We start from the raw sequence: 68233 nt of genomic DNA, 5'->3' as shown, positions 1-68233 counted from the left end.
GACAAGTTGCTTCCAGCCACACTTTGGTGGGAGTGGGGGAGGAAGGATGAAGACTGAAAAGACATGGGGCAAATCATCCCTTCCCCTCCCCCTCCTCCCCTGTGGCTGGGTGGCGCTCCCATTCCTTCCCTCCCACTCAGTGCTGAAAGGCTGCTGCTGGCCACATTCTGGTGGGAGCCTGGCAGATATCCAGGAGGGGGGGGACATGTGACCCTGCCCTATGTGTTGCCTCAGGAAGATGCAGCACAGGTATGGGGAGAGGTGACTCAGTCCTGGGGGCCAGCATCGTCCCTATGGGACTGCGGAGCCTTGGACAACCCCACCTCCACTGCAGGCTCCACCCCCTGGCCACCTCTGTTCTGCCACCACTCCCCCCCATTTCCAAGCCCCGCCTCCACCCCTTTCTGCACATCCTCTCCCCCAAGCGATGCCGCCTGGGGGAGTAGCAGGGGGCCTGGCACTGGCAGCAGGGGTCGCCCCTCCCCCCCACGGCAGCGGGAAGTTGAACGACCTGGCCTGAGCCCAGCTCCCAGGGCATTCCGCTCCCCAGGCCTTCGCCACCACCAGTGCGTGTGGGGCTACCTCACCCCTGCTGCCGGCCCCCGGCTCTCTAGCAGGGTGGGCACCCCGCTCCAGGGAATAAAAACGGTAAAAAACAGACCTGGGGGAGGGCTGCCCAGGAGCCAATCGGAGGTGAGCTAGAGCCAACCAGTCAGGGCTTGGCTAGGCCCTAAGATGGGCTCTGGAGGACTGGTGCAGATGCTCGCATGCCAGCTGGGGAGAGAAGGCCAGAGCTGCCTGCCAGCGGAGGTACCACGGACAGGGTCAGGGCACCCTGGCCTGGGCAGTCCCAGGCGGAGGCCCAGTGACAGGGGCCTGAGGGCACTAGTGCTGCAGGGAAGCAGCCAGGGCAAGAGAAGGCAGCAGGGCCACACCCCCTGCTAATGACAAGTGGCTATGTCAGTCTGCAGTTTGCCCCCAAGGTGCCTGGTGGGTCACTGAGGCAAGGTGACTGTAGGGCGTAGGGCCCCAGAGTGTGGGGGCTCTGCCATGGGGCAGTACCTGGAGGGAAGAGCGCTGTGGTCTGGGAGGGGTGCGGGGACTAACGTAACGTGGCGAAGCCATGAACAGACAATGGGTGACAGCAGGTGAGGCACTCGTCAGAAGGGGGCGCTCTGTGCAGCGCTAATTCCCAAGTGACCAGGAGGGGTGCCCCAGTGGTAAGTGGCACCGTGCTACACCTCCACCCCCAGGCAGCCCTGGGGCTCACAGGGCTCCCCAGAGTGTGGGACCAAGGGGAGCTGCCTGAACTGCCCTATGGATGGGACAGCTCTGCTGGGGGCCCAGCCAGCCATGGAGAGCAGAGAGCACTGGGCAGGGAGAGGAGGGTCAGTCACCTGCCCCTCCCCCTGTATGAGAGAGATGTGCAGGGGTGTCACCAGTCCCCATGTGTGTGCGGGGTAGGGATGTGTCACGGCTCCCCGTGGGAATCCTAAAGCCTTAAAGATCAAAAGGTAAATTTAAAGAATCCAGTGACTAAGTATTTCCTTTTAATGGGGGCTCAGTCAATTTGAACACTTGTACTGCGTCATTCTCATTGATTGCCGTTGAACTGACTTGAATAGGAGCAAGTCTAGCAGGGGTCCTATATTCAGCATAGCAGGGAAATAGGGTCACCCTAGTTCTACCAGCACCAACACTGCACAGCAAGAACCCAGGTGTCCTGGCTCCCAGGACCCCTACTCTAACCCTCCAACCTCCACTCCCCGCCCCGAGCTGGAGACTGAATGTTCTCTCCACATGCTTGTGTGTGTGTGTGAGGACTCCTGCTGCATCACAGATGTGTGTGGCACCAGATGAGCTCTCCATAGTGCATCTAATCCACAGCCCATCCCTGATAGGTGTGTGTCCAATCTGCTCTTAAAAACCACCAGTGCCGCAGATCCATGGCCTCCCTGGACAGTTTATCCCGGCGCCTGTATTAAGCTGTCTGGGCTATTTTCACACATCAGTTTCTCCCTGGCTGGTGGTGCTTGGGCCAGGGGGACACGTCATTCTTGGGCCATTCTTGCCGTCATGTTTTCACCCATTAGTTCCAGACCCTCGTGCATTCCGCGATCCCAGAATGAGGCACATGCCTCTCAGCGCTTGAAGGGCAATTCCTGGGCTCCTGCCTCAGTTTCCCCAGTAGTACTGCTTCCCTGCCCGGTGAGTTGCAAGGCCCAAGCGAGCAACCATTATACCAAACTCTTTAACATGAACACCAATGAACAGCTCACAGTGCAACTTAGGGCGGCAACTGGTTGTGTTACCTCCCGTGTACCCATGACACTGGCTGATGCTACAGACGCCACTGACTTAGGCGAAGGCGTATCCTGGAAAATCACAGCACCTAGAAACATTCCTGAATAACCTGGCTGAGCTAGCATACTCATGAATGGCCACGTGAGATCTTCAAATGAGCCCAGGCGTGGCAGAATTCATTTTCGGTATCATAATTTGGACGGATATTGTCCACATTGATTTTTAAACTCCCTGCACCCCAATTGCTGTCAATTCGAATTCACAGGTGTGCAAAGTGTGGGTTTTAAATGTGGTTTTCCATTGTTAGCCATTTTAATTTACAGACTTGTGAGAGACGGGGGGAAGACAAAGTGGGGGATTTGCGGAAAGTTTCAAAGGGGTTACATGCAGGGGGGAGGGGAGAGGAGTGCCCTTGGCTGTTACTGGTTTAATGAGGGGAGGGGAGGGGAGTTTGTTGTTACAGGAACCATCACGGGGGTGTGGACCCCGGCCAGTGCTCTGGAGAATGAAGCCCCCAGCAACTGGTGGCCTGGTGACCGGGAGACCCAGCTGAGATGGCACAGCCAGGTCTGGCTAGGGGGAGGCCAATGGGCTGCAGAGTGAGGACCTGCCCAGAGCGAGTGGACTCCCCGAGGGGCCCAGGGCAGAGCCAGGTGCTCTGGGAGCTCAGAGGGGGCAGTCTCAGGAGCCGGAGGGGCTCAGCACCAGAGAGAGAGTGGCCCCAAGAAGGGGCTTCAGCACTGGAGGGGACCTGGGCCAAGTGTGAGCACAACCTGGGCGTTCATGACAAGGGATGAACTTTCAACCATTGAGCTACAACTGAAATTTGATAATCTGACAGCATTGTCACCAACCCCCATCCAAATACACCAAGTAAGTAGCCTGGCATTCGCCTCCCACTGGCTCGCCAGCAACACTTCCTTTGCTTTGTCTTGCTGGGAAATATTCCCATCACTAATCAAAATGTAACGGGGGAGGTGGGGAGAGGTGTGTGTGTGCATGCATGTGGTATGTGTGCATTGGGGTGTATGTGTATGTGCATGTGTGGTGTGTGCCCATGCATGTGGGGGTTTATGTGTGTGTGCATGTGGGGTGTACGTGTATGTGTATGTGCACGTGTGCTGTGTGTGCATGCATGTGAGGTGTACGTATGTGTGCATGTGGGGTGCATGTGCACATGGGGTTTGTGTGTGTGCGCATGTGGGGTGTGTGTAGTATGTGGCGTGTATGTCTGTGTGCACGTGGGTTTTGTGTGTGTGTGTGTGTGTGTGCACTAAAATTGCTGTGCTGACACGTAGGGCTTAAATCAAACATTTCAGTTACTTGATAACTGCCTGAGCAGGTTTGCAGCCTCTGGGGTTCTCCATTTACATCCTTTGGGGCAAGTGGAGAGCGACACCTGCTGCTCCCTTCCTCCAAGGATCCAGTTTTGACGTAAGGATCTGGATGTGGAGTAGTCCTAAAGACAGGAAAGTTACCTACTGACCCTGCGCTTGTGTGGAGCTGGAAGGAGCAAAGAGCCAAATGTCACCTTGTTATATATACAAAGGGAAAGTTTAAACACAGATTTGGCCAGGTCAGGAAACTTTCTGGGCTTGTTTAGTTTAAATGCAGACGGTGACAAGTGGAGTTTTTCCTCTGCCTCGGATTGTTTGGAGGCTGGGCTCAGTCGACATTGGGGGTAAATGTTTGAAAGGAGCAGACAGTTGGGATCCAGTTTCAGTTTCCCAACTTCCCTTCCCAGGGCTTGATAACTCGGAGCTTCTCCGGTGCCTGGAACATCTCAGAAGGGCTGAGCTGGTGCCGCTCTCCTGCAGGCCAGAGACACAGCTGGGCCAGGCCTGCAGCCTGCAGTATTGAGAGGTGGGGAAGAGTCGCTAGCCCCGCTCAGCCCCTGTAGTTCCATTAGCCGTGTCCCTGACGTGGGGAGACGGGGGGAGGGGCGTTGGAGGTGGGGCCAAGCTCGCGGAGAGCACAGAGGAAGGGGCACCCTGGGACAGGAGGAAGGAGGGTTTGTCCTGGATGGAGGATGGGGCTGGGAGGGATCCTGCCGCTAGCTCGTGAGCCTGCGTGGGGTGGGGTGTACTAGGGAACATGAGGTAGCTGGGGCGCCGCCCTGGCAGACTGAATACCCCGGCCCCACCTGGCACAGTGCAGGGGTGTCCCCCACATCCGCCCCTCAGAGAGAGAGCAGGGCCCGGCACAGCCCTCTCATTCCGGGTGGGAGTGTGAAGGGGGCCTGACCGGGGCTGGCCAAAGGCTGGCAATCCCCAGCCCCAGGCTGCACCTGAACATGGCACAGCCCAGGGAGAGCCTGACCGCTTCTCGGCTTCCAGCTCTGGCCAAGCCCCTTGGACGAGACACTCAAGGGACCCAGAGGTACTGGGGAGATCCCCCCTTTACTGAATGCAGCCGCTGCTCAGCAATTCCAAGCCAAAGGCCATGGAGATGCCAGCCCTGCTGGTGGGTTGGAGGGACAGGACCCCGGCCCTTTTGTTGTCCGCTCGTCTCTCCAGCTCATAGAATCACAGAGCTGGAAGAAACCTCAGGAGGTCATCAAGTCCAGCCCCCTGCCCAAGGCAGGACTAATCCCAAATAAATCAACCCGGCCAGGGCTTTGACAAGCTGAGACTTAGAAACCTCTAGGGATGGAGATTCCACCACCTCCCTAGGTAACCTATTCCAGTGCTTCATCACCTGCCTAGTGAAATAGTTTTTCCCTCATATCCAGCCTAGACCTCCCCCACTGTAACTTGAGACCATTGCTCCTTGTTCTGCCATCTGTCACTACTGTGAACAGCCTCTCTCCTTCCTCTTTGGAATCTCCCTTCAGGCAGTTGAAGGCTGCTATCAAATCCCCCCTCACTCTTCTCTTCTGCAGAATAAAAAAACCCAAATCCTACAGCCTCTCCTCATAGGTCATGCGCTCCAGCCCCCTAATCATTTTGGTCGCCCTCCACTGGACCCTCTCCAATGCGTCCATGTCCTTTCTATAGTGGGGGACCCAGAACTGGACACAATATTCCAGATGTGGCCTCACCAAAGCCAAATGAAGGGGAATAATCACTTTTCTGGATCTGCTTGCAATGCTCCTCCTAATGCACCCTAATATTCCATTAGCCTTCTTGGCTACAAGGGCACACTGTTGACTCATCCGGCTTCTCATCCACTGTAATCCCCAGGTCCTTTTCTACTGAACTGCTACTTAGCCAGTCAGTCCCCAGCCTGTAACAATGCTTGGGATTCTTCCATCTCAAGTGCAGGACTTTACATTTGTCCTTGTTGAACCTCATCAGATTTCTTTTGGCCTAATCCTCTAATCTGTCCAGCTCACTCTGGACCCTATCCCTGCCCTCCAGCGTATCTACCTCACCCCCTAGCTTAATGTCATCTGCAATCTTGCTGAGAATACAATCCATCACTCATCCAGGTCATTAATAAAGATATTGAACAAAACCGGTCCTAGAACTGAACCTTGGGGCACTCTGCTAGAAACCGACAGCCAACCTGACATCAAACCGTTAATCACTACCCATTGGGCCCAACAGCCAAGCCAGCTTTCTATCCATTTTACAATCCATTTATCCAATCCATACTCCCTTAGCTTGCTGGCAAGAATATTGTGGGAGACCGTATCAGAAACTTTGCTAAAGTCAAGGTATATCACATCCACTGACTTTCCCATATCCATAGAGCTAGTTACCTCATCATAGAAGCTAATCAAATTGGTGAGGGCATGACTTGCCCTTGGTGAATCCATGTTGACTATTCCTGATCACTTTCCCCTCTTCCAAGTGCTTCAAAATGGATTCCTTGAGGATTCCCTCCATGATTTTTCCAGGGACTGAGGTGAGACTGACTGGTCTGTAGTTCCCCAGATTGTCCTGTTTCCCTTTTTTAAAGATGGGCACTGCGTTTGTCTTTTTCCAATCATCCGGGATCTCTCCCGATCTCCACTAGTTTTCAAAGATAATGGCCAAAGGCTCTGCAATGACATTTGCCAACTCCCTCAGTACCCTCGGATGCATTAAATCTGGGTCCATGGATTTGTGTATGTTTAGCTTTTCTAAATAGTTCCTAACTTGTTCTTTCCTCACTAAGGGCTGTCCACCTCCTTCCCATACTGCGTTGCTTAGTGCATTTCTCCGGGAGCTGACCTTGTCTGTGAATTCCTTGAAACCCACTTTGTGGACAGGCCCTAAGGGGAGCTGGTGCCACAGGGAGCAGGTGACACATGCATCTGGGAGCATGTCTCCTCCTCTCCCCATTCAAAAGAGGGAAACTGAGGGAAGGGGCAACTCGGCTGGAATTAGAATTTCAGGGCTGCTGGGGTGTACCCTCCCCTACCCCCTGGTCCTGTCACCCCAGCACCACCAAACCTCTTTCCGGCTCATACGCTGCTACTGCCATTGTCCCGGAGCACAGTCCGGGAGGGAGCTGGCTTCAGGGTCTGTTGGGGAACCTGGGACAGAAAGACACACAGTCAGGTGACCCTCTACCCATGGCAAAGCGGGCATGCACACAGCCTGCCATGCGCTGGGCTGGAGCATGTGACTAAGGAGGAGAGGCTGAGGGAATTGGGCTTATTTTATCTGCAGAAGAGAAGAGAAGAGTGAGGAGGGATTTGATAGCAGACGTCAGCTACCATGAAGGGGAGTTCCAAAGAGGATGGAGAGAGGCTGATCTCAGTGGTGACAGAAGCAGAACGAGGAGCAATGGTCTAAAGTTGCAGGGGGAGGGGGTCTAGGTTGGATATCAGGAAAAACTATTTTCCTAGGCGGGTGGGGAAGCGCTGGGATGGGTCCCTAGGGAGGGGGTGGAATCTCCAGCCCTAGAGATTTTAAAGTCTCAGCTTGACAAAGCCCTGACTGGGATGATTCATTTGGGGTAGGTCCTGCTTGGACAGGGAGTTGGACCAGGTCATAGAGTCATAGAACTGGAAGGAACCTCAGGAGCTCCTCAAGTCCAGTCCCCTGCCCTCACAGCAGGACCAAGCCCCATCTGAACCATCCCTGACAGGTGTCTGTCTAACCTGCTCCTAAAATCTCCAGTGATGGAGATTCCACAGCCTCCTTAGGCAATTTAATTCCAGTGTTTAGCCACCCTGACAGGCAGGACATTTTCCTAATGTCCAACCTAAACCTCCCTATTCTCAGAGGTTCAGGAGAATAATTTTCTCCGTTTTCCTTGTAATGACCTTTGAAATGCTTAAAAGCTGCTTCATGTCTTCTACTTTCCAAACTAAACAAGCCCAATTCTTTCAGTCTTCCCTTAAGGTATGTCTACACTAGCTCGTTAATTTGAGCTAGGTAGGCAAATCAGGCAACCGGAGTTGCAAATGAAGCCCGGGATTTAAATATCCCCGGCTTTATTTGCATGTTCCCGTCTGGCCACCATTTTTAAATCCCCCTTAGTTCAAACGAACTGCCCGCGGCTACATGCGGCAGTTTAAAGTTAATCCGAACTAAATCCTTAGTTTGGATGAACTGTTACACCTTATTCCACGAGGAGTAACAGTTAATCCGAACTAAGGATTTAGTTCAGATTAACTTTAAACTGCCGTGTTTAGCCGCGGGCAGTTCGTTTGAACTAAGGGGGATTTAAAAATGGCAGCCGGACGGGAACATGCAAATAAAGCCGGGGATATTTAAATCCCGGGCTTCGTTTGCAACTCCGGTTGCCTGATTTGCCTACCTAGTTCAAATTAATGAGCTAGTGTAGACATACCCTTCCAGGTCATCTTTTCTAGACATTTAATTATTTTTGTTGCTCTTCTCTGGACCCTCTCAAATTTCTCAACATCTTTCTTGAAATGAGGTTCCCAGAACTGGACACACTATTACAGTTGAGGTCTAATCAATGCAGAATAGAGCAGAATGGTCTGGTGTCTTGCTCACAACACACCTGTTAATGCAGCCCAGTTTCTTGTTTGCTTTTTTTGCAACAGTATCACACTGTTAACTCATGTTTAACTTATTGTGCATGATGACGCCTAGATTCCTCTCTGCAGAACTCCTCCCTAGACAGTCGCTTCCCACTCTGCATATGTGACATGGATTATTGCTTCTCATGTGGAGCACTTTGCATTTGTCCTTAAACTTCATGCTATTTACATCAGAGCATTTCTCCAGTTGGCGCAGATCACTCTGCATTATAACCATGTCCTCCTGAGCACCAGCAAACCCGCCCATGTCGATCTCTTCCCACCCAAATGTTCCATAGCTCTATGAAAGGAGGGGGGCATTTTGCACCAGAGCTGGGTGGGCCACAAGCTGGGCAAAGCAACAAGTGGGTGAGCCGCTACCCCCTGCTCCGCTCTTAGGGCATCAGCCGGTCAGGACAGTGTGTCTCTGGACTGCCCTATCACTGCCACCCGCTGGCATGGCAGGGACCCCTGTCCTCCTAAATGGCCCCCACGCTGGTGCAGCCGTGCCGAGACCATCTGCAGGGCGCTGCCCCTTGAAATCTCGCAGGGAGGAGACTCATCTGCCACATGCTGCTCCTTTCTGTGCCCCTTCCCCCAGCCTCGGGCTGCTCCCTCACCCTTCCTTGCCCTGCCGTGAGAAGTCCTGGGGGCAGAGGCAGCCTGGGTGGGATCCAATGCACTGGACATGTGTGGAGGGGGAGGAGGCTTAAATAACAGCAGCGCTCAAGCATCATCATACTTTTATTGCAGAATCAAGTCTTGTCAGTCACAGAGAAGCAGAGCAGGGGGAGGGGACACGCCAGCCCTGGCGGCAGGTGCCTGACATGGGCTAAAGTGCATGTGCAGGGCAGGGCCGGCCTGTGGGTGGGTGGCGGGAGGGGCCGTGTTGTGCTTCGGGCACACGCAGTGTTTCCTTTAGAACGGATGCAGGGCAGTGGCTCAGCCGTGGCTCACAGCAAGCCTGGCACCGGGGGCTGTGTCAAGAGGCAAGGAGCAGGGCTCGCCTGGGGTGCCAGGCTGTGAAAGGGGGCTCAGGGGATGGCAGCAGGGACCAGGGGGCTGGTTGAGGAGCTCAGGGAGTCAGTGGGAGTCGGGGGATGGGTGGGGAACCTGGACAAGCAGGAGAGGTAGGGAAGATAAGTGGAGAGCCTGTGGAGGCAGCAGGAATTGGGGGATGGGGGGGAACCCAGGGAGGCTGCAGTAGTTGGGGGGTGGGTGGGGATCCCAGGGAGGCTGCAGGAGTTGGGGGATGGGTGGGAAACCGAGGGAGGCAGTGGGGGTTGGGGGATGGGTGGGGAGCCCAGGGAGGCAGCGGGGGTTGGGGGATGTGTGGGGAGCCCAAGGAGGCAGCGGGGGTTGGGGGATTTGTGGGGAGACCAGGGAGGCAGCGGGGGTTGGGGGATGGGTGGGGATCCCAGGGAGGCTGCAGGAGTTGGGGGATGGGTGGGGAGCCCAGGGAGGCAGCGGGGGTTGGGGGATGGGTGGGGAACCCAGGGAGGCTGCAGTAGTTGGGGGATGTGTGGGGAGACCAGGGAGGCAGCGGGAGTTGGGGGATTTGTGGGGAGCCCAGGGAGGCAGCGGGGGTTGGGGGATGGGTGGGGAGCCCAAGGAGGCAGCAGGGGTTGGGGGATGGGTGGGGAGCCCAGGGAGGCAGCGGGGGTTGGGGGATGGGTGGGGAGCCCAGGGAGGCAGCGGGGGTTGGGGGATGGGTGGGGAGCCCAGGGAGGCAGTGGCGGTTGGGGGATGGGTGGGGAGCCCAGGGAGGCAGCGGGGGTTGGGGGATGGGTGGGGAGCCCAGGGAGGCAGCGGGAGTTGGGGGATGGGTGGGGAGCCCAGGGAGGCAGCTGGGCAGGGTGAACCTGAGCTCACATTCTCCAGCTGCCCCAGGGCAAGGTGGGGCAAAACCAGCCCGATGGAGCCCAGCGAGCTCCTGGTGAGCCAGAGGGGAACTGGCCCGGCTCCGTTGTTCCTGATTTACTTGAAGAGTGGGGGAGGGGGGAGAGAATTGTCCCCAGTGGAATTACTCCTGATTTACACCAGAGCGAGAGGCGAATCAGCTGCTCCGTTGCCATTGCAGGGGTCTGCGCGAGCCCATCAGGCAGCGCTGCCGAGGCTGCAACAGCAGGGCCCTGACTGGGCCTGAGGACCAGACGGATGTGAAGGGCAGCTGCCGAGGGAGGAGGATGTTTGAGGTGCAGAGGGTCCCAGGAATGACGTTCCAGCGCCAGGCCCAGCAGACCCCACAGTTGTCCCCAGACTGTTCAGCTCCGGCCCCGCCTGGTCTCGCCTCCAGGTTCCCGTCCCCTGGCTGTGGCATTGGGGACATTTCTGCTCTTCTCCGGAGATCTGGGGTGTCTCACGCCGCGTCTTCTGCTCCTCCCGGGTGCTCTGGGGCCTGAGCCCGCTCACAGCTGGGTCACAATGATCTCCGGCCGCTGGATGTGAACCTGCGGTGGCGGGAGAAGTGGGGAGTGAGCAGAGCTGGGCACAAAATGGCCCAAATGGCTGTTTTCTTAGATGAGAATAGTGGTGGGGAATTTTTCATTCCCCACTGCAGGTGAGGGGGGTTGGGCGGGGCAATGGGATATTTTTTCTTTTCTTCATTGAAAATGGTCGTGCAGGAATCATTGTTATTTCCCTTGGGAAAAAATACCCCTCCCCCCACCTCTCTCCCTTTGTGGTCATAGCAAATGATTGCACTAGGCCCAAATTCAGAGGTAAAATCCCCTCTCTGCTACCCCACTTGGTGCATCCTAGCCGTGGGCGACGGGTGCCTGGGAGGGGAGGGGTGCAGGGAGAGCCACACAGAGGAACTGGGAGGGGCACGAGGTGGCATCCCATTTAGCGATTAGCAGGGACGGCCCGTCCATGAAGGTGAACTAGATGGTCGCCTAGGGCGCCAAGTTAAATGGGGCACCAAATTGTGGCGCAATATCATTGAGGGGTTTGGAGGTGGGGACGCCGATTGCATGGTTCACCTAGGGCGCCACTTGCTGGCAGCTAGTTTAGGACCGCTGCTGATGATTAGCAGTGCAATGGCTTCAGCCCTTTGAGCTGCAAAGTCACCCTGGGAGCTCATGGCTCACTCATTAGCCAGTCTGGGTATGTCTACACTACCCTCCTCATTCCACGAGGAGTACAGCTAGTTCGGATTAGGAAGCCTAATCCGAACTAGCTACTCCGTGTCGCGTGTAGCCACGCGGCACGGGGTTCGAACTGCCGGCATTTAAAAATGGTGCCGGCCGGCTTCATGCAAATGAAGCCCGGGAAATTCAAATCCCGGACTTCATTTGCAAGTGCGGTATGCCTACATTACCCTCCTAGTTCGAATTAGGAGGGTAGTGTAGACATACCCTCTGCAAATAGCATCCACAGAGTCCCGGCCCCCCTGGAAAGCAGCCGCCGCCCAGACAGAGACACGTCTCTCTCCAACCCACCCAAGCAGGTCAGTTGAGTAGCTTTGTCACCAGATGGCTCCCTAGCGCACGTCTTCCTGTTAGCGGAGTGTGCACGCCCCATGGGCTGCTGCAGGTGCCAGGAGGAGGGGCCAATACATCCCTACTTACCGGGACAGTGGAGTCGACAGATGCCAGGTTAATCGTGAAGGAGCCGGTGCTGTCTTGGTCTGACGAGAGAGCAGAGTTAGGCAGGGGGAGAATGTGGCTGGTGCACATGGGGCTCTTGAGTACCGAGGTTTTGGGATGGGGGCCACTTTTCCCCTCTTGCAGGTGCCCGAGGGGCGTTGCTCCTAGGTCCTGACAATATTGCCCCCACTCTCCCCAGCTGAAGGCTCTGACCCAGTCTCTGTAGGCCTCTGTCCCTGGCCCAGAGAACCCGTCTTGCCAATCCTGCGATGGAACCAGCGTTACCTTTCCCAGGGTCGGCGCCTTTATTCCTGATGCAGAAGCTGCCACTGGTGCTCCACTCGCTTAAGTCGTTTTCATACCACTTCTCAACATCGGTGTCGGCCGAGTGCAGGCTGCGGGGGAAGGGGCAACAGTTGCGCCAGTCTGCACCGGGCCAGGCAGCACCCGCACCTGTCTGCACCGGGCCAGGCAGCACCCGCCTGCACCGGGCCAGGCAGCACCCGCACCTGTCTGCACCAGGCCAGGCAACACCCGCACCTGTCTGCACCAGGCCAGGCAACACCCGCACCTGTCTGCACCAGGCCAGGCAACACCCGCACCTGTCTGCACCGGGCCAGGCAACACCCGCACCTGTCTGCACCGGGCCAGGCAACACCCGCACCTGCCTGCACCGGACCAGGCAGCACCTGTCTGCACCGGGCCAGGCAGCACCCGCACCTGTCTGCACCGGGCCAGGCAACACCCGCACCTGTCTGCACCGGGCCAGGCAGCACCCGCACCTGCCTGCACCGGGCCAGGCAACACCCGCACCTGCCTGCACCGGGCCAGGCAACACCCGCACCTGCCTGCACCGGGCCAGGCAACACCCGCACCTGCCTGCACCGGGCCAGGCAACACCCGCACCTGCCTGCACCGGGCCAGGCAACACCCGCACCTGCCTGCACCAGGCCAGGCAACATCCGCACCTGCCTGCACCGGGCCAGGCAACACCCGCACCTGTCTGCACCGGGCCAGGCAACACCCGCACCTGTCTGCACCGGGCCAGGCAACACCCGCACCTGCCTGCACCGGACCAGGCAGCACCTGTCTGCACCGGGCCAGGCAGCACCCGCACCTGTCTGCACCAGGCCAGGCAACACCCACACCTGTCTGCACCGGGCCAGGCAGCACCCGCACCTGCCTGCACCGGGCCAGGCAACACCCGCACCTGCCTGCACCGGGCCAGGCAACACCCGCACCTGCCTGCACCGGGCCAGGCAACACCCGCACCTGCCTGCACCGGGCCAGGCAACACCCGCACCTGCCTGCACCAGGCCAGGCAACCCCCGCACCTGTCTGCACCGGGCCAGGCAACACCCGCACCTGTCTGCACCGGGCCAGGCAACACCCGCACCTGTCTGCACCGGGCCAGGCAGCACCCGCACCTGTCTGCACCGGGCCAGGCAGCACCCGTCTGCCATTTGGTGCACGGGGGCTCATGGGCAGGACATGGAGGCTTCCGTCACCCTACCAGGCCCCTAAGGGCCCTTGACTCGGCCTCCCTCTGGCCCATGGCTGTGGGGCAGCCCCTCTGCTCCCTCCTTCAGCACCTGTCCCTTGAACCAAAGGGGCAGAGCTTGTCTTAGACCCGCCCCAACCTGCACCATGGCTGCTGGGGTCCCCCAGAGCTCGCAGAGACGAGCCTTCTGCAGCAATGCCTCACAATCCCCTCTCTGCCCCACAAAGGCGCATTACCACCCCTTGTGATAGGGAACACTAAGGCATGGACTCGGCAGCAGAGCTGGGAAAAGAGACCAGGTGTCCAGACGCCCGTGTCCCCTGCTCTGAGCCCCCAACTCCGCACTCCACTGCCAGAGCCAGGGAGAGAACCCAGGAGTCCTGGCTCCCAGGCCCTGCTCTAACCACAGGCTCACACTGCCTCCATTGCCAGCCAGGTGTATCCGGCCCACTTACCTGTAATGGGTTTTGGTCTGCTTGGCTCTGAACAGAAAGATGCCGAGGACAGCGCTCACAATCACCAGCCCAGCCACGGCCAAGCCCAGCCCGACACCCAGTTTACTGATGCGGGTGTCACAGCGCTCCGTGGGGTACCAGTACGCCTCCATCTCGGAGCAGCTGTGGGAGAGACGCAGGGGATGAGAACAGCCCCTTCCCTGCCCTGCCCCAGGGCCACATCTCTAATCCCCCGTCCAGTCTGATCTCTGTCCCCAGTGAGCAGTCCCTGCTGGACCCCGGTCTTTTAGCAGGGTCACGAGAGTCACAAGAACGGCCACTCCGGGCCAGACCCACGGCCCATCCAGCCCAGTGGCCTGTCTGCCCACAGTGGCCAGTGCCAGGTGCCCAGAGGGAATGGACAGACCAAGAATCATCGAGTGATCCAGCCCCTGCTGCCCATTCCCAGCCTCTGACAAGTAGGCGGCATCCCTGGGCATCTTGGCTAGTCGCCATGGAGGGGCCATGCAAGTATTTCTGAAGTGTCGCAGGCTGCTCCAGAAGGGGTGGGGCCTCAAGCAGCAGGGGCAGGACCAGGAGGCTTCCTGTGCTCCCACGCGTACAGACCCGATTGGCCTGGGGGTGGGGGCACGTGAAGTCTTTGCCCCCTGCCCCTCCAGCGCCTACAGAGAACCGCCAGCCATTTTGAACAGCTCGTGGCTCCTGCTGCCGCGCACCTCTGGCAGGGGGAGGAGACTTTGCATGCTCCCCAGGTCTCCATTGGCTGGGGGCGGGGGAGTGGCAGGGTGTCAAATGATATGAGTCAATAGGGCACCCTTGTAGCCAAGAAGGCTAGTGGCAGATTAGGGTGCATTAGGACGAGCATTACCAGCCGATCCAGAGAAGTGATTATTCCCCTTTATTTGGCTCTGGTGAGGCCACATCTAGAGTATTGTGTCCAGTTCTGGCCCCCCACTATAGAAAGGATGTGGACACACTGGAGAGGGTCCAGCGGAAGGCGGCCAAAATGATTAGGAGGCTGAAGCACATGACTTATGAGGAGAGGCTGAGGGATTTGGGCTTGTTTAGTCTGCAGAAGAGAAGAGTGAGGGGGGATTTGAGAGCAGCCTTCAACTTCCGGAAGGGGGTTCCAAAGAGGATGGAGAGAGGCTGTTCTCAGTGGTGGCAGATGTCAGAACAAGGAGCAATGGTCTCAAGTTACAGTGGGGGGGGGGGGGGTCTAGGTTGGATATTAGGGAAAACTATTTCCCTAGGAGGGCAGTGAAGCACTGGGATGGGTTCCCTAGGGAGGGGGTGGAATCTCCATCCCTAGAGGTTTTTAAGTCTCGGCTTGACAAAGCCCTTGCTGGGATGATTTCGTTGGGGTTGGTCCTGCCTTGGGCAGGGGGCTGGACTCTTTGACCTCCTGAGTCTCTTCCAGCCCTAGGATTCTAGGATTGTATGAAATGGCTTAACAGGCCAAATCTGGCCCATGGAGGCTGCCTTGCCACCCCTGGAGAAGGGATGTGGGTGTAGGAAGCTCTGTGAGGTCTGGGAGGGAGTTTGCATGACGGAGGCAGCTGTGACCTGGGGCACGGGATTGGGGTGCACGGGATTGCGGCCGGAGAGGCTTGTGATCTGGCGCAGGGCATTAGGGTGCCAGGTCTCGGAGGGAGTCTGAGAAGGGGGGCAGAGGGTTTGGGTGTTGTGTGCTAGGGGAGTAGGAGTGGGAGGACAGAGGGCTGGGGGGAAGGAAGGGGCTGGGGCTTACCAATGAGACTCCCATTTCTTGGGAGGGAGCCTGCCCTGCCCCTGCACAGGCTGCAGGAGCTACCTGCTCTCTGAATAAGAGCTGTGGGGGAAGGGAGGGGTGGTGCTTCCAGTGCTGCCTTTGCTGGGAGTGGGTGTAGCCATGAGGCACCACCCCACCCTCTCCTCCAGGCTCACAGTTTGTGGAGCACAAATGGCCCCACAGCCGCTTTTCTGAGCAGCGTGCAGGGACAGAGCAAGCGGGGAAAGGCTCCCTGCTGTCTCTGCGGGCCGACCCAGTGGCTTGGTGGGACATATCCTGCACACGAAGTGTCTTTTGCCCAGGCCTGATCTAGTGCTTTTTTGAAGCCTGTTTTAATTTTAATCTTCACAAAATCCTCTGGCAGGGAGTTCCCCAGGTTGGAGAACCCTGTGAAATAATACTGCCTTTTGTTCGTTTTAAACCTACTGCCTGTTCTTGCATTATCAGGAGGAAATAACATTCCCTTATTGACTTTCTTCACACCCGTCATGGCTTTATAGACCTCAGTCGTATCTCCCGAGTTGTCTTTTTTCCAAGCTGGAAATACTCAGTCTCCTTACAACCTCCCCTCATACAGCAGCCGCTCCAGACCCCTCCTCATTTTCTGTCGCCCTTTTCTGAATTGTCTCCAACTCCAATAGAACTTGTGAGATGGAGCAACCACATCTGCAGGCAGCACGTGAGGTGTGGGGGTCCCATGGATTGATACAGAGGCACTATGACCCCTCTGTCTTATTATCTAATCTCTGGGGTACAAGTGGGGCCTGGGTACTAGCAGCAGGGTGGGGTGGGGATGGGGCTGGCAGCTGGAGTCCAGCAGCTCTGCACTCACTAGCGGGAAGCAGAGGGGTGTGCTCAGGAGTCGTGGGGGCAGAGCGAGCTGGGGCTGCGTTGCTCCACTTCCCCCGCTGCTGGCGATGAGAGTAGGGCTCCAGTCCCTGCTGCCGGTCCCCTGACCCCACTGGTCCAATGAGCTGCTCTGGAGAGGGGTTTTGGGGGAAGAGGCAGGGTGGAGGGGGGATCCCAAGCTGGGGGTGGTGTAAGGATTCCCTTGTGGGGGCGGGCATGTTGCAGGTGGCTCCTGGCAGTTTCATTTCTCGCTGGGGGTTTGCAGAAGCAGAAGGGGGCGAGCGTTGCGGGGCCGCCGGCAGGAGAAGGTGCTGGCGCCATCATTCCTCGTGGCCAGGACAGTCACTGAGCCAGCAACAGGCGTGAAATGTCCCCACAGCCTGGTGCTTGGCGCCCCTGGCTGGCTGCGAAGGCCTGCAGCTCTTTGTCACAGAGATGGATGCGGATACCAATTTTTTTATCAAGAACCTGTGAGGAAGTGGGGGGCCTGGGGATTCAAAGGGGTGACAGGTGGGGTAGGGGGCACTCAGTGTCTCTGGCTTAACAAGGGGAGGGGAGGGAGTCTGGTGTTACAGGGACCAGCACAAGATTGGGGACCCCGGCAACCATCTAACTGAGTCCCAGGTGACTGTCTAACAGAGCCACTGGCCGCTGCTGTCAGCCCGGCACGCGCCAGCTTCGGCCCTGGGGCACAGTAACTCACAGCAGCCTCTCCCTGGTTTGTGGAGCAGCTCCAGATTTACGCACTGGTCTGGTTCGGGGCAGGCGGAAGGGCAGCTCTGGCGCTGGTGGGGTGTGGCCTCCCAAGGCATTTTGTGTCTCTGCAGTGTGGACGCCTTGCACGCCCCAGTTGTCATATACCAGCTGGGTCGGGGCATCCTGCATTGGCCTGGCGCCTTGACTCAAAGGCTCAGACATTCCTATGCACCCTTCAGCCAGGAGAGGGAGCTCAGCTCCCATGTGCCGCAGCTGGCGCTGGGCAAGCTCCCCTTTGGCCTGGCTGATAGAGGATGAGGGGCCTAGGAGATGGGAAACGGCTCCCGGGATCCCTAGGGCAAAGTGGGGGATTCGTGGGTTTGAGGGGTTACCTGCAGGGGCACTCAGGCTACGTCTACACTGCAGTGCTGTTTCGGGATCCCGGAGTATCCCAAAGTAGCTATCCCACGTCTGCACAGCAATCCCGTTATTTCGGGCTGGCTATTCCAACGTCCCTGTAACCCTCCTTCTACAGGGAGTGAGGGACATGTCGGAAAAGCGCTCTATTCAAATCTGGCGCTGTGTAGACGAAATAGCGTCGAAATGAGAGATGCAATTTGCCCAGCTGAGACTTCATAGCTTATTTCGGCCTGCGGTGCAGTGTAGACACACCCTCAGTGTCCCCGGCTGTTACTGGTTTAACAAGAGGACAGGAAGGGAGTTTGTTGTTCCAGGGACCAGCGCAAACTGGAGCCCCCAATGGCTGGTGACTAGGAGACCCAGCTGGAATGGCACAGCTGGGTCTGGCCAATGGGCTGTGGGGAGAGGACCCCGGGGACTTCCCCAGTGTGGAGGGACAGGGGGTGGGACAAAGGATGGAGGAGAGGAGAGGAGGTGAAGAGAGGGGCCCAGTGTCACGTTGCTGGATTTGGAGGGAAGCAGCCATATCTCTGCTGCACCCCTAGGTGGGGGTGCTGGCCCCAACAATGATATAGAAGGGGGCCATGTGGGATATTGAATGGGAGCTTGTTGTTTGCTGATCCTGTGTACACTGTTTATGTGAGTATATAATGTCTGTGTGTGTAGATAGGAATCTGTGTGGAATATTATCAGGAGGAAATAACATTCCCTTATTGACTTTCTTCACACCCGTCATGGCTTTATAGACCTCAGTCGTATCTCCCGAGTATTTCTGAATATTCCTGAATATTTCTTGGAATGTGGTTAAGCATTGCTATGGACAGGCTGAGTAGCGAAGCCCTGTAGAACAATGGCACTTGATGGGCCAAAGACACACCTAAAACATGAGGGTGGAGACCTAAGAGCTGCCAGCAGAGAGAGGCTGAGGACCAGGTGACCGGCTGAGACCAGAAGAGTCCAGGAAGGGGATATAAAGAGGCCATGTGGTCGATGCCATTTTGTTCTCAGCTCAGCACTTCATCCCAGAGGCAGCACTGCAGGGATTGAAGAGCCCGGAAGACCTGTGAACCCATCCTGATGATAGGATGTGCAACAAGAACTTTTAAACCAGCAGCTATAACATCTCTGCTAGAGCCTGCATCGAGGACTGGGAGATTCGGTGCATGTAACGTAATATTCTTTAACAACCTTACTCTCATGCTTTTCTTTCTTGTGTTAATAAACCTTTAGTTTTAGATTCTAAAGGATTGGCCCAGCGTGATTTGTGGGTAAGATCCAGAGGGTAAATTGACCAGGGATCTGTGGCTGGTTTCTTGGAACCGGACAGGACTTGTTCGGGGTAGGTGGGATTGGGTGCTAGGACCCCCCACCTGTGTATGAGGCCCGGGGCCATCTGGGGCACGGGTATTGCTGGGGTGTCGGAGGGGTTTTGCTCGGGAGGCTTCAGGCAGGTTGCTGAAGCGCTCTGTGGGACTGGTTTGTGGCCTGTTTGGAGAGGTCACCAGTCGGGGGGCTGTAAGGAGCCCCGGATTTGAGCAATTTGCCCTGAGCGGACGCCCTCAGCTGTGCCCAGACACGGCCCGGTCCGTCACACCCAGGCAGAAGACAGAGGCCAGGGGAGGGGCTGTCAGCGTGCGTATCCACAGCTCCTTTCACAGCTACACATGTGCTTATGGATACTAATGTTGCGTCTGCACAAGGAAATCTCATCAACTCTGTCCTGTTGAGCTACAGACCCCACTTCAAATCCCTCCCCCAGTCAGCCTTCTCCAGGGCTGGGTCCAGATAATACAAAGTCCTGCTGCGAGTGCAGGGGGCTGGTCTGAACTAAGGATGTTAACTAGCGAGTCATTTAATAGTCGAGTAGTCGATGGAATTTCCATCCACTGCTCGACCCGTCGATAGGCACTTCCCATTCCTCCTTAGAACCGTACCAGAGCCCCCGCTGGGCCCCTCCTCGGGCTCTGGTACACTTCAGAGGAGGAATGCAGAACTCTGCCTGTAGCCCGGGCCAGCGGGAAGTCCCACTGACTCCTGCACATGGGTGCCAGCTTTGAAACGTACACGCGTCCCCAGTGGGGGCTCTTGTGCATTTCAGAGCGGAAGTGCCTTCGTGCGGTGCTGGTGCTTTGAAATGCCTTGTGGAGCCCCGGACTCCTGGAACCTGGGATCAGCTGACCCCAGGCTCCACGCAGCACTGCTCCTTTGAAACGCTGTGGCAGTATTTCAAACAGGCAGAATCACATGGAAGCCGTACCTGGGCTGCCGCTTTGAAGTACCCCTGTTCCCCCCATTCTTTGCTGCCTCTTTCTGATAGAGGCAGCAAAGATGGAAGGGGGGAATTGACTAGTCGACTGACTATTTGATCAGCTTTTGCTTATTGGCAGTCGAGTAGTCGACTAGTCATTAACACCCTTAGTCTGGACACCTCGGGTACGTCTAAACTATATGCCTCTGTTGACGGAGGCATGTAGATTAGTTTATTCGAAAAAGGGAAATGAAGCCGCGATTTAAATAACCGCAGCTTCATTTAAATTTAAATGGCTGCCGCCTTGAGCCGACAAACAGCTGATCAGCTGTTTGTTGGCAGATCGGGGCAGTCTGGACGCACCGCGGTCGACAGGGAAGCCTTTGTCGACCAGCGCAGGTAAACCTGGTTTCACAAGGCATACCTGTGCCAATCGACAAAGGCTTCCTTGTGACCGCGGCACGTCCAGACTGCCCCGATCTGCCGACAAAGAGCTGATTGGCAGAGCAGGGCAGCCATTTACATTTAAATGAAGCCGCGATTATTTTAATCGTGACTTCATTTCCCTCTGCCGATCTGTCTAATCTACACGCCTCCATCCATGGTGGCATGTAGTCTAGACACACCCCTCTTGTCCTACAGGTCTGTGTCAGCAGAGGCGGGAGTCGGCCTGCCAGATCCTCGGGTGTTTTCCCCTCGCCTCTGGGCTAAAGGTTACCAGGAGGTGTCTCCTCCAGTTGCTTTGCCAGTCCATTGCCAGTCATCCTTTGCTTCCCAGAACAGCCTGGAGCAATGTTCCCTCTGCCCGTTTCCATCCATGAGCGGATACATGTTGTCTGTGCACCGGAAGGAGAAATAAAAGCCTGGCTCTGGGCACTCTGCTCATCAGCAGTGCGGCACTGGAATCTCTCCGGTGCAGCCACCCCATCATCCAGCTCATCAGGACTGGGTCAAAACGAAACCGCTCGCCTTGACTTTCCAAATGATTTGGGGGTTTCTTAAAGGTTGGTGAAAATTATTGTGCAGACTCAACACGTCCTCATGTGTGTGTGTGTCGGTGTATGGGTGTGTGCATGCGCACATGTATGTGCCCATTTGCACGTGTGCACATGGGCATGACTCACAAGCACTGGGGGCCGGCTCGTGTCAGCTGGCACTGCCCGTAGTTGCAGTTGAGGAAGCCGGGCGTGTTCTTGGTGCAGTTGGAGATGCAGGACAGGCTGGACTTGGTGAGGTAGGGGAAGTAGAACTGGCTGTAGCCTTCGGGGGCAGCTTTCTGGCAGAACTCTGGGGAGGAGAGAGGGGTGTCAGGCAGCTGGATGGAGAGACAGCACTGGCTCTGCCCCCCAGCCCTGCCCCAGCGCTGCTGGGCAGCCCCAGCTCACTCACCGGTGCCATTGAACTTTGGCTGTTCCCCTTCGGAGACTCGGGCGGAGGAGGCATTAAAACATATCGCTGGAAGACACAGGATGAGCAATTCTCAGTCGGGAACTATACACCCCTCTCATGGCCTGCAGGGCACCCCTGGTTGCATGGCCCTACCATGGATCTGGGGGCTGGAAATGGCCTGCCTGGTGAGCCACCCCCTGTCTGGATCTGTGAAAGGTGCACTCGGTGGGGGGAATAACAGGTAGTTCGAACTAGGGCTTTATTTCGAACGCCCGTTTCACTGTTGCGTGTAGACGTGGGCAGTTACTTCGGGCTTGTTAATTTCAAAAAATGGCGCCTGGCCGGGAAGATGCAAATCAAGCGCAGGATATTTAAATCCCGGGCTTGATTTACAATTCTGAATTAGCAAATCCTAGTTCGCAGCCCTAATTCGAATTAGGTTGCAAGTGTAGACATACCCTCTGTCTGTTCGTCTATTCCCACATGGACCTTCCACCCTCTGTCCGTTGGTCCATCCATCCATCCCCACATGCCACCTTCTAGTCATCCATCCCCCACCCCTCTCCTCTATCTATCCATCTCAACACACACCCCCAGCAGAGATTGCCATGCTGGTATGGAGACTTTCCATCCAAGGACCATTGTTCTGCCACCCTGTAGTGGGGTGGAGTGGCCGCCCACTGACCCAGAGGAGGAGGAACCCTCCAGCTGTCATGTTGGGCTGAGGCTGACCTCGCCCAGACACCTGACCAGAAGCTAAGGGTCGGGCCCAGAACTGTAAAAGCCCAGGCAGCAGCCTCAGTCAGGGCTGAGCCTGCCGAGAGACTAGAGACATCCCCTGGGCTCCCAGCCTGGGAAGTGGGGACTGAGGCCTGGCCAGGGCCTCCTACCTCCCTGGGCCCAGAAGCCGCCTACCTGCTCCCTGCCTGGGAAGCTGAGGCCCGGCCCGGCCTATCTTCACGGACGGGGCCGAGAGCCCAAAGAGCCAGCCTGATCCTGTGCTCCGGCCCGTGCGGCCTAGACCAGAGACGCCGCCCAGGACGTCCACGAAGCCTGACCCTGAGGCCTGGCCCAGCCGCCCGACACTGCCTGCACCAGGAGCCCTGCTGAGCTCCGCTGACCTGCAAGCTGTGGAGGACTGGACCGGACTGCCCAAGTGGGACGAGACCCTCTTGGACTCTCTGCCTACCCAGGTACTGGACAAGGGGGAGAACGGAAGTGGCCCAGGGGTTAGTGGGGCTGTTAAGACCCAAGGCCAGCGTGTTTCGGGCTGGAGCCCCACTGAGCCTGTAGCAGCCTGCCTTGCTGCTCCTAGGGCCCTGGGCCGGAGCGCAGTGGAGTGGGTGGGCCTGTGCCCTCCCTGCCACCTACCTATTGGGTGGCAGGCTCCCCCCTTGCCACGGCCACAGGCGACCCACCTGCACCCCTCCAGAACAAGGAGTTCCCAACCTGCTTTTGCTTCTTGGCCTCCCCTGACTGAGGGCCAGGTCCTTCCACCACTTACAGTGATTGTTTGTCTGCAGCCACGCCCGGAACCAGGGCCTGGCCTCCCCCCTTTGAATAAACCGTTTGTTCGTTGCCCGCCCTGACTGAGGGCCAGGGTTTTCCCCAACTGAGAGGGTTTGTTGCTGCCACGCCCTGAGCTAGGGCTGGACCTATCTGTAAACTTACGGGCTACGTCTACACTGGCCCCAAATTCCGGAAAAGGGATGCAAAGCAGGTAAGTCAGAATAGGGAAATCCGCGGGGGATTTAAATATCCCCCGCGGATTTAAATAAACATGGCCGCCGCTTTTTTTCCGGCTTGGGGAAAAGCCGGAAAAAAGCGTCTAGACTGGCGCAATCCTCCGGAATAAAGCCCTTTTCCGGAGGATCTCTTATTCTCTTACTGATCTCTTACTTTCAGGTAGGAATAAGAGATCCTCCGGAAAAGGGCTTTATTCCAGAGGATCGCACCAGTCTAGACGCTTTTTTCCGGCTTTTCCCCAAGCTGGAAAAAAAGCGGCGGACATGTTTATTTAAATCCGCGGGGGATATTTAAATCCCTCGCGGATTTCCCTATTCTGACTTACCTGCTTTGCATCCCTTTTCCGGAATTTGGGGCCAGTGTAGATGTAGCCACGGTGTTTGTTTGGGGCCCGTCCTGAGCCAGGGTTGGACGTGGGTAAAGACGCTGGCGGTGTTTGTGCCACCTGCCCGAAGGAAGGGCGGGCGTGCACTGGGGCTTGCCTTAAAGGGGCCGTGTAGTGGGGTGGAGTGGCTGCCCACTGACCCGGAGGAGGAGGAACCCCTCTGGGCAGGCAAGCCGACTACACACCCTCACACCCAGAGACTCACACGAGTTGTTGTTGCTGTTGCAGTTCTGGTTCTGAGCTGCCTCCTCTATTTTTTTCTCCACCTGCTTAGTCACTTCTGCAAACTTTGTGTTGAGTTCCTCAGTTACAGGTAAGGCCAGGAGCACGTAGTGATCCACCACGACGCTGCCCTGCCTGTGGAAACAAACCCAGCATGGGTTAGTGTGTCGGCTTCCTGGGGCAATCGCATCTCTGGGGCAAGCTCCCAAAAATGGGAGCCGCTGATGCCTTAGAACTGTGACCTTGCCTGCCCTCTGCCCTGAGGCCCCGCCCTCGCCCCACCTCTTCCCATCTTGGCTCCGCCTCTTCCCCTGAGGCCCCGCCCTCACCCCACCTCTTCCCATCCCTGCCCTGTCTCTTCCCGTGAGGCCTGACCCTCGCCCCACCTGCTCCCACCCCTGCTCTGCCTCTTTCCATGAGGCCTCACCCCCACCCCACCTCTTCCCATCCTGTCTGCTGCCTCTTTCCAATAGGTCCCACCCTCACCCCGTGTCTTTCTGGGCCCCCTCCACAAGCACCCAACAACAAAAACAAAAGTCAGCGCCTGTGAATCCACTGTCACTTGGAAAACCATTTGCCCTATTTCTAAGTTACATTTATTGGGCTTTAACTTGATTCTGGCCCTGTCTTTTGTCATGAACTTACAGAGCCCCCTACTGCCCAGAGTCTATTCCCCATGGAGGCACTTAGCTACTTCCTAAGTGTGCTGGCTACGTGCCCCTGGCTCGTCTTACTGACGTACTAAACAGCACAAGCTCCAGGTCTCTCACAGGGCCAAGCATTTTCTCTGGCCTCTAAAATCACTTTAGTGGCTCTTCTCTTCACCCTGTGCAATTGGTCAATTTCCTTTTGGAAATGCAGATTCCCAGAATTGCAGCCAGTGGCAGCAGAAGTGGGATTTGGGCAGCCACACGCCTCACCTTCCCGCTTTCAGCAAGGGAGGCTCTGCCCAAAGCATACCACTTCGAAGCTGTGTGGGCTGAGGGGGCAGAGGCTCCCCTGGCTGCAAAGGCAAGAACTAAGCTATTGACATGTTGGTGATGGGTGCCGGAGGCAGCAGAGCCAGGAGAAGCAGGCATGAGGAGTGTGGCCCTGAGAAGAAGGGAGAGAAGATACTGTCTGGGCACAGAGCCCGTGGGGCAAGCAGACATGGGGATTTCTGAGCAAGGGAAATACCTGCAACTGCCCGTTGTTACTGCTTTTAGGGAAGCTGGACTGGCCGGGCTTTTTTCCCTTGATGGAGAAACAGGACGGCACCAAGAACAGACCTGACAATGTCTCCTCCTGAGAGACATGGCCCAGAACGGCTCCGTGCTTGGCAAACTGCTGGTGCCAAAGAGCCAAGCAGGCCACCAAAACACCCCACCCCAGCTGCAGACAGTCTCCCAGGAGTGGGGTGTGGCCTGCAGCAAAGCTCAGGTTGCAGGCGGAGTTTTGGGGGTACCAAGTTCTGGGGCATTCCCAATACTCACGTCAGCTTCAAGATTACCACGTCTTTGTACCCCTGGACATTGAGGTAAACCACCTTCATCTGGAAGGGAAAAGGCACATGTCACTGGCAGGGGCTGCCCTGAACCTCCACCCCACTGAGATGGTTCTGGCAGCCCCGGGGACTGGTGAGGTGCCCAGACAAGGCACCGAAGCAGCCAACCTGGTCCCACCTGGCTGCCACCAGGATATCAGCACACAGCCCTGGGACTATTCCCCTCTGGCAGGCTGGGAAAGCCCTGTTCCTACTTCCTGCCCTTTCTATGGGACCATCCCTGAATCTCTTGGGAAGCTCCCCTGTATCCCCCGACCATCTGCCTCATCAGCCTTCTCTGGGGGCCTCGCCCACACCCCTCCCTTCCCAACCTCTCCTCCAGGTCCCACCTGCAGTTTGAATGAGGCGGTGAACTCTTTATACTCTTGAGTCGTGTTGTTGGCCAGTGCGGAGGTGAATTTGTGGCTGGTGACCTGCAGCTTCACGTCCACCTTCACGTCCACCTCTTCGTGGGGGGTCGGGGGAGGGAGGGGTAGAAACACAGTGAAAATCAGCCAGACATGCGGGAACACAGGAAAGAAAATGTCATCTCCCCCTGAGAGCCTGAGGATCCCTGTCCGTTCTCCCATGCTCACATCCCAGGCCCCCAGCCTATGGGGCGAGGGCAAGGACTCCCCTGCCCTTCGGGGGCCAGCACGCCATTTGTTCCTTAGCCAGAGAGGGGCAGCGAGGAGGGACACTCATCTCCTCACCCGCCCTTCTGCAGTCGAGCTTCTTTCCACCCTGCCCGCCCCAGTCTGGGAAGAGAACTGGCTCAGAACGGGGTCCTGGCTCACAGCCACACGGCTCTCTCAGATGCTAACAGGGCTCCTGCGTGGGGCCTGCCAGCCTGGCTCCTGCCCCGGGTGGGGTGTCCCTGATCAGGATTCCAAGGGTCTCAGGCGTCGCCACATCGTGGGGTGCTTAGAAACCTGCCTTCGCATGAGAGACTCCAGGAGCTCGGTCTAGTGAGCTTACCAAGGAGACGGTAAAGTGGAGACTTGATCACAGGGAGTGAGAACCCATATGGGGATCAAATATTTAATAACGGGGTCTTCAGAACAGCAGAGGAAGGGCTAAGCCAATCCGAGGGCTGTAAGATGGAACTAGACAGGTTGCAAATAAAGCATCAATTTTTACCAGTGAGGGGCATTGATCATGGGACCCATCCCTAAGGGTGGTGGCGGGTTCTCCACCTGTGGCAATTCTGAAATCGAGAAGGGACGTTTTTCCTAACAGCTCTACTCTGGAATTCCGTAGGGCAGGTTTCTAATCTGACTAGATTGTCACAAAGGCTCATCTGGCTTTAATGTGGACAAACACGGAGACAAGGGGGATACAGTGGCTATAATGTACTTAGATTTCCAGAAAGCCTGTGACAAGGTCCCTTATCAAAGGCTCTTGCAAAGTGAGCTGTCATGGGATAAGAGGGAAGATCCTCTCATGAATTGACAACTGATTAAAAGAAACAAAGGGTAGGAATAAATGGCCAGTTTTCAGAATGGAGAGAGGTAACCAGTGGTGTCCCCCAAGGGTCTGTCCTGGGACCAATCTTATTCATATTCCTATTTATAAATGATCTGGAGAAAGGGGTAAACAATGAAGTGACAACAATTGCAGATGATACTAAACTGCTCAAGGTAGTTAAGAACAAAGCAGACTGTGAAGATCTTCAAACAAATCTCACAAAACCAGGTGATTGGGCAACAAAATAGCAAATGAATTTTAATGGACATTAGAAAAAAACGATCCCAGCTAGATACAAAAAATAATGGAGACTAATTTAGCCATAACCACTCAAGAGAGGGATCTTAGGGTACGTCTAGACTACATGGCTCCGTCAATGGAGCCATGTAGATTTGTTTGTTCAGCAAAGGGAAATGAAGCCGCGATTTAAATAATCACGGCTTCATTTAAATTTAAATGGCTGCCCTGCGCTGCCGATCAGCTGTTTGTCGACAGATCAGGGCAGTCTGGACGCTCCCCTGCCGACAAGAAAGCCCTTTATCGACCTCCCCGGTAAACCTCATCCTACGAGGAATAACGGGGAGATCGATAAAGGGCTTTCAGGTCGACACAGGAGCGTCCAGACTAGCGCGCTGAGCCAACAAACAACTGATCAGCTGTTTGTCGGCTCAGCGCAGCAGCCATTTAAATTTAAATTTAAATTATTTAAATTGTGGCTTCATTTCCCTTTGCCGATCAGCCTAATCTATATGGCTCCATCGATGGAGCCATGTAGTTTAGACACACCCTTAGTGTCATTGTGGCTAGTTCTCTGAAAACATCCACTCGATGTGCAGCGGCAGGCAACAAAGCCAATAGAATGTTAGAATTAATTTTAAAAGGGATAGAGAATAAGACAAAGAAAATCTTATTGCCTCTGTATAAATTCATGGTACGCCCACATCTTGAATACTGCATACAGATGGGGTCACCTCATCGCAAAAAAAAAAAAAGATATCTTGGCATTGGAAAAGGTTTAGAAAAGCACAACAAAAATGATCAGGGCTTAGGAACAGGTATCATTTGAAGAGAGATTAAAAAAACTGGCGCTTTTAAGATTAAATAGGAGGAGACTAAGTGGGGATATGATAGAAGTCTATAAAATCATGACAGGTATGGAGAAAGTGAATAAAAAAGTTATTTACTTGTTCCCATAAGAACTAGGGGTCACCAGGTGAAGTTAATATGTAGCAGGTTTAAAAGAAACAAACACAAATTTTTCTTCACATAGCACACAGTCAACCTGTGGAACTCCCTGCTAGAGGATGTTGTGAAGACCAGGATTTTAACAGGATTCAAATAAGAACTAGATAAATTCAAGGAGGTTAGGTTCATCAATGGCTACTAGCAAGGCTCACCAAGCGGCGGCAAGCCCCGCTCGCCAGCTGCGTGGTTCGGCACGCTGCGCATGCGCCAACCACGCTGTGTATGTACAGATCACACTGCGCGGCTGTGCCAGCTTGTAATCTACTTGCCATGGGCGAGTAGATTACAATAATTGTCGAGCCCTGGCTATGAGCCAGGATAGGTAGGACTGGTGTCCCAGCCTCTGACAGGGGTTGGAAATGGGTGACAGGGGAGGGATCACTTGACGATTCCCTGTTTTGTTCACTCCTTGGGACACCTGGCATTGGCCACTGTCAGATGACAAGATACTGGGCTAGAAGGACCTTTGGTCTGACCCTGTGTGACTGTTCTTGTCATGGCCCATGGCTCTCAAACCCAGGTTTGCAGCATTCATGAGAAGCCACACACCAACACGGCTCCTGGTTTAGGGCCCTGATTTCCTGGCTTCCCAATCCAGCTTGACTCCAATACTCTGACTTGTGGTTCCTGAGCTCTTGTTTGTCTCTTGCCTCTCTCCATTGTGAATAATGGTTACAGTAGCGGGGAGCCACTGGGCATCTCTCTCTTTCATTAATTAAATGGGTGAAAATCTTTATGAGCCTTCTCTGTGTAAAGCTTTCCCACAGGCTAAGACAGATTGATTTGAGTTTGGGTCCCTTTGAGGGTTGATATCCCCGATGCTGAGCCGTCTCAAAGCTGATCTGGTTCGGGGTCTGCGCTGCTCTGGAGGGGAGCAGTAACCCCAGCTCTGTGTGTTGGCAGCACACCAGAGCTTCTGTCCCCATAGGACAGGGTGGTGGGGAACCCTAGAGGACAGTGACATGATCAGCACACGGGCACAACCATAAGAAAATTTCTGTGCTCCAGTAGCTGGATATGAGTCAACAGGGCACCCTTATAGCCAGGAGGCTAATGGCGTATTAGGTTACATTAGGAGGAGTGTTGCCAGCAGATCTAGAGAAGTGATTATTCCCCTTGATTCGACTCTGCAGAGGCTATAGCTGGCGTATTGCATCCAGTTCTGGCCCCCACTACAGCAAGGATGTGGACGCATTGGAGAATGTCCAGCAGAAGGCAACAAAAATTATTAGGAGGCTGAAGCACAGGACTTACAAGGAGAGGCTGTGGGATTTGGGCTTATTTAGTCTGCAGAAGAGAAGAGTGAGGGGAGATTTGACAACAGCTGTCAACTTCCTGAAGGGAGGTTCCAGAGAGGAGGGAGAGAGGCTGTTCTCAGTGCTGACAGGTGACAGAACAAGGAGCAATGGACTCAAGTTCAAGTGCAGGAGGTCTAGGTTGGATATTAGGAAAAATTATTTCCCTAGGAGGGTGGGGAAGCGCTGGAATGGGTTCCCTAGGGAGATGGTGGAAACTCCATACCTAGAGGTTTTTAAGTCCAGACTTGACAAAGCCCTGGCTGGGATGATTTAGTTGGGGCTGGTCCTGCTTTGCGCAGGGGGCTGGATTTGATGACTCCTGAGATGTCTCCCAGCCCCAGGAGTCTAACCCATTGCACGATTTATAAGGTTTTAATTACCGGCTTTGACCTCAATGACTTCCGCAGCAAATTCACACATTGGTCCCTGGAAACTGGACGGACATTTACATCGACCGTTGTCCCAGATTCCTCCATTCTGACATTTGGGGGTGTGGTCTTGCTTTGTTGTACTTTGAGTAGTGGTAGTGGTGGTTTGTGGAGTGGTGGTTGTGGTTGTACTTTGGGGGACGGTAGTGGTGGTACGTGGAGTGGTGGTTGTGGTTGTACTTTGGATGGTGGTAGTGGTGGTACGTGGAGTGGTTGTTGTGGTTGTACTTTGGATGGTGGTAGTGGTGGTTTGTGGAGTGGTGGTTGTGGTTGTACTTTGGATGGCGGTAGTGGGGGTTTGTGGAGTGGTGGTTGTGGTTGTACTTTGGGGGGCGGTAGTGGTGGTTCGCGGTGTGGTGGTTAAGGTGGTGGTATGTGGTGTGGTGGCACTTGGGGACGTGATGAGAGAGGACACAGTGCTTGGGGAGGAGGTGACCAGTGAGGCAGTGGGTGGCCTGGTCGTGGTGGAGCTGGCAGTGCTGTTGGACTGTTCACATCGGGGACCGTAGTACGCAGGTGGGCAGATGCATTCGATTCCCACGGGAGTGCCCCCGTTCTGGCAGTCTCCGGAGGCATTGTAGAATTGACACAGATTGCCGTAGTGACCTGGCGGGCAGATGCATTTGGTGCCGATGGGAGTGCTGCCATTCTGGCACGCCGTGCTGTTGTCACTGGTGGCACACGTGGGACCAACGAAACCAGGGCGGCAGATGCACTCAACCCCATTGTACGTGCCACCATTCTGGCAGGAACCTGAAAGGGACAAACACACCATGACTGGGAGTGGGAGCCAGGAACATCTCCCAATGACTATCTTGGGTACACATGAATTTGCCAGAGAAGGGGAGGCAGAATCCTGAAATCCCAGCTTGCAGACCCCCACTCTAACCCACCAGCACCCACACTGCTACCAGAGCCAGGGAGAGAACCCATGAGTCCTGGCCCCTGCCCTCCACCCCCACACTCTAACTACTAAGCCTCAGTCTCCTTTAGCCTTTTCTGCATTAAAGATGTTTGCCCCAGTTTACATTATTAGGGTCTCATGTCAGGGAAGTGTAACTACAGATGGAATCTGCTCCAATTCCATTACACTCCTCTGCTTATACCGATGGATATTTCCCTAGTGTAGACAGGCTCTTAAGCTCATGGTAGGGATCTGATCTCAGTTCCAGCAGGGTAACAGTGCAGCAACAAGCAACCACTCCAAAATTTACCCCAACGTAAACAAAGATTCAAAACCCCTCACTGACCCTCAGCGTGTGGTCTGCTGTCCTGTATAAAAGAGGATGGAGAATTTCACCTTGCACTAACGTGACCTCAATAGTGGCATCCAAATTGAATTGGAGGGCGCCGAGACACAGAGATGCTGCCACTGGCCTTGGGAGAAAGTTCTCATGGTTCATTGTTAAATCTCTGGGTTGAATTTGCCTGGCCGGAGCTGTAGCCAGCTAATGAGGTTCTTGACACGTTTCTGCAAAGCTGAGCTTTTAGCTCCAGAAATGTTTTCCCTAGCCCTCTTCAACATGCTCCTCAGTGAGCACCAGCTCTGGATTGAAAATGAGCTAGTGATTAAAATGGTTGCAGACTGGTAGAGGGTGACTCTGCATTTACTAGAGCAAGATGCTGCCCTAGACACAGACCAGGGAAAGATTCAGGTTACATTAATGTCAGAGAAGACTTGCTCAATATCAAGCAAGTAGCCCAGTGTCTGAGTCTGTAACGCCGAAATGCTGGCTGTTCCCTCTGAGGGTCGCTGTTGCCTGAAATGCTGGCTGTTCCCTCTGGGGGGCGCTGTTGCTGAAATGCTGGCTGTTCCCTCTGGGGGGCGCTGTTGCCTGAAATGCTGGCTGTTCCCTCTGGGGGGTGCTGTTGCCTGAAATGCTGGCTGTTCCCTCTGGGGGGCGCTGTTGCCTGAAATGCTGGCTGTTCCCTCTGGGGGGCGCTGTTGCCTGAAATTCTGGCTGTTCCCTTCAGGCGGCACATGCTGCATGGGGAGCGCAGGGCCCAAATGGCTGCTTGCATCGCTTGCTCCCCCACAGCAGCCCAGATGAGCGGCGCAGAAGTCAGCCGAGCGCCACGGCAGTAGGTGAAGGGGGGTGGAGCGGTGATGTGCGGCATGACAGCAGCTCCAGGCCCCACCCCCTGGCCGTGAACGTCATCATCCCGCCCCCTTCACCTCCCGCCGTGGCACTCGGCTGACTTCTGCACCGCTCAGCCAGGCCGCTGCGTGGGAGCAAGTGGCGCAAGCGACCATTTGGGCTCCACGCCCCCCATGCAGCATGAGGAACGTGGAGCCCAAAAGGCCATTTGGGCTCCACGGTCCCCCGAGTGAGAGGCAGAAGGGGGAGGAGAAGAGAAAGAGAGAGACAGAGAGAGAGGCAGAAGGCAGAGGAGAGCTGAGAGAGAGAGGGGGAGGCAGTAGGAGGAGGAGAGAGAGAGAAAGAGACACGGAGCGAGAGACTAGAGGCTCAGGAGAGAAGACCGACGTGGAGGAGAGACCTGAAAATCCCTTCTTATGACGGGCTAATTGGCTAGTCGTATATATAGTAGCCCAGTGTCTGAGAGTCTGTAACGCCGAAATGCTGGCTGTTCCCTCTGGAGGGCGCTGTTGCTGAAATGCTGGCTGTTCCCTCTGGGGGGCGCTGTTGCTGAAATGCTGGCTGTTCCCTCTGGGGGGCGCTGTTGCTGAAATGCTGGCTGTTCCCTCTGGGCGGCGCTGTTGCTGAAATGCTGGCTTTTCCCTCTGGGGGGCGCTGTTGCTGAAATGCTGGCTGTTCCCTCTGGGCGGCGCTGTTGCTGAAATGCTGGCTGTTCCCTCTGGAGGGCGCTGTTGCTGAAATGCTGGCTGTTCCCTCTGGGCGGCGCTGTTGCCTGAAATGCTGGCTGTTCCCTCTGGGGGGCGCTGTTGCTGAAATGCTGGCTGTTCCCTCTGGGTGGCCCATGCTGCATTGGGAGTACGAGGCCCAAATGGCCGCTTGCTCCCTCACAGCGGCCTGGCTGAGCGGCGCAAAAGTCAGCCGAGTGCCACGGCGGGAGGCGAAGGGGGGCGGGGCAGTGACATGTGGCATAACAGCGGCTCCAGGCCCTGCCCCCGGCCATAAACGTCATCGCCCCGCCCCCCTTTGCCTTCGGCCAGGCTGCCGCGTGGAAGCAAGTGGCACAAGCGACCATTTGGGCTCTGTGCTCCCCAGGCAAAAAGGGGAGTATTGACCCCAAATGGCCGTTTGGGCTCCACAGTCCCCTGAGTGAGAGGCAAGAGGGGGAGGAGAAGAGAAAGAGAGAGGCAGGAGGCGGAGGAGAGCTGAGGGGGGGGGGAGGCAGTAGGAGGAGGAGAGAGAGACGGGCTAATTGGCTAGTTTATCAATAAGAGTTCAAATGAAATAAGATCACAGGAGACTCACTCTGGGTGTGTCTAGACCACATGGCTCTGTTGACAGAGCTATGTAGATGAGTTTACAAGACATAGTAAACCTTGTGAAATGAGGTTTACCGAAGTGGTCGAGAAAGGGGGAGGAGGGGCGGGGAGGTGAAGTATACAGCCAGGGCATGGGGCTGTCTATGTCACTGCCCCCCGCCTCCCATGGCAGCCCGGCTGAGGGGCGCACCACGCAGCGCCACGGCGGGAGGAGGAATAGGGGGCCGTGATGTACACGGCCCCTCCCCCTGGCTGTGTACATCAGCGCCCCGCCCCCCTTCCTGTCCCACCGGGGCTCAGCTGAGCGGCACAGCGACAACGCCACTCAGCTGGGCCGCGGTCGGGGAGCAAGTGGCAGCAAGTGGCCGTTTGGGGTCTGGCTGCAGCCAGTGGCTGCACCCCTTCCCGCCTTGCCAGGTCTGCTTCCCGCCCCCCTCCTCCTGTCCAGCCCCACGGCCCCCGATCCTCCCCAGCTCTGCTTCCCGCCCCCCTTCTGGCAGGCTCCACCCCCTTTCCCCTCCCTGCATGGCACCCCGCTCCCCCTTCCCCTTCCTCCATAGCACACTGCGCCGCTCAGCTGAGCCCAGCTGAGCGGCGCTCCCGCGCGGCAAGCAACCATTTGGGGGTCCATGCTGCACCCCCCCTTTGCCAGGTCTGCTTCCCACCCCCTCCTCCCATCCAGCCCACAGCCCCCGGACACCCCCCGCCAGCGCTGCTTCCCTCCTCCCTTCCTCCGGGCCCCCCCATCCTCCACTACAGCCCCCCAGCCCCCACCCCCCAGCTCTGCTTCCCGCCCCCACTTCCTGCTGGGCAGCCTCAGGGCCCCCTGGACACTCCCCTGCTTCCCCCCCCCCGCCAGCGCTGCTTCCCTCCCCCCTTCCTCCGGGCTCCCCCATCCTCCCCTACGGGCCCACAGCCCCCGACCCCCCCAGCTCTGCTTCCCACACCCCTTCCAGACATCCCCTCTCCCCTCCCCTCCCTGCATGGTGCCCCGCCCCCTTCCCCTTCCTCCATGGCATGCTGCACTGCTCAGCTGAGTAGCGTTCCCACCGGGTCCTGGCAGAGGAGCAAGCGGTGATTTGGGGGCAAGAGCCGCTCAGGTGGGCCCAGCGGGAGCGCTGCTCAGCTGAGTGGTGTAGCACGCCATGGACAGACGGGAAGGGGGCAGGGCTGACCTGAAGGGGGGTGGAAAGCAGAGCTGGGCGGGGTTAGGGACTGTGGGGATGGAGCGGAGGATGGGGGGGCCCGGAGGAAGGGGGAAGGGAAGCAGCACTGTTGAGGAGGGGTGTCCGGGGAGCCTTGGGGCTGGTTGAACGGCTATGGAGGGAGGAAAAGGGGGGAGGAGCACTGACGTACATGGCCAGGGGGTGTGGGCATGTACATCAGCGTTACAGACGCACAGACAATGGGCTACTATATATATGATATGTACAAACTGATACCTCAAAGTCACAAAAACAAATGTCCAAAAACTGCTCTTTGGTACTTCAACAGGGGTAGACACTAAGGGTACGTCTAAACTACATGGTGTGACGTAGTGGGGGTACCTGGCTGGTTTCTATGCTGCTGGCTCTGGGGTAACCCCCACTGGCTGCCGTGGGTACCACGACCCAGCAAAACAGGATGAGTCACTATGCAAACCAGTATGGCCAGACACCCCCCATGGAGAGGAACAAAGGGAGGTGGAATGCTGCCCTGGCTGGGGGCAGGGCTGGAAGAGGGTTAGTTAGTTCCTGTCTGGAAAGCAGGGGAGAAGGAGCTGGGGAGGAGGGCTGGGACTCCCCCATCTCAAAGGGGGGCACTGAGGCCTCTTAGCCCCAGTTCCTATAACCAGATTACATCTGTGCTATGCAGTATCCTGGAGGAGCAATAAACCACCCTCAATTCCACTGGCTGGTGCAGTCTGTTTGTGCCATTTCGGGGTGCAGGAGACGGGGGACCCCAACGCGCTGTCACACTGGTGTCAGGAGCGGGATGCACTGCACCCCGTGGATGGAGCTTCCAGCGGCGAGCGACAAGGCGCTGTAGAAGCAAGAACCCTGGAGCCAGGCGTGCTGGAGACAGAGTGAAGCGGTTCCTGGGAATCGTGGGGCGCTGCAGCACTAGACTGGTGAGTCTGCACCGAGGGGACCAACGGGCAGATGGCCTACGCCCAACTCTTGAAAGCAGAGCTGGTGGGGCTGTGCAGAGAGAGGGGCTTGCCTGTGCAGAAAGCAACCAAGGCCCAGCTGATTGCCCAGCTGGAAGATAATGACCAGCCACAGGTCCAGGATCTTGTCCCCAAGGGAAGCAGCCAGACCCCCCCTGAGAGTGTGTCAGGCTCAGAGAGGGGGAGGAGCGCTGGAACCCACCGGAGAGATGAGACAGCGTCTCCTGGGAGGCCTGCAAGCCGTAGCCCATCTAGGGCAGGGGCCAGCCCAGCGGAGCTGCGGCAGCTGGAGATTCAGCTGCGGATAAAAGAATTGGAAGCAGAGGACCGAGAGAGGGACCGCCAGAACCAAGAGAAGGAGCGCCAAGATCGAGAAAGGGACCGCCAGGACCGAGAGAGGCAGTGACAGCATGAGCTGGCCATGGCAGAGCGGAGAACCAGCGGGGCACCGGCTGCGCCAAGTGTGGATGGGCCCCAGGGTCCCAGGACCGCCAGACGCTTGGAGAGGCTCGTGGTGGCCCAATTGAAGGACATGGGTGACATAGACGGGTTCCTCAGTGCCTTTGAGAGGGCCTGTGGACTGCAACGGGTTCCCCCAGCTGACTGGCTGCAGGAGCTCGTCCCCGCACTGAGCCAGGAGGCAGCCGGAGTGCTCAGTCAGCTGGAGGACCTACAGCCAGGGGATTACAACCAAGTCAAGGAGGCCCTGCTGCACAAGTTCGGGCTGACCCCCGAGATGTACAGGAAGAAGTTCCGGGGGGTACAGAAAGGGCCACGGGAGACCTATGTGGATCTGGCCTCCCGCCTGGCGCAATACGGCCGCAAGTGGGTGTCTGGAGTCGGAGCCCAGACCGCAGAGGAGCTGCTCAAGCTGGTCCTGATGGAGCAGTTCTATAAAGCGTGCCCACCCAAACTGAGGCTGTGGCTCAAGGACCGGAGACCAGAGAACCCCCAGGAGGCCGGGAGGCTGGCGGATGAGTTCACGGAGAGCCGGTCTGGGTGTGAACGGGAGTCCCGGAGAGAAAGGGAACCGCGCAGAGACCGGATCTCAGCTGAGCGACGGAGGGAGTCAACTACGGGGCGAGACCAAGGAACAGGTCGTCTGTGCCCCAGAGAACCAGCCAGGGCCTGGACAGAGACAGCCCAAAGCCTAACTTGCCATCGCTGTGGGCAAAAAGGCCACAAGAGGGCTCAGTGCACCAGGTCCCAGGACCAGGGACCTTCCAGGGTTAACTGGCTGGGGCGGGAGGAAGGGCAGGCTGCCCCAGAGGCAGGGGCTGGCAGGCAAACCTCAGATCAGAGAGAGGGGAAGGATGCTCAGTGCACCTCCCCTGGGAGGTCTGATTCTCAGGAGGCGGATTTCTCCGTGTACCGGGTGGGGGTAGGACGGCCCCTGCGGAGCGAGTGCCTCATACCCCTGGAGGTGGATGGTAGGAAGGTGACAGGCTTCTGGGACACGGGGGCAGAGGTGACTCTGGCCCGATCCGACATAGTGGCCCCAGAGCGGATACTACCCCACACCCAGCTGACCCTGAAGGGCATAGATGGGTCCCCGTTTAAGGTGCCTGTAGCCCGGGTGCATCTGAAATGGGGGGCGAAGGAAGGCCTCAAGGAAGTGGGGGTGCACCCGCACTTGCCCACCGAGGTGCTGATGGGGAATGACCTAGAGGAGTGGCCCCATGAATCCCAGCGGGCTCTAGTCACTACCCGGAGCCAGAGCCAGAGGGGGGCTGACAACGTGGGTCCAGGGAAGGATTCCTGGCAGCGTCCTCAGGGTCCCATCCCAGTGGACACGGGGTCCAGCCAGGCTGGGACTCCGGACCTAGGTAAAGGTCCGGATCCCTGCCTCAGCAGCTGAATTCCAGGCTGAGGTGCAGGCAGACCCCTCCTTGCAGAGGCTGAGGGACCAGGCTGGCCTCCATGCAGCTCAGCCCCGGGGGAGAGGTGGCCAGGAGAGATTCCTCCGGGAGCGTGGACTCCTGTTCCGGAAATGGCTTCCCCCCAGGAAGGTGAGGGCATGGGGGGTCCAGCGGCAGCTGGTCGTCCCCCGAAAGTATCGCCTCAAGCTGCTGTATTTGGCCCACGACGTCCCCGTTGGGGGCCACCGGGGGATCCGGAGCACCCGGCTGAGGCTGCTCCAGCACTTCTATTGGTCGGGAATCTTTACAGCCGTGCAGCGGTACTGCCGGTCCTGTGACTCCTGCCAGAGGGGCGGGAAGGCCCAAGACAGTAGGAAAGCGGCTTGGGGGTCTCTACCCCAGATAGAGGACCCTCTGGGCTCGCTGAGAGAGCTATGGGAGGGGAAGACCTCCCTGGATGGAGCATCGGGGGTGGAAGCCGCACTGGCTGCCCAGAGAAGGCTCGCTGGGCTCATGGCCCCGGCCCGAAAGACCCTGGCCAGGGATCAAGGCCAGTGGAAGGGTGGGTATGACCCCCCGAGGACAGGCCTGTGCCAGTCGCCATGGAGTGGGGCGGCGAGTAGACAGAGGGAAGCCAGCTCATGTGGGGCCTCGCCACGGCCGGCCCGAGTCAAGGGGAGCACCCATGTCCCCAGGGCGGGTTCCCACGCAGAGGACCCGAACTTCCCTAGGTCACGAGCGGAGTGACCCTGCTCAGTTCGCTCTCGGAGGGGGGAGAACTGTGACGTAGTGGGGGTACCTGGCAGGTTGCTATGCTGCTGGCTCTGGGGTAACCCCCACTGGCTGCCGTGGGTACCACGACCCAGCAAAACAGGATGAGTCACTATGCAAACCAGTATGGCCAGACACCCCCCATGGAGAGGAACAAAGGAAGGTGGAATGCTGCCCTGGCTAGGGGGCAGGGCTGGAAGAGAGTTAGTTAGTTCCTGTCTGGAAAGCAGGGGAAAAGGAGCTGGGGAGGAGGGCTGGGACTCCCCCATCTCAAGGGGGGGCACTGAGGCCTCTTAGCCCCAGTTCCTGTAACCAAATTACATCTGTGCTATGCAGTATCCTGGAGGAGCAATAAACCACCCTCAATTCCACTGGCTGGTGGAGTCTGTTTGTGCCATTTCGGGGTGAGGGAGACGGGGGACCCCAACGCGCCGTCACACATGGCTACATGGTAGATTAGTTGTTTTGGCAAAGGCAAATGAAGCCGTGATTTAAATGATCTTCATTTAAATTTACATGACTGCCGCGCTGAGCCGACAAACAGCTGATCAGCTGTTTGTCCGCTCAGCGCGCTAGTCTGGACGCTCCCCTGCTGACATCAAATCCCTTTGTCGGCAGCCCCGGTAAACCTCATCCCACGAGGAATAACGGGTGTGCCGACAAAGGGCTTTGATGTCGGCAGGGGAGCGTCCAGACTAGCGCGCTGAGCGGACAAACAGCTGATCAGCTGTTTGTCGGCTCAGCATGGCAGCCATGAAAATTTAAATGAAGCCGCGATCATTTAAATCGCGGCCTCATTTGCCTTTCCCTATGTGTCTAATCTACGTGACTCTGACGACAGAGGCATGTAGTCTAGACACACCCTAAATGTGCAATACACCAAAAAGACACATAGGCAAGAGCCCAAGACATAACTAGAGTTTGTACTCACCTGGGACAGCGCTACCCCAGCTAGGTGTGCTCCAATCCTCAGTAGGGACAATACATGTGGGCATCACACAAGAAGAGGTCACAGGACAAGAAACCGTGGGGGTGGAGGTGGAGGTGGTGGTGGTGGTGGTGGAGGAGCAGGAAGTGGTGGTTGTTTCAACACATGATGTGGAGGGGGAGGTGGTTGTAGCAGTGAAGGTAGAGGCGGAGGGGGTCATGGTTGTTCCAGTAGATGTGGTGGTTAAGGCAGTGGTGATTGTTGCAGTGGTGCTGGGACTGGAGGGAGTGGTGGTTATGGGAGTGGAGGTGGAGGTGGTGGTGGAGGGGGTGGTGGTTGTTTCAACAGTTGATGTGCACGGTGTGGTTATTGTAGCAGTGGTGCTGCGAGTGGAGAGGATGGTGGTTATAGAAGTGGAGGTAGTGGAGGTTGTAGAAGAAGAGGGCGTAGTGGAGGGGGTGGTGGTTGTTCTAGTTGACGTGGTGGTTAAGGGAGTGGTGATTGTTGCAGTGCTGCTGGGAGTGGAGGGGGTGGTGCTTGTAGGAGTCGGGATGGGGGTGGAGGAGGTGGTGGTTAAACCGGTGGAGGTGCCGGTGTTTGTAGGAATGGAGGTGAAGGTGGTGGTGGTGGAGATGGAGGGAGTGGTGGTTGTTTCAACAGTTGATGTGGAAGGGGTGGTGGTTGTAGCGGTGAAGGTGGAGGTGGAGGGGGTCGTGGTTGTTCCAGTTGATGTGGTGGTTAAGGCAGTGGTGATTGTTGCAGTGGTGCTGGGAGTAGAGGGAGTGGTGGTTATGGGAGTGGAGGTGGAGGTGGTGGTGGAAGGGGTGGTGGTTGTTTCAACAGTTGATGTGGAGGGAGTGGTGGTTGTAGCAGTGAAGGTGGAGGGGGAGGGGGTCATGGTTGTTCCAGTTGATGTGGTGGTTAAGGCAGTGGTGATTGTTGCAGTGCTGCTGGGAGTGGAGGGGGTGGTGGTTATGGGGGTGGAGGGGGTGGTGGTTGTTTCAACAGTTGATGTGGAGGGGGTGGTGGTTGTAGCAGTGAAGGTGGAGGTGGAGGGGGTCGTCGTTATTCCAGTTGACGTAGTGGTTAAGGGAGTGGTGATTGTTGCAGTGCTGCTGGGAGTGGAGGGAGTGGTGGTTATGGGAGTGGAGGTGGGGGTGGCAGTTGTTTCAACAGTTGATGTGGAGGCAGTGGTGGTTGTAGCAGTGAAGGTGGAGGTGGAGGGGGTTGTTGTTGTTCCAGTTGATGTGGTGGTTAAGGCAGTGGTGATTGTTGCAGTGGTGCTGGGAGTGGAGGGAGTGGTGGTTATGGGAGTGGAGGTGGGGGTGGCAGTTGTTTCAACAGTTGATGTGGACGGAGTGGTTATTGTTGCAGTGGTGCTGGGAGTGGAGAGGATGGTGGTTATAGAACTGGACGTAGTGGAGGTTGTAGAAGGGGAGGGTGTAGTGGAGGGGGTGGTGGTTGTTCCAGTTGACATGGTGGTTAAGGCAGTGGTGATTGTTGTAGTGCTGCTGGGAGTGGAGGGGGTGAGGCTTGTTGGAGTCGGGATGGGGGTGGAGGAGGTGGTGGTTAAACCGGTGGAGGTGGCGGTGATTGTAGGAGTGGAGGTGAAGGTGGTGGTGGTGGAGATGGAGGGAGTGGTGGTTGTTTCAACAGTTGATGTGGAGGGGGTGGTGGTTGTAGCGGTGAAGGTGGAGGTGGAGGGGGTCGTGGTTGTTCCAGTTGATGTGGTTGTTAAGGCAGTGGTGATTGTTGTAGTGGTGCTGGGAGTGGAGGGAGTGGTGGTTATGGGAGTGGAGGTGGAGGTGGTGGTGGAGGGGGTTGTGGTTTTTTCAACAGTTGATGTGGATGGGGTGGTGCTTGTGGCAGTGTGGGTGGTTAAAGGGGTGGCAGTTGTAGCAGTGGTGCTGAGAGTGGAGGGTGTGGTGGTTATCACAGTGGAGGGGGTGGTGGTGGTAGCAGTGAAGGTGGAGGTGGAGGGGGTCATGGTTGTTCCAGTTGACGTGGTGGTTAAGGGAGTGGTGATTGTTGCAGTGCTGCTGGAAGTGGAGGGGGTGGTGGTTATAGAAGTGGAGGTAGTGGAGGTTGTAGAAGGGGAGGGTGTAGTGGAGGGGGTGGTGGCTGTTCCAGTTGACATGGTGATTGTTGCAGTGCTGCTGGGAGTGGAGGGGGTGAGGCTTGTAGCAGTCGGGTTGGGGGTGGAGGAGGTGGTGGTTAAACCGGTGGAGGTGGCAGTGGTTGTAGGAGTGGAGGTGGAGGAGGAGGTGGAGGGAGTGGAGGGGGTGGTGGTTGTTTCAACAGTTGATGTGGATGGGGTGGCAGTTGTAGCAGTGGTGCTGAGAGTGGAGGGTGTGGTGGTTATCACAGTGGAGGGGGTGGTGGTGGTAGCAGTGAAGGTGGAGGTGGAGGGGGTCGTCGTTGTTCCAGTTGACGTGGTGGTTAAGGGAGTGGTGATTGTTGTAGTGCTGCTGGAAGTGGAGGGGGTGGTGGTTATAGAAGTGGAGGTAGTGGAGGTTGTAGAAGGGGAGGGTGTAGTGGAGGGGGTGGTGGCTGTTCCAGTTGACATGGTGATTGTTGCAGTGCTGCTGGGAGTGGAGGGGGTGAGGCTTGTAGCAGTCGGGTTGGGGGTGGAGGAGGTGGTGGTTAAACCGGTGGAGGTGGCGGTGGTTGTAGGAGTGGAGGTGGAGGTGGAGGGAGTGGAGGGGGTGGTGGTTGTTTCAACAGTTGATGTGGATGGGGTGGCAGTTGTACCAGTGGTGCTGAGAGTGGAGGGTGTGGTGGTTATCACAGTGGAGGGGGTGGTGGTGGTAGCAGTGAAGGTGGAGGTGGAGGGGGTCGTCGTTGTTCCAGTTGACGTGGTGGTTAAGGGAGTGGTGATTGTTGCAGTGCTGCTGGAAGTGGAGGGGGTGGTGGTTATAGAAGTGGAGGTAGTGGAGGTTGTAGAAAGGGAGGGTGTAGTGGAGGGGGTGGTGGCTGTTCCAGTTGACATGGTGATTGTTGCAGTGCTGCTGGGAGTGGAGGGGGTGAGGCTTGTAGCAGTCGGGTTGGGGGTGGAGGAGGTGGTGGTTAAACCGGTGGAGGTGGCGGTGGTTGTAGGAGTGGAGGTGGAGGTGGAGGTGGAGGTGGAGGGAATGGAGGGGGTGGTGGTTGTTTCAACAGTTGATGTGGATGGGGTGGCAGTTGTAGCAGTGGTGCTGAGAGTGGAGGGTGTGGTGGTTATCACAGTGGAGGGGGTGGTGGTGGTAGCAGTGAAGGTGGAGGTGGAGGGGGTCGTGGTTGTTCCAGTTGATGTGGTGGTTAAGGGAGTGGTGATTGTTGCAGTGCTGCTGGAAGTGGAGGGGGTGGTGGTTATAGAAGTGGAGGTAGTGGAGGTTGTAGAAGGGGAGGGTGTAGTGGAGGGGGTGGTGGCTGTTCCAGTTGACATGGTGATTGTTGCAGTGCTGCTGGGAGTGGAGGGGGTGAGGCTTGTAGCAGTCGGGTTGGGGGTGGAGGAGGTGGTGGTTAAACCGGTGGAGGTGGCGGTGGTTGTAGGAGTGGAGGTGGAGGTGGAGGTGGAGGGAGTGGAGGGGGTGGTGGTTGTTTCAACAGTTGATGTGGATGGGGTGGCAGTTGTAGCAGTGGTGCTGAGAGTGGAGGGTGTGGTGGTTATCACAGTGGAGGGGGTGGTGGTGGTAGCAGTGAAGGTGGAGGTGGAGGGGGTCGTCGTTGTTCCAGTTGACGTGGTGGTTAAGGGAGTGGTGATTGTTGTAGTGCTGCTGGAAGTGGAGGGGGTGGTGGTTATAGAAGTGGAGGTAGTGGAGGTTGTAGAAGGGGAGGGTGTAGTGGAGGGGGTGGTGGCTGTTCCAGTTGACATGGTGATTGTTGCAGTGCTGCTGGGAGTGGAGGGGGTGAGGCTTGTAGCAGTCGGGTTGGGGGTGGAGGAGGTGGTGGTTAAACCGGTGGAGGTGGCGGTGGTTGTAGGAGTGGAGGTGGAGGTGGAGGTGGAGGGAGTGGAGGGGGTGGTGGTTGTTTCAACAGTTGATGTGGATGGGGTGGCAGTTGTAGCAGTGGTGCTGAGAGTGGAGGGTGTGGTGGTTATCACAGTGGAGGGGGTGGTGGTGGTAGCAGTGAAGGTGGAGGTGGAGGGGGTCGTCGTTGTTCCAGTTGACGTGGTGGTTAAGGGAGTGGTGATTGTTGCAGTGCTGCTGGAAGTGGAGGGGGTGGTGGTTATAGAAGTGGAGGTAGTGGAGGTTGTAGAAGGGGAGGGTGTAGTGGAGGGGGTGGTGGCTGTTCCAGTTGACATGGTGATTGTTGCAGTGCTGCTGGGAGTGGAGGGGGTGAGGCTTGTAGCAGTCGGGTTGGAGGTGGAGGAGGTGGTGGTTAAACCGGTGGAGGTGGCGGTGGTTGTAGGAGTGGAGGTGGAGGTGGAGGGAATGGAGGGGGTGGTGGTTGTTTCAACAGTTGATGTGGATGGGGTGGCAGTTGTAGCAGTGGTGCTGAGAGTGGAGGGTGTGGTGGTTATCACAGTGGAGGGGGTGGTGGTGGTAGCAGTGAAGGTGGAGGTGGAGGGGATCGTGGTTGTTCCAGTTGACGTGGTGGTTAAGGGAGTGGTGATTGTTGCAGTGCTGCTGGAAGTGGAGGGGGTGGTGGTTATAGAAGTGGAGGTAGTGGAGGTTGTAGAAGGGGAGGGTGTAGTGGAGCGGGTGGTGGCTGTTCCAGTTGACATGGTGATTGTTGCAGTGCTGCTGGGAGTGGAGGGGGTGAGGCTTGTAGCAGTCGGGTTGGGGGTGGAGGAGGTGGTGGTTAAACCGGTGGAGGTGGCGGTGGTTGTAGGAGTGGAGGTGGAGGTGGAGGTGGAGGGAGTGGAGGGGGTGGTGGTTGTTTCAACAGTTGATGTGGATGGGGTGGCAGTTGTAGCAGTGGTGCTGAGAGTGGAGGGTGTGGTGGTTATCACAGTGGAGGGGGTGGTGGTGGTAGCAGTGAAGGTGGAGGTGGAGGGGGTCGTCGTTGTTCCAGTTGACGTGGTGGTTAAGGGAGTGGTGATTGTTGTAGTGCTGCTGGAAGTGGAGGGGGTGGTGGTTATAGAAGTGGAGGTAGTGGAGGTTGTAGAAGGGGAGGGTGTAGTGGAGGGGGTGGTGGCTGTTCCAGTTGACATGGTGATTGTTGCAGTGCTGCTGGGAGTGGAGGGGGTGAGGCTTGTAGCAGTCGGGTTGGGGGTGGAGGAGGTGGTGGTTAAACCGGTGGAGGTGGCGGTGGTTGTAGGAGTGGAGGTGGAGGTGGAGGTGGAGGGAGTGGAGGGGGTGGTGGTTGTTTCAACAGTTGATGTGGATGGGGTGGCAGTTGTAGCAGTGGTGCTGAGAGTGGAGGGTGTGGTGGTTATCACAGTGGAGGTGGAGGTGGAGGTGGAGGTGGAGGGAGTGGAGGGGGTGGTGGTTGTTTCAACAGTTGATGTGGATGGGGTGGCAGTTGTAGCAGTGGTGCTGAGAGTGGAGGGTGTGGTGGTTATCACAGTGGAGGGGGTGGTGGTGGTAGCAGTGAAGGTGGAGGTGGAGGGGGTCGTCGTTGTTCCAGTTGACGTGGTGGTTAAGGGAGTGGTGATTGTTGTAGTGCTGCTGGAAGTGGAGGGGGTGGTGGTTATAGAAGTGGAGGTAGTGGAGGTTGTAGAAGGGGAGGGTGTAGTGGAGGGGGTGGTGGCTGTTCCAGTTGACATGGTGATTGTTGCAGTGCTGCTGGGAGTGGAGGGGGTGAGGCTTGTAGCAGTCGGGTTGGGGGTGGAGGAGGTGGTGGTTAAACCGGTGGAGGTGGCGGTGGTTGTAGGAGTGGAGGTGGAGGTGGAGGTGGAGGTGGAGGGAGTGGAGGGGGTGGTGGTTGTTTCAACAGTTGATGTGGATGGGGTGGCAGTTGTAGCAGTGGTGCTGAGAGTGGAGGGTGTGGTGGTTATCACAGTGGAGGGGGTGGTGGTGGTAGCAGTGAAGGTGGAGGTGGAGGGGGTCGTCGTTGTTCCAGTTGACGTGGTGGTTAAGGGAGTGGTGATTGTTGTAGTGCTGCTGGAAGTGGACGGGGTGGTGGTTATAGAAGTGGAGGTAGTGGAGGTTGTAGAAGGTGAGGGTGTAGTGGAGGGGGTGGTGGCTGTTCCAGTTGACATGGTGATTGTTGCAGTGCTGCTGGGAGTGGAGGGGGTGAGGCTTGTAGCAGTCGGGTTGGGGGTGGAGGAGGTGGTGGTTAAACCGGTGGAGGTGGCGGTGGTTGTAGGAGTGGAGGTGGAGGTGGAGGTGGAGGGAGTGGAGGGGGTGGTGGTTGTTTCAACAGTTGATGTGGATGGGGTGGCAGTTGTAGCAGTGGTGCTGAGAGTGGAGGGTGTGGTGGTTATCACAGTGGAGGGGGTGGTGGTGGTAGCAGTGAAGGTGGAGGTGGAGGGGGTCGTCGTTGTTCCAGTTGACGTGGTGGTTAAGGGAGTGGTGATTGTTGCAGTGCTGCTGGAAGTGGAGGGGGTGGTGGTTATAGAAGTGGAGGTAGTGGAGGTTGTAGAAGGGGAGGGTGTAGTGGAGCGGGTGGTGGCTGTTCCAGTTGACATGGTGATTGTTGCAGTGCTGCTGGGAGTGGAGGGGGTGAGGCTTGTAGCAGTCGGGTTGGGGGTGGAGGAGGTGGTGGTTAAACCGGTGGAGGTGGCGGTGGTTGTAGGAGTGGAGGTGGAGGTGGAGGTGGAGGTGGAGGGAGTGGAGGGGGTGGTGGTTGTTTCAACAGTTGATGTGGATGGGGTGGCAGTTGTAGCAGTGGTGCTGAGAGTGGAGGGTGTGGTGGTTATCACAGTGGAGGGGGTGGTGGTGGTAGCAGTGAAGGTGGAGGTGGAGGGGGTCGTCGTTGTTCCAGTTGACGTGGTGGTTAAGGGAGTGGTGATTGTTGTAGTGCTGCTGGAAGTGGAGGGGGTGGTGGTTATAGAAGTGGAGGTAGTGGAGGTTGTAGAAGGGGAGGGTGTAGTGGAGGGGGTGGTGGCTGTTCCAGTTGACATGGTGATTGTTGCAGTGCTGCTGGGAGTGGAGGGGGTGAGGCTTGTAGCAGTCGGGTTGGGGGTGGAGGAGGTGGTGGTTAAACCGGTGGAGGTGGCGGTGGTTGTAGGAGTGGAGGTGGAGGTGGAGGTGGAGGGAATGGAGGGGGTGGTGGTTGTTTCAACAGTTGATGTGGATGGGGTGGCAGTTGTAGCAGTGGTGCTGAGAGTGGAGGGTGTGGTGGTTATCACAGTGGAGGGGGTGGTGGTGGTAGCAGTGAAGGTGGAGGTGGAGGGGGTCGTCGTTGTTCCAGTTGACGTGGTGGTTAAGGGAGTGGTGATTGTTGTAGTGCTGCTGGAAGTGGAGGGGGTGGTGGTTATAGAAGTGGAGGTAGTGGAGGTTGTAGAAGGGGAGGGTGTAGTGGAGGGGGTGGTGGCTGTTCCAGTTGACATGGTGATTGTTGCAGTGCTGCTGGGAGTGGAGGGGGTGAGGCTTGTAGCAGTCGGGTTGGGGGTGGAGGAGGTGGTGGTTAAACCGGTGGAGGTGGCGGTGGTTGTAGGAGTGGAGGTGGAGGTGGAGGTGGAGGGAGTGGAGGGGGTGGTGGTTGTTTCAACAGTTGATGTGGATGGGGTGGCAGTTGTAGCAGTGGTGCTGAGAGTGGAGGGTGTGGTGGTTATCACAGTGGAGGGGGTGGTGGTGGTAGCAGTGAAGGTGGAGGTGGAGGGGGTCGTCGTTGTTCCAGTTGACGTGGTGGTTAAGGGAGTGGTGATTGTTGCAGTGCTGCTGGAAGTGGAGGGGGTGGTGGTTATAGAAGTGGAGGTAGTGGAGGTTGTAGAAGGGGAGGGTGTAGTGGAGCGGGTGGTGGCTGTTCCAGTTGACATGGTGATTGTTGCAGTGCTGCTGGGAGTGGAGGGGGTGAGGCTTGTAGCAGTCGGGTTGGGGGTGGAGGAGGTGGTGGTTAAACCGGTGGAGGTGGCGGTGGTTGTAGGAGTGGAGGTGGAGGTGGAGGTGGAGGTGGAGGGAGTGGAGGGGGTGGTGGTTGTTTCAACAGTTGATGTGGATGGGGTGGCAGTTGTAGCAGTGGTGCTGAGAGTGGAGGGTGTGGTGGTTATCACAGTGGAGGGGGTGGTGGTGGTAGCAGTGAAGGTGGAGGTGGAGGGGGTCGTCGTTGTTCCAGTTGACGTGGTGGTTAAGGGAGTGGTGATTGTTGTAGTGCTGCTGGAAGTGGAGGGGGTGGTGGTTATAGAAGTGGAGGTAGTGGAGGTTGTAGAAGGGGAGGGTGTAGTGGAGGGGGTGGTGGCTGTTCCAGTTGACATGGTGATTGTTGCAGTGCTGCTGGGAGTGGAGGGGGTGAGGCTTGTAGCAGTCGGGTTGGGGGTGGAGGAGGTGGTGGTTAAACCGGTGGAGGTGGCGGTGGTTGTAGGAGTGGAGGTGGAGGTGGAGGTGGAGGGAGTGGAGGGGGTGGTGGTTGTTTCAACAGTTGATGTGGATGGGGTGGCAGTTGTAGCAGTGGTGCTGAGAGTGGAGGGTGTGGTGGTTATCACAGTGGAGGGGGTGGTGGTGGTAGCAGTGAAGGTGGAGGTGGAGGGGGTCGTGGTTGTTCCAGTTGACGTGGTGGTTAAGGGAGTGGTGATTGTTGTAGTGCTGCTGGAAGTGGAGGGGGTGGTGGTTATAGAAGTGGAGGTAGTGGAGGTTGTAGAAGGGGAGGGTGTAGTGGAGGGGGTGGTGGCTGTTCCAGTTGACATGGTGATTGTTGCAGTGCTGCTGGGAGTGGAGGGGGTGAGGCTTGTAGCAGTCGGGTTGGGGGTGGAGGAGGTTGTGGTTAAACCGGTGGAGGTGGCGGTGGTTGTAGGAGTGGAGGTGGAGGTGGAGGTGGAGGGAGTGGAGGGGGTGGTGGTTGTTTCAACAGTTGATGTGGATGGGGTGGCAGTTGTAGCAGTGGTGCTGAGAGTGGAGGGTGTGGTGGTTATCACAGTGGAGGGGGTGGTGGTGGTAGCAGTGAAGGTGGAGGTGGAGGGGGTCGTCGTTGTTCCAGTTGACGTGGTGGTTAAGGGAGTGGTGATTGTTGCAGTGCTGCTGGAAGTGGAGGGGGTGGTGGTTATAGAAGTGGAGGTAGTGGAGGTTGTAGAAGGGGAGGGTGTAGTGGAGGGGGTGGTGGCTGTTCCAGTTGACATGGTGATTGTTGCAGTGCTGCTGGGAGTGGAGGGGGTGAGGCTTGTAGCAGTCGGGTTGGGGGTGGAGGAGGTGGTGGTTAAACCGGTGGAGGTGGCGGTGGTTGTAGGAGTGGAGGTGGAGGTGGAGGTGGAGGGAATGGAGGGGGTGGTGGTTGTTTCAACAGTTGATGTGGATGGGGTGGCAGTTGTAGCAGTGGTGCTGAGAGTGGAGGGTGTGGTGGTTATCACAGTGGAGGGGGTGGTGGTGGTAGCAGTGAAGGTGGAGGTGGAGGGGGTCGTCGTTGTTCCAGTTGACGTGGTGGTTAAGGGAGTGGTGATTGTTGTAGTGCTGCTGGAAGTGGAGGGGGTGGTGGTTATAGAAGTGGAGGTAGTGGAGGTTGTAGAAGGGGAGGGTGTAGTGGAGGGGGTGGTGGCTGTTCCAGTTGACATGGTGATTGTTGCAGTGCTGCTGGGAGTGGAGGGGGTGGTGGTTATAGAAGTGGAGGTAGTGGAGGTTGTAGAAGGGGAGGGTGTAGTGGAGGGGGTGGTGGCTGTTCCAGTTGACATGGTGATTGTTGCAGTGCTGCTGGGAGTGGAGGGGGTGAGGCTTGTAGCAGTCGGGTTGGGGGTGGAGGAGGTGGTGGTTAAACCGGTGGAGGTGGCGGTGGTTGTAGGAGTGGAGGTGGAGGTGGAGGTGGAGGGAGTGGAGGGGGTGGTGGTTGTTTCAACAGTTGATGTGGATGGGGTGGCAGTTGTAGCAGTGGTGCTGAGAGTGGAGGGTGTGGTGGTTATCACAGTGGAGGGGGTGGTGGTGGTAGCAGTGAAGGTGGAGGTGGAGGGGGTCGTCGTTGTTCCAGTTGACGTGGTGGTTAAGGGAGTGGTGATTGTTGCAGTGCTGCTGGAAGTGGAGGGGGTGGTGGTTATAGAAGTGGAGGTAGTGGAGGTTGTAGAAGGGGAGGGTGTAGTGGAGGGGGTGGTGGCTGTTCCAGTTGACATGGTGATTGTTGCAGTGCTGCTGGGAGTGGAGGGGGTGAGGCTTGTAGCAGTCGGGTTGGGGGTGGAGGAGGTGGTGGTTAAACCGGTGGAGGTGGCGGTGGTTGTAGGAGTGGAGGTGGAGGTGGAGGTGGAGGGAATGGAGGGGGTGGTGGTTGTTTCAACAGTTGATGTGGATGGGGTGGCAGTTGTAGCAGTGGTGCTGAGAGTGGAGGGTGTGGTGGTTATCACAGTGGAGGGGGTGGTGGTGGTAGCAGTGAAGGTGGAGGTGGAGGGGGTCGTCGTTGTTCCAGTTGACGTGGTGGTTAAGGGAGTGGTGATTGTTGCAGTGCTGCTGGAAGTGGAGGGGGTGGTGGTTATAGAAGTGGAGGTAGTGGAGGTTGTAGAAGGGGAGGGTGTAGTGGAGGGGGTGGTGGCTGTTCCAGTTGACATGGTGATTGTTGCAGTGCTGCTGGGAGTGGAGGGGGTGAGGCTTGTAGCAGTCGGGTTGGGGGTGGAGGAGGTGGTGGTTAAACCGGTGGAGGTGGCGGTGGTTGTAGGAGTGGAGGTGGAGGTGGAGGTGGAGGGAGTGGAGGGGGTGGTGGTTGTTTCAACAGTTGATGTGGATGGGGTGGCAGTTGTAGCAGTGGTGCTGAGAGTGGAGGGTGTGGTGGTTATCACAGTGGAGGGGGTGGTGGTGGTAGCAGTGAAGGTGGAGGTGGAGGGGGTCGTGGTTGTTCCAGTTGATGTGGTGGTTAAGGGAGTGGTGATTGTTGCAGTGCTGCTGGAAGTGGAGGGGGTGGTGGTTATAGAAGTGGAGGTAGTGGAGGTTGTAGAAGGGGAGGGTGTAGTGGAGGGGGTGGTGGCTGTTCCAGTTGACATGGTGATTGTTGCAGTGCTGCTGGGAGTGGAGGGGGTGAGGCTTGTAGCAGTCGGGTTGGGGGTGGAGGAGGTGGTGGTTAAACCGGTGGAGGTGGCGGTGGTTGTAGGAGTGGAGGTGGAGGTGGAGGTGGAGGTGGAGGGAGTGGAGGGGGTGGTGGTTGTTTCAACAGTTGATGTGGATGGGGTGGCAGTTGTAGCAGTGGTGCTGAGAGTGGAGGGTGTGGTGGTTATCACAGTGGAGGGGGTGGTGGTGGTAGCAGTGAAGGTGGAGGTGGAGGGGGTCGTGGTTGTTCCAGTTGATGTGGTGGTTAAGGGAGTGGTGATTGTTGCAGTGCTGCTGGAAGTGGAGGGGGTGGTGGTTATAGAAGTGGAGGTAGTGGAGGTTGTAGAAGGGGAGGGTGTAGTGGATGGGGTGGTGGCTGTTCCAGTTGACATGGTGATTGTTGCAGTGCTGCTGGGAGTGGAGGGGGTGAGGCTTGTAGCAGTCGGGTTGGGGGTGGAGGAGGTGGTGGTTAAACCGGTGGAGGTGGCGGTGGTTGTAGGAGTGGAGGTGGAGGTGGAGGTGGAGGGAATGGAGGGGGTGGTGGTTGTTTCAACAGTTGATGTGGATGGGGTGGCAGTTGTAGCAGTGGTGCTGAGAGTGGAGGGTGTGGTGGTTATCACAGTGGAGGGGGTGGTGGTGGTAGCAGTGAAGGTGGAGGTGGAGGGGGTCGTCGTTGTTCCAGTTGACGTGGTGGTTAAGGGAGTGGTGATTGTTGCAGTGCTGCTGGAAGTGGAGGGGGTGGTGGTTATAGAAGTGGAGGTAGTGGAGGTTGTAGAAGGGGAGGGTGTAGTGGAGGGGGTGGTGGCTGTTCCAGTTGACATGGTGATTGTTGCAGTGCTGCTGGGAGTGGAGGGGGTGAGGCTTGTAGCAGTCGGGTTGGGGGTGGAGGAGGTGGTGGTTAAACCGGTGGAGGTGGCGGTGGTTGTAGGAGTGGAGGTGGAGGTGGAGGTGGAGGGAGTGGAGGGGGTGGTGGTTGTTTCAACAGTTGATGTGGATGGGGTGGCAGTTGTAGCAGTGGTGCTGAGAGTGGAGGGTGTGGTGGTTATCACAGTGGAGGGGGTGGTGGTGGTAGCAGTGAAGGTGGAGGTGGAGGGGGTCGTGGTTGTTCCAGTTGATGTGGTGGTTAAGGGAGTGGTGATTGTTGCAGTGCTGCTGGAAGTGGAGGGGGTGGTGGTTATAGAAGTGGAGGTAGTGGAGGTTGTAGAAGGGGAGGGTGTAGTGGAGGGGGTGGTGGCTGTTCCAGTTGACATGGTGATTGTTGCAGTGCTGCTGGGAGTGGAGGGGGTGAGGCTTGTAGCAGTCGGGTTGGGGGTGGAGGAGGTGGTGGTTAAACCGGTGGAGGTGGCGGTGGTTGTAGGAGTGGAGGTGGAGGTGGAGGTGGAGGTGGAGGGAGTGGAGGGGGTGGTGGTTGTTTCAACAGTTGATGTGGATGGGGTGGCAGTTGTAGCAGTGGTGCTGAGAGTGGAGGGTGTGGTGGTTATCACAGTGGAGGGGGTGGTGGTGGTAGCAGTGAAGGTGGAGGTGGAGGGGGTCGTGGTTGTTCCAGTTGATGTGGTGGTTAAGGGAGTGGTGATTGTTGCAGTGCTGCTGGAAGTGGAGGGGGTGGTGGTTATAGAAGTGGAGGTAGTGGAGGTTGTAGAAGGGGAGGGTGTAGTGGAGGGGGTGGTGGCTGTTCCAGTTGACATGGTGATTGTTGCAGTGCTGCTGGGAGTGGAGGGGGTGAGGCTTGTAGCAGTCGGGTTGGGGGTGGAGGAGGTGGTGGTTAAACCGGTGGAGGTGGCGGTGGTTGTAGGAGTGGAGGTGGAGGTGGAGGGGGTCGTGGTTGTTCCAGTTGACGTGGTGGTTAAGGCAGTGGTGATTGTTGCAGTGCTGCTGGGAGTGGAGGGAGTGATGGTTATGGGAGTGGAGGTGGAGGTGGTGGTGGAGGGGGTGGTTGTTTCAACAGTTGATGTGGTGGTTAAGGCAGTGGTGATTGTTGCAGTGATGCTGGGAGTGGAGGGGGTGGTGGTTATGGGAGTGGAGGTGGAGGTGGTGGTTGTTTCAACAGTTGATGTGGACGGGGTGGTTATTGTAGCAGTGGTGGTGGGAGTGGAGAGGATGGTAGTTATAGAAGTGGAGGTTGTGGTGGAGGGGGTGGTGGTTTTTCCAGTTGACGTGGTGGTTAATGGAGTGGTGACTGTTGCAGTGGTGCTGTGAGTGGAGAGGGTGGTGCTTGTAGCAGTCGGGGTTGTGGTGGAGGAGGTGGTGGTTAAAGCAGTGGAAGTGGAGGGGGTGGTGGTGGTGGGAGTGGAGGTGGTGGGGGTGGGGGTTGTTTCAACAGTTGATGTGGAGAGGGTAGTGATTGTAGCAGTTGGGCTGGTTAAGGGGGTGTTGGCTGTAGTAGTGGTGCTGGCAGTAGAGGGGGTGGTGCTTGTAGCAGAGGATGTGGAGGGGGTGGTGATTGTAGCATTGGGGGTGGATGTGGAGGGCGTGGGGGTTGTGGCAGTGGAGGGTGTGGTGGTTGTAGCACTTGAGGTTGAGGTGGAGGGGGTTGTGCTTGTAGCAGTGGAGATGGAGACCGTGGTGATTACAGTAGTGGGGGTGGAGGTGGAGGAGGTGGTGGTTGTTATAGAGGTATTGGTAGTTAAAGGGGTGTTGGTTGGTGGAGTAGATGTCCCACAATATTCACATCGTGGGCCCCAGGTCCCTGGCGGGCAGACGCAGTCTGTGCCGATGGTGGTGCCTCCATTGTGGCAGTCCTGGCAGCTGTCCCTGCAGTCACAGCGCTCCCCCGCGAAGCCCGGAGGACAGAAGCAGCGGTGTCCGATGGCTGTGCCACCGTTCTGGCAGGCCGTGGTGGGGTCTTCGTACTCACAGCGGTCGCCCCACCAGCCCCAGGGGCAGATGCACGCTGTGCCGTTGGGAGTTCCACCATGCAGGCAGGACACTGGAAGAAACAACCACCTCATTTTTACCATGTGGTTGAAGTAAACAGGCCTCTTCCTGACCTGGAGTGAACCCAGGAGTCCAGCTCCCAGTGCTCTGACCCTCCTGCTTCCACTGCCTTCCTTGAGCTGAGTGAGAACCACGGCACCCTGGCTCCCAGCCCTCCCCACTGTAACGCACCAGCCCCCAGTCCCCTCCCAGAGCTGGGGAGAGAACCCATGTGGGTGAGCTAAGGAATGGATCTCACTGCCATGCCCCCTTGGCTAGTGCCCGCAAATCCACATAAATCCGCTTTATAGCTGGGAATGCCAGTGCCCACATCCAGTGCTCTTTTTTGCTGGTTCAGATCCACATTTTGTATCCGCCCTGGGCTCTCCCCTTGTGCTGCTTTGTAGCATGGAGCACATGTGGTGCCCAAACCCCACTACCCAAGGCAGAGTAACTGGGTAACAATGTCTGGCTGCCAGAGCCGACCTGAGCGATTCTTGCACCCTGGGCAGAAATTATAATTTCACCCGGTGGCGGGGGGCGGGGGCGGGGGGCGGGGAGTGGAACACTCTTGCCTCGGGGAGGGGGCACTTGAGGGCCTGGGAAGCCGCTCCCACCACGCCCCAAGACCAGCATCTGCCGGAGTCATTTGCATGTGCGGCCCCCCCTCCCAGCTCAGGAGCACCGCGCAGTGTCCCTTACAATCAGGTGCCCCAGGCTAGGGCCCGGTCAGACTGTAGCCTGGGCTGGCCCTGCCGGCTGCTTCCACTCACCTACCGCACCCAGAGTGCTAGTGGTGTTTTCTGTGCCTGCTCCTTTGGCTTTACTCTTGCTGGCCTCTGTCTTTGCCGAGCTCATAGCAGGGACGGTTAGATCGAGAGCAAGGTTGTGTCCATCACCCGTTCCTTTGTCTGCACGGATCCTGGCCTCCCAGCCCTGCCCTGGTGTTTCTCTCCTTGTCTCTTGGGTGTCTGCCGTCCATCTGCCTTGGAGCGCTGCGGAGAGAATGTGGCACAGTCTGTTAGCAAACTCTGGTGCTGAGCACCGGCCATAGCCCTAGTAGCTCACTGTGACGTTAGCGCTGCAACCACTTTGAAAAATTTGCACCAAATCTTGGGCAAAGTGGGCTGGGGGGTGTCTGTGAAAAGCTGTTTCTGTTTGTGCTGTTTGTGGGCATGTGTCATGGTCGTACTTGAAGACCTGATCACTGACTTGTGTCTGTATTTCAGATGTCAGCCCCTGGGTAGCCCCCACCCAGCAGCTCGTCAGTGTGCCTGGGAAAGGCTGTTCAGAGAGATTGGCCTCGCCAGGGACAATTCAATGGGAGACACCAACAGCACCGAATGCAAACCTTCAGTCTGGACTGTGGGCCCTGGCCTCCGCCTGTAAAGGCCAGAGCCAGGCATGGACAGTGACTGCCTCATGTGACAAGCTCCATCTTGGGACATACACAAGAGCAATGGGCTCTGGCTGCAGCTCCAGCCCTGGGGGAGGGTCTCCCAGTGCAATGGAATAAACAGAGGCACTGACTCTTTCACAGCGATGTCCCTTTCCCACAATATACACCATTGAAATTACGGTTTTCAATTAATTAAAGTTAAGTAACAGGAAGAGCAAAATTTTCAGCCACTCGCTCTCAGACTCTAAAAACCCCGACTTTCCTAAATGAAACAGCTGGAAAGGGCCCTTGTTTGCTGAGCAGGATCAAGTTTTCCGTTCAGCTTCTGTGGGTGTTTAATCTCTGCCTGGGGAAAGGCCTGTCTGGCCCCTCAGGCTGAGGGGCTGCAATAACCATGTTCTATGGCTAGGCCTGACAAACAGGAAACAGATTATTCTAGAGTGGTTGGCCACTTAGCTCCCACCATGGAGCTGCTACCTAGCAACGGGCATGGCCAGCGCAGCTAGGTGTCTGACACCGGTCTGGAGGGCAAAGGCGAAGGGGCGTGTGAAAGCTAGAATACCACAGGCATGAGTCACGAGAGAGGAAACGGGATTGTTCAAGTAAAGAGCAGGAAGGGCGATGGGATTTGTAGCGAAAGCTTCTACAAACAGAATAGGAGCCATCGAAGCAAACAAACGAGTTAGGCCCAAGTTAAAAACAGGAGAACAATGAAGTAGGGCTCAAGCACAGCACATGACAGGCAAGAGCTGAAAGGAAACTAAACAAAGATTCTTCTGCAAAAGGTGAAATGAAAGGGTGGGGAGGAAAGTGCATGTGGCCTCTCTCCCTGCTCTGTACAATCTCTGGATAGATTCAGCTCTTGCAGGCAGGAGACCAGTCTCTGACATGTCTAAAGTACGTGGTGCTATAAAACCCTGCCCACTAAAATTAGCAGCTAAAGATTCATTTCTATTTCCCCACCTCCTCTGATGAGGTACCCACGAAAGTTCATGATCCTAGACCAGGGATGGGCAATAATTTTTGACAAGGGGCCAGGACGCTTCTGTGCTTCTCCACTCACAGACTGATTGGTCTGGGGGTGGGAAAGTGTGCAAAGTCCCCCCTCCCCTCCCAGAGAACTGACTGCTATTGTGAACGGCTAGGTACCTGTGCCCCTGGTAGTGGGAGGAAACTGAGTGCTCCCTGCTGCTGCCTACTGGTCAGTCAGGGCCTACCTGGGGAGGGGGAGCATGTGAAGTCTCATGCTCCTGACCCTGCCCTGCTGAGTCAACTACTACAGAGCAGCAGTGTGTGGTTAACTGAGTGCTGAGCCCCTTGCAGGGCGGAAGGAGCACCCCCTCGCTCCTAGCAGCATGGGGGCAGGGCAGAAGGGGACTTTGCGCGCTTCCCCTGCTCCAGGCCAATCAGGGCCTGGGGATTGGGGGGGGGGGGAGAAATGCATGAAGTCTCCTTCTGCCCTGCAAGGGGCTCAGCACTCAAAGTCAACCACACACTGCTGCTCTGTAGTAGTTGACTCAGCAGGGCAGGGTCAGGGAACAAGAGACTTCACATGCTCCCCCTCATCAGGTAGGTCCTGACTGACCAGTAGGCAGCAGCAGGGAGCACTCAGTTTCCTCCCATCTGCGGAAGTGGGTCTGGCCCACGAAAGCTCATCATCTAATAAACCATCTTGTTAGTCTTTAAAGTGCTACATAGTCCTGTCTTTTGTTTCACTCCCACTACCAGGGGCACAAGTAGTGGCAGAGCAGCTCTGCCTCGGGCTTCCTGTAGTCAGCCGCTGGTCAGTTTCAACAGCGGCTGAATCTGGACACAGTTCCGACTTACATACAAATTCAACTTAAGAACAAACCTACAGTCCCTATCTTGTATGTAACCCAGGGACTGCCTGTACTGTCAAACAGCATCTGTCCCCACACACAGAGAAGAGGCTTCCAGCAAATGGTGTAACAGTAACGCTGCCCAACTCATACAAGGAATCTTCAGAAAAATCATCAGACACTTGTTTGGATTGGAGCCATCAAAATCTGCAAGAGCTGCCTGCCCTTAGAGATGATTTTCAAGAAATGAGCATACAGGAACACAGAGTTGGAAAACATTGTGTAATGGATCCAAAGCAAAACTAAAACTAGAACTGCCCAAGGAATGACCCAGCACTAGCTAGCAGGAAATGCGTTTTATCGCAGGGGGAGGCACTTGCGTTTTATCGCAGGGGTAGAAACTTGGTGGCTCAAGAAGCATATCTGACCATTGATGAAAATGCAAGAGACCAAACCCTTACAGCATTTCACAGAGTTCAACATTAACCTTTCCCAGCCAATTCAACTCAGACTGCTCTGTGAAGCGTGGACACCAGCCATTCTACCGGGCTACGTCTAGACTGGCCCCTTCTCCGGAAGAGGCATGCTAATTTCTAACTTTGGAATAGGGAAATCCGCGGGGGATTTAAATATCTCCCATGGGATTTAAATAAACATGTCCGCCGCTTTTTTTCCGGCTTGGGGAAAAGCCGGAAAAAAGCGTCTAGACTGGCGCGATCCTCCGGAATAAAGCCCTTTTCCAGAGGATCTCTTATTCCTACCTGAAGCAATAGAAGCAAGACATGAGACATCATTCCTCCACTCTACTCTGAGCTATTTAGGCCTCAGCTGAAGTATTGTGTCCAGTTCTGGATGCCACCTCTCAGGAAAGACTTGGAAATTGGAGAGGATCCAGAGAAGAACAGCAAAAACTGATGGAAGATCTAGAAAACATGTTGGCTGTGTCTAGACTTGTCAGCTGTCTACACTGTCTGCTTGAATTTCCACAAGAACACTGACGATCACATGTAAGAAATCAGTGCTTCTTGCGGAAATGCTATGCTGCTCCCATTCGGTCAAAAGGTCCAGTGTAGACAACTCAGATTTGTTTTGCGCAAAAAAGCCACAATCGCGAAAATGGCGATCGGGGCTTTTTGTGCAAAAACAAGTCTAGATTGGCACAGGCGCTTTTCCGCAAAAAGTACTTTGGCAGGATGCTTTTCCGCAAATCTAGACGCTCTTTTCCGCAAATGCTTTTAATGGAAAACTTTTCCATTAAAAGCATTTGCGGAAAATCATGCCAGTCTAGACGTAGTGGCTTTGTGGGGCAAGAGTGAAAGTACTGGGTTTGTTCAGTTTGGAAAAAAGAAGACTGAGAAGGGACATGGTAGGAGCTTCCAAGTAACTAAGGATATGTCTACACTACAGCACTAATTCAAACTAACTTAATTCGAATTAGTTAATTTGAAATAAGCTAATTCGAATTAGTGCATCTAGACCTAAAAACTAATTCTTATTAGTGTTTTGCTAATTCGAAATAGTATGTCCACATTGAGTGGACCCTGAACCGAGGTTAAGGATGGCTGAAAGCAGTGCCGGCAGGGCATCAGCTTAGGACTTAGAGTGGGGAGCTGCTGCCTCAGGCTAGCTGAGGGCTGTGCTTAAAGGGACCCGATCCCCACCCCAGACAGACAGTTCTCAGGGTTCCCCACTTGCTTGTCTAACTCAATGAGGGACAGTAAAGCAGTCCTGTCTTGGAGTTCCCTGAGTGCCCGCACTCGGCACATCACAGCACTCGGCCATCAGCCCGGCTGCACGTGACGCAGGCTGCCATCCGGGGGGGCTGAAACAGGGGGCTGTCAGGATCCAGGAGGCCCTGCAGGAGGGTTTCCACCCCGAGGAACCCGCACCCAGTCCTCCCCATCGGGGGCTCATGCCCCATTCCTCCATCACCTCCTTCCACTTACCCCTCCCTAACCCCCCTTCCTGATGTAAAAAATAAAGGACACGTGTTCAAAAATAGAAACTCTCTTTATTGAACAAAACTGGGGGGGAGGGGATTAACTTCTGGGGAGACTGGGAAAAGGAGGTGGGAGAGGGAAAGAGAGAGAGGATGGGAGAGAGGAGGGGAAACCTGGAAAGAGGGAGCTAGAAGGGGGAAGCCAGGGAAAGAAGGAGGAGGGGAAGTATAAAACTGGTACGCCATATCTTCAGTACTGTGTACAGATGTGATCTCCTCACCTCAAAAGAGATATTTTGGCCTTGGAAAGGGTTCAGAAAAGGGCAACTAAAATGCGTCGGGGTTTGGAACAGGTCCCATATGAAGAGAGGTTAAAGAAACTGGGACTTTTCAGCTTAGAAAAGAGGAGATATGATAGAGGTATATAGAATCATGAGTGGTGTGGAGAGAGTGAATAAAAGAAAGTTCTTCATTAGTTCCCATAATATAAGGATACCAAATGAAATTAATGGGAAGAAGGTTTAAAACTAATAAGCGAAAGTTCTTCTTCACGCAGCACATAGTCAACCTGTGGAACTCCTTGCCGCAGGAGGCTGTGAAGGCTAGAACTATAACAGAGTTTAAAGAGAAGTTAGATAAAGTCATGGAGGTTGGGTCCAAGGAGTGCTATTAGCCAGGGGGTAGAAATGGTGTCCCTGGCCTCTGTTTGTGGAAGGCTGGAGATGGATGGCATGAGACAAATCACTTGATCATTGTCTTCAGTCCATCCCCTCTGGCGTACCTAGTGTTGGCCGCTGTCGGCAGACAGGCTACTGGACTAGATGGACCTTTGGTCTGACCCAGTACGGCCATTCTAAGCTCAGGGCTCAGGGTCAGGGGTCTCACTGGACCAACTTGATTTTCATGCAAACCTGCTCCTGGGTTCGCATGTGGCCTTTGGTGGCCAGGCTGGCAGCTATCCTGCCCTAGACGGCTGCATTTCTGTGCCTAGTGCAGAGATTATGGGTGTTAGAGGCCTCCCCCCAAACCTTGATGACGTCCACAATCTTCGCACTAGACCGGGCAGGAGCACACCTCTTGCGGCCCTGGGCAGGCTCCTGGAAGCCACCAGCCTGGTTCTGGGAAGAGGGGGAGGGCTGGGTGGCAGTGGGTGGCTGGCTCATGCCATGCCAGGTGCAGGGTCTTCTGGCTGGGTGCTGGCAGGCTTGCAACTGGCACAAGCACTGTAGCCAGACCGTGCCCCTTTAATGGGTCTGGGGCCAGGAGGGGGGCAGAAGAGTTTCCCTGGTTTGGCCCAGAGTGGCCATCAGGGCAACCTGGGAAGGGCTAGCCTCCCACTAGTTCAAATTAAGTGTCTACACAGCCCTTAATTCGAACTACTTAATTCGAACTAGGCGTTAGTCCTCGTAGAATGAGATTTATCTAGTTTGAATTAAGCGCTCTGCTAGTTCGATTTAAATTTGAACTAGTGGTTTGTATGTGTAGCCGCTATTAAAGTTAATTCGAACTAACGGCTGCTAGTTTGAATTTACTTTGTAGTGTAGACATACCCTAAAAGATTGTTAGAAGGAGGGAGAAAAGTTATTCTCCTTAAGCTCTGAGGCTAGGACAAGAAGCAATGGACTTGCAGCAAGGGAGGTTTAGTTTGGACATTAGAAAAATCTTCCTTATTGCCTGGGGCTATGCCTATGTTATGGGGTTTTTCTGGGATAATCCCGGAAAAACTCTGCTACATCCAAGGAACATGTCTGCTCTTTTGTTTTGATTTTTGCAGAAGAGCAGACGCGTTCTTTCAGAAGGCCTGTTGTCATCCTCCCACGAGGAAGAAGGGCTCTTGTGAAAGAGGAGACTTTTCCAAAATTTGGCCCAGTGTAGGTGGGCCAAATTTCGGAGAAGCCTCTTTCAAAAAATTATTGCCAAAAGATATTCAAATTGCAGAGAGCAAGATAGCTAAGGAGAGGAGGAGCGTGGGGACGGGTAGAGGGGGTGCATGGGGTTGGGCAGAGGGGGTGTATGGGGATGGGTAAAAGGGGTGCATGGGGACCACAGGTAAAAGAGGTGCATGGGGATGGGCAGAGGAGGTGCATGGGGACAGACAGATAGATGGATGGATGGATCCCGGGATGCCTGGGGATAGATAGACCGGTAGGCAGGGTATCTGGGCACTGACAGACATGTGGCATCGGAAGCGCCCTGTGTGTGTGTGTGTGTGTGTGTGTGTGTGTGTGTGTGTGTGTGTGTGTGTGTGTGTGTGTGTGTGTGTGTGTGTGTGTGTGTGTGTGTGTGTGTGTATTACATTTCCCATGGCACACACACTGAATCAGCTGCAGCTGCTCCTCTGGGCCAAAGCACCCCGCTCCAGGCTGCCACGTCTCTCCAGCCCACGTGGTCACAGCATTCAGGATGCAAAGGATGCTAACACAAGCCTGAGGGGACTCCAGGAAGGCTTGAATGTGGCTAGGAGAAATGGAAAACCCAGGCTGGACCAGGCACCCCCTGACAGTTCACACCCAGTCTGCAGCGGCCTCTCCCAGCACCATGGCAGGCACCAGCAGCATCACCTGGCAGCCGCCCTTGTGCTTTCCAGCTGTGTCACTCTCCCAGGGCCAGGGCAGCTCATGCCAGGAAAAGGTGGGGGCAACGGGGCAGGGAAGCCTCAGTGTGAACCTTGATCCACATTAGCCAACGAGCCAAGGAAGGCGAGGCCCAGACAAGAGAGCCCAGCTAACGAGTACACGAGTCTGTCGGCTAGTGAGCCCTTCATTTTCTATGTCCACGCTCAGAATGAACGTTGTTATGTGCACCAATGTGCAGGTGACGTGCAGTATGGAGATGCTTGCGACATGGAGATGTTGTGCAATATGCAATTGACATGTGACATGTCACCTCTATATCAGTGCACATAACAAGTTCATGCTGCACATGGATGGGAAAAGGGGGCAATTACATAGGGGCCCCGCATTTCAAAGGGGCCCAGAGGTCCCCGCCCCTGCTGCTGTAGCAGTGGCAGCAGCAGGGAGCTCTGGGCTCTTTTGAAACAATATTTATATAAGGGGTGAGTGTGTGTTGAGATAGATAGATAGATAGATAGATAGATAGATAGATAGATAGATAGATAGATAGATAGATAGATAGATAGATAGATAGATAGATAGATAGAAGGGAGGGAGGGAGAGAGAGAGAGAGAGAGAGGCAGGGAGGGGGGAGGAAAGAATGAATGGAGGGATGGATGAATGAATGCATGGAGAAAGGCGGGAAGGGAGGGAGGGAGAATGGAGGGATGGGTGGGTGTCTGGGGATTTGTTAGCGCAGGGGGTTTATTTGTTCATTCCCAAGTATGCAGATGAATTGGAGAACTGGTGTGAAATGAAGCCAATGAAATTCAGAGAGACCCGGTGTGGCTGCAGGCCGGGGCTCCCGGGCCAGGCGGGTGCAGTTTGCTGGGGACACAGATGGAGCTTGGTTAACAAGGTGACACGTGCCAGCTAAAAGCGACTCTCTTTGTGGGGGCATTGCCCAGAGAATGGGCTGCCGGGCACCGAGCGCGCTGCTCTGCTCAGCACAGGGGAGGCCTCAGCTGGATCTTTAGGGGAGCGGGAGACAAACTGGGGAGCGGCCAAAGGACACCCCAAGGGCTAGAAACCCGCCCCAGGTAGAAAGGTCCCAGCCAGGCACTTTCAGCAGGGCAGAGGGGGACAGATGCCCGGGCTGCAGATCAGGGACGGGCTGGTCCAAGGGGGTGGGGTCTGGCTCTGGGGCTTCTGTCGGTGGCACAAGGAGCAGGGGGGTCACACGGCAGAGCTTGGGTTTCAGGAAACGCCGTCTTGCTTTCAGGGCAGGAGGCCTGGGAGGCTCGGGGCGCCCGACGGTTCTACAGCAGGATGGATGAATACCCATCAGGGCTGGGTGTGAGTACAGATCCTGGCTCAGTGCCAGGGCAGGGGTGCTCAGAAGAGAAAAACCCCACAAGGGCCCTTCCAGTCCAGCTGGGGTCAGGGCCCCACAGTGACAGGGGACCAGGCACAGAACATCTGGGGCCACCAGCTGCTGCTCCACACGCTGGCCGGGCTTTTGGGGGATCTTTGGACTGCGCTTGGTGCCGTTGACGTAGGATGCGCTTTGTGACTGTTTGTGGCCTGTTGCCATGGCAGTGGGGAGGGTGGGGAACCCTTCAGAGGCTGTGGAGTTGCTGGATCCTTCGTGCCTAGTTAGCCGGGCCCTTATCAGCAGCCAGGTTATCAGCGGCCCCGGTCGTAAAGCGGGCCAAGGTCTGCCCTGCGAGCAGCTTGCGTCCGGGAGGGCGGGCTGGGTCAGGAGCATCTTCCCAGCCGTTTCTGGCTGCTCTTCCGCCCCACCCGAGCTCAAAGTCCAGCCTCTGGGGTCATGACTGCTGGGACGCTGACTGTGACGCAGGAGGGACCAGGCTTGCTAATTGTCATCATCCCAGCCCAGTGAGACACACGACGGACGCGCCTCTTTCGCACCAGGCATGCGTGAGAGATAACAGCCCTACTACCGCTGGTAGCGACCACACTCCCACTTCGGGAGGGCCTAGTCCAGTGTTTCTCAAACTCTGCTCTGCGGAGCCCCAGGGGCTCCATGAGACATCTCCAGGGGCTCCGTGAGGTCTAATGCAGCCAACATCAATAGGTACAACACATACAGTCAGTGCATATGGGGCTTTCTGTCCAACCATCTATCCTCATAAATCCCCTCTCTCTAACGGTATGTCTACACTACAAAGTTAATTCGAACTAACAGACGTTAGTTCAAATTAACTTTGATAGGCGCTACACATGCAAACCGCTAGTTTGAACTTAATTCGAACTAGCGGAGCGCTTAATTCGAACTAGGTAAACCTCATTCTACGAGGACTAACGCCTAATTTGAATTAAGTAGTTCGAATTAAGGGCTGTGTAGCCACTTAATTCGAACTAGTGGGAGACTAGCCCTCCCCAGCTTGCCCTGGTGGCCAGGGAAACTCTTCTGCCCCCTCCCCTCCCGGCCCCAGAGCCCTTAAAGGGGCACGGTCTGGCTAGGGTGCCCGTGCCAGGTGCAAGCCTGCCAGCACCCAGCCAGAAGACCCTGCATCTGGCACGGCACGAGCCGGCCACCCACTGCCACCCAGCCTTCCCCCTCTTCCCGGGACCAGGCTGGCGGCTCCCAGGAGCCTGCCCGGGGCCGCAAGAGGTGGGCGCCCGCCTGGTCTAGTGCGGAGATCGTGGACCTCATCCACGACCTCCGCACTAGGCACAGGAAAGTGGCCGTCTAGGGCAGGATAGCTGCCAGCCTGGCCAACCAGGAGCAGGTTTGCATGAAAATCAAGGTGAGACCCCCGACTCTGAGCCCTGAGCTTAGAACATAAGAAACTAAGAACGGCCGTACTGGGTCAGACCAAAGGTCCATCTAGCCCAGTAGCCAACAGCGGCCAACACTAGGTACTCTGGAGGGGATGGACCGAAGACATTGACCAAGCCATTTGTCTCGTGCCATCCATCTCCAGCCTCCCACAAACAGAGGCCAGAGACACCATTTCTACCCCCTGGCTAATAGCACTCCATGGACCCAACCTCCATGAATTTATCCTTTTCCCAATCTTCCCGAGTTTTGTTCAATAAAGAGAGTTTCTATTTTTGAACTCATGTGTCCTTTCTTTTGTACATCAGGAAGGGGGGCTAGGGAGGGGTAAGTGGAAGGAGGTGAGGGAGGAATGGGGTACGAGCCCCCAATGGGGAGGACTGAGTTTGCTCTGCGGGCTCCTCGGGGTGGAAGCTCTCCTGCAGCCCCCCGATTGACCTCCCCTCAACGGATGGCAGCCTGCAGAAAGTGCAGCCGGGCTGATGGCCGAGTGCTGTGATGTGCCCAGTGTGGGCACTCAGGGCACTCCAAGCCAGGACTGCTTTGCAAGTGGGGAACCCCTGAGAACTGTCTGTCCGGGGTGGGGGTCGGGTCCCTTTAAGCACAGCCCTTGGCTAGCCTGAGACAGCAGCTCCACACTCTAAGTCCTAAGCTGATGCCCTGCCGGCACTGCTTCCAGCCATCCTTAACCCCGCTTCAGGGTCCACTTAGTGTGTACATGCTAGTTCGAATTAGCAAAATGCTAATTCGAACTAGTTTTTAGGTCTAGATGCACTAGTTCGAATTAGCTTAGTTCGAATTAACTACTTCGAATTAAGTTCATTCGAATTAGTGCTGTAGTGTAGACATACCCTAAGGATGTATCAAGGCAACAGGGATTTTTTGAAAAGTGTCCTTTTTTCATAAAATCTTTACCTGCGTCTAGACCGCTGCTGTGTTCCTTCGAAAATAAATCGAAAGAATGTGTCGGTTTTGTTGACCGCAGAAAACCTCGTGTTACGAGGACGAATGCCTTTTATTGAAAGTGCTCTTTCGAAAAAAGGCGCTTTGCAATGTAAACTGTGCTTTTTCGAAAGAGAGCATCCAGCCTGCCTCGGTGCTCTCTTTCAAAAAAGCGGCTGCTTTCTGAAAGTACTGGTTGGTGTCTAACTCTTTTTCAAAAGAGGCTTTTTCGAAAATGTTGTGTAGTCTAGACGTCGCCTCGGCGTACATCCTCTCCCTGCCCCCTACTCCAGAAACACCCTCTATCTCTCTATGATGAATGTGAGAATTTGGGGGAATATTTTACGAGCACTTTCCATGCCTCGGTTTACCCTGCTCGACTAGTGCTCGGCTGCACCGAGTGTAACTGGGAGGCTGGTGCTGGGTGTGTCAAGGATTGAGCTGGGTACATTCACACAAACAAAGAGCCTGCAGGTACCAAATGGAAGGCCAGCGCTGACCTCAAAGGACCCGCCGGCCAGGCCATTCACCTCTAGCTGCCTCAAGCCCAGAGCCCGCGGCTGGGAAAGCCAGGGACAGGTGTGAGTGAATGAGGTGGCCGCAGGCTGGTTGTGAGGCTATTGGGATGACCAGCAGCGTTCCCTCTAGCCCTTTCCACCCCACGCTGATTGCTCCCAACTGGCGGTGGGCTGCGTGGGGGTGCACTGGTGGCTTTCCCCACTGCTCCCATTTGGCCAATCACACTGCTCCCCCATCCTCCTCATGCCAGGCCCTGGACTCCTACCCCCTCACACACACACACACCGCCAAGACCCCAGCCAGCCCCTGCCCCTTCCTTCCGATCCAGAGACGCCCTCTCACCCCCACAGCCACCTCCACCTTTGCCCCAGCTGCCTTTGCCAGAGCGCTGCTCCCTCCAGCCGCAGGCGGGCGCTGGGCCAATGAGCTGGGCGGCACGTGACTCTCTTCTGAGAGCCCGTGTCATGAATCATGGGCAGTGTGAATGGTTGGCATGAGTGAATCAACAGCAAATGAGCTGAAGAGAGGCCATGCTGAGGTCCTGGCAAGAGCCCTGGAGGATTATGGACTTGTTTACAACTTTAAGGAAGAGAACTGTGTGAGATAAAAGAACTGTGTATGCACGTGGAGGCAACGTTTGCAGCATTGCCTGATAAGAAAAAGTAACAAGGGAAGAATCTAACCAAGGACAGACCATTGTTTCTCACTTATGGTGAGACAAGCGGTGCAAAAACTCGATATTTCTGGATCAGTCGTGGACACACCAGTAAGAAGAAAGAGGTGTCACTAATGGGCATCACCCCACCTGGACTGCGAGTATTGAGAGGATGGCATCTCACTGGACTGGCCCCTGCCGAGGGGATATATACCACCTCAGTTTCCCCCACGAGTTGGAGTCCATCGATTTGGCATATTGGGGTGACGTGCACGTCAGACTTGAGCCTCAACCCAATTAATCAACATTACCTGGGGTCTGGCCAGCCCCAGAAGGTGAGTGTGTGTTTGTAAAATTGGGTTAAGAATTAGGCTGCTAACTTGGGTTAAGGCTTAGATGTTGATTGTTAATTATTCCATTTAAATATTGCTTTTAATGCTTGTGATGCCTTTTAATATTGTTTTAATTGCTTCGTACTAAATATACATATACACAGGGCTCAATAAATCATGTTATCTACACACCCGTGGCGAATAGATTACAAGCCGGCACAGCTGGTGCAGCCTGATTTGCGCATGCGCAGCTCACAGAACCGCACGGCTGGTGAGCGGGGCCTGGCGAGCCCTGCATGTACATATACATATAGGTCTTTTAAAATTGTTCCAGAATTGCCTGCAATAAAACTTATTAAAGGTATGTTTAAGATACTGTGAAAGACTCTTTTGTTCTGTGAATGCTGAACAAATGGGTAGTGTGATATGGCTTGATCAACCTGATCACAATGCCCTGTTGTGACACCCGCACAAGTGCCCGGTATACAGGGGACACTGGTGAGCAGACGTGAGCACACGGAGAGAGGCCGAGAGGCAGCCAGAGCACGTTGTGCTGCATTCTGGAAGCGCCTGCCAAGCTTTGGCTGTGATTCCAGCCAGCTCCTTCTGCACTGAGTCTGCTCCCTCGCCCAGAACACAACACACCACCACTGATGTGCCACCCCGCTAAGTTAAGTGTCTGCCACTTCTGAGCTGGTGCCAGCCGCCGGCCGGGATTTCCCCTTCTCTTCCTGGCGGGCGCACGGCTAGAGCTCTCCCCAGGGACAGGCCATTGGGAAGAATCGCACCCTGTGCAAACCTACCCCCAGCGCTGCAGAGGGACAGCTGCAGACAGCGCTGAGGAGGGAGGACAGGAGAGGGGGAGGGATCAGCCAGGACAAGCAATGCGAGACTGCAGCTCCCTCGAGGTTCGCAGGGTTTCAATGTGGACTAGTGGCAAGGAGCAATGGGGGCAGGCCAGGCCTCGCTGACAGACACCCCACCCTGAAGCAAACGCCCACAGGCAGCTACACACGTCACAGAAACACTGACCCCGAAATCGATCCCTGCAACCAGCCCCCTTGCCAGCTCGCTGCTGCCCTACCCCAGTGGCACCATCGTAGGACAAAGCACAACGCCCCACCATCAGGGGCGGCTTCACCTGCTTCACCCCTGCTCACGTGGAATATGGCATCAGGTGTCAGCAGAATCCCTCTGCCGGGGACACTGGCCACAGGGGCCTCTCTCTGTGCAGCAGAGCAGTGGACACACCTCAGACCGCAGACGCCAGCAGGAGAACACGTCTCTCCCTGGACACGCCGTGAGAGACTGGAAAGTTGTCGCACTTGAGCAAAGCCACTTCAGAAACTGCCTGCAGCCTGAAACGCGGAGCTGGGATTGACGGGTGAACTTGGCACTGCCAGGCTGGGTCTGAATAGAGACTGGGGGGGCCTGCTCCCTACCAAGGGAATTTCCCCTCGTTCAGTATTCACACCTTCTCCTCAACTGTGGGGAGTGGACCGCATCCACCCCGACTGGACTGAGCTCCTTAGCACAGGTCCTCCCCACAGCACACCCCTCTCTGTACGTGTCTCTGCCCGACGGAACTTTCCACTTCATGCATCTGATGAAATGGGCTCACACATGCCAGAGAGGCTGAACAACCAGTGTGTTGGTCTATACGGTGCCACAGGACCCCTCGTTGGCTGTTTGGTCCCAGGAGCCTGGGCCGTCTCAGTGGGGACAGAGAAATACATGGAAAGCTAGCAGATGGCGAGTGGACACAGAGACGCCTTCGCTCCAACCCTCTCTCCGCTGTTAGAACAGCAAGTGGGTGGAATCTCACACAATGTCTGTGCTCCAAAAACCGAGCGACTGGACTGAGCAACTGGCCAGCGGAGGGTCACTCGGAGCCGCAGGACAAGACTCAAGCAAGAGCCACTACCCGGAAGTTGCAAGACAAAGAAGAATCAAGCTGGAAATAAGGTGTGCGTTTTTCACCTGGAGGCTATCCCTTTGGATTTAGACTCTGTGGATTTTAGGGGTGCCAGGACTTGGGATGTGGTGGGAACCCCATTAGCTCCCCTGTTGCCAGCAGGGGCCCCAAACCACACCCCTCTGACGAGACGCAGCCAAACAGTCTGGCAATGACAGGCCCCACTCACCTGCCACAGAGACGGAGGAGATGAGGTGGGTGATCAGCAGGGAGACCCAAAGCACCTTCATCCTTCGGGAGACACGCCTGGGGTGTCATCCATAGACCCTGCAGCAGAAGGGGCTGAGCATACCTGGCAAGCACCCAGACGACACTGATCTGGGCAGCAGGACCAGGGACTTTGGCTCCCGTGGGGGGGGACACCCTTGGATTCCTGGCGCAGGGCGGAGAAATGCAGGAAATTGTTCTGGTGAATTTCAAAGGTCGGAGAAACCCAATAAATCAGCAGCTGGGAGATTTCAGATAAGTGCCAGGAATGGGGGTGGGGAACCTGGGGGGTTCCTGTCACTGGAGGATTTTCAGAGCAGGTTGGACACGCACCCATTGGGGCTCGGCCACAGTTACTGGGGACTGCACTCAATACACTCTCCAGGTCCCATCCAGCACCACCTGTCTGAGAGAGAGAGAGAGAGAGAGATAGGAGGGCGTGTATCGGGAAGGAGAGAGAGAGTGGGGGGGATACTAATTAATTAATATGGGGTCTGGGATAGTGGTAAGGGGTCAGCCACAGCAGGCATTGCTCTTATTTTTTCCCTTGTTTCTACAGTCTGGAAAGATAGATTAGGGTC

The 68233-nt window shown here is 56.2% G+C and overlaps 3 protein-coding genes across 3 annotated transcripts; all 3 read right to left on the bottom strand.

Annotated features, from left to right (window-relative positions):
* Positions 1-10540: 10540 nt before the first annotated feature.
* LOC142818204 (uncharacterized) lies at positions 10541-47288 on the bottom strand. The gene is made up of 16 exons (XM_089772720.1): positions 47002-47288; positions 44527-46194; positions 42515-43053; positions 41434-42415; positions 39658-41337; positions 38582-39528; positions 29409-30209; positions 25369-25484; positions 24969-25027; positions 23480-23631; positions 21144-21209; positions 20879-21041; positions 13771-13932; positions 12100-12209; positions 11797-11855; positions 10541-10677 (listed from the first exon to the last, which is right to left on the bottom strand). Exons 1-16 carry the CDS (start codon positions 47286-47288, stop codon positions 10636-10638), a joined length of 7833 nt encoding a protein of 2610 aa, XP_089628846.1. The 3' UTR covers positions 10541-10635.
* A 2425-nt stretch (positions 47289-49713) lies between these two features.
* Positions 49714-50843, bottom strand: LOC149521835 (uncharacterized). Its single transcript, XM_089772719.1, has 2 exons — positions 49881-50843; positions 49714-49755 (listed from the first exon to the last, which is right to left on the bottom strand). Exons 1-2 carry the CDS (start codon positions 50841-50843, stop codon positions 49714-49716), a joined length of 1005 nt encoding a protein of 334 aa, XP_089628845.1.
* Positions 50844-51006: 163 nt separating this feature from the next.
* On the bottom strand, positions 51007-52569 carry LOC149521834 (uncharacterized). The gene is made up of 2 exons (XM_089772718.1): positions 51174-52569; positions 51007-51048 (listed from the first exon to the last, which is right to left on the bottom strand). The coding sequence occupies exons 1-2, from the start codon at positions 52548-52550 to the stop codon at positions 51007-51009; spliced, it is 1419 nt and encodes a 472-aa protein (XP_089628844.1). The 5' UTR covers positions 52551-52569.
* Positions 52570-68233: the final 15664 nt, after the last annotated feature.

The sequence above is a fragment of the Pelodiscus sinensis genome, chromosome 22, assembly GCF_052426305.1.
Source record: "Pelodiscus sinensis isolate ZL-2025 chromosome 22, ASM5242630v1, whole genome shotgun sequence".
Taxonomy (NCBI): domain Eukaryota; kingdom Metazoa; phylum Chordata; order Testudines; family Trionychidae; genus Pelodiscus; species Pelodiscus sinensis.
The sequence above is the reverse complement of the archived record's forward strand: the minus strand, read 5'-3'. Positions and strand labels throughout refer to the sequence as shown.

What these genes read in the sequence shown, in the direction of transcription:
- LOC142818204 (XM_089772720.1), bottom strand. Translation starts at nt 47,288, where the DNA reads ATGTCAACTGGAACAGCCACCACCCCCTCCACTACACCCTCCCCTTCT. An exon ending in ACCACTCCCTTAACCACCAC is followed by an intron (nt 41,338 to 41,433) that starts GTCAACTGGAAC and finishes CTCCACTCTCAG; the next exon opens with CACCACTGGTACAACTGCCA. An exon ending in AGTCATTGAGGTCAAAGCCG is followed by an intron (nt 25,485 to 29,408) that starts GTAATTAAAACC and finishes CCCCCCACGAAG; the next exon opens with AGGTGGACGTGAAGGTGGAC.
- LOC149521834 (XM_089772718.1), bottom strand. Translation starts at nt 52,550, where the DNA reads ATGGTAAAAATGAGGTGGTTGTTTCTTCCAGTGTCCTGCCTGCATGGT. An exon ending in CCTCCACTTCCAGCAGCACT is followed by an intron (nt 51,049 to 51,173) that starts GCAACAATCACC and finishes CTCCACTCTCAG; the next exon opens with CACCACTGCTACAACTGCCA.
- LOC149521835 (XM_089772719.1), bottom strand. Translation starts at nt 50,843, where the DNA reads ATGTCAACTGGAACAGCCACCACCCCCTCCACTACACCCTCCCCTTCT. An exon ending in CCTCCACTTCCAGCAGCACT is followed by an intron (nt 49,756 to 49,880) that starts GCAACAATCACC and finishes CTCCACTCTCAG; the next exon opens with CACCACTGCTACAACTGCCA.